We start from the raw sequence: 72,089 nt of genomic DNA on the forward strand, positions 1-72,089 counted from the left end.
TGGATTGCTTTTTCTTTTTTGTGTGTGTATCTATTGTAGAGTTTTGGTTTGTGGTTCCCATGAGGTTTTGATATAGCAGACTATATATAAACAAGATTGTTTTAAGTTGCTGCTCTTTTAATTTGAAATGCCTTTCCAATATCCTGCATTTGTACTCTCCTCTTGTCGTGATTGTTGGTGTTGATATCGTATTTGTGTGTGGATGATTTCCGTCCTTTATGTTTGCCTTTATTGGTGAGCTTCCCCATTTGTGTCTGTCTTGATTCTATTTGTGACCTTTCCTTTTCCACCTAGAGATGTTCCTTTAGCATTTGTTGTAAACCTGGTGTGGTGGCGCTGCATTCTCTAGCTTTTGTTTGTCTGTAATGCTTTTGATTTCTCTGTCAAATCTGAATGAGAACCTTGCTGGATAGAGTATTCTTGGTTGTAGTTTTTTCCCTTTTATCTAAATATATTATGCCACTCCCTTCTGGCCTGCAGAGTTTCTGCTGAAAAATCAGCTGATAATCTTATGGGGGTTCCCTTGTATGTTATTTGTTGCTGTTCCCGTGTTGCTTTTAATATTTATTTCTTTAATTTTTTGTCAGTCTGATTATTATTTGTCTCAGCATATTCCTCCTTGGGTTTATATTGTATGGGACTCCATGAACTTTCTGGACTTTAGTGAGAGTTTTCTTTCTCATGTTATGGATTTTTTCGGCTATAATCTCCTCAAATATTTCCTCAGGCCCTTTCTCTCTCTTTTCTACTTCTGGGACCCCTGTAATGTGAATGTTGGTGTGTTTGATGTTGTTCCAGAGCTCTCGGAGACTGTCCTCATTCCTTTTCATTCTTTTTTCTTTATTCTGTTCCTTGGCAGTGATTTCCACCATTATGTCTTCCATCTCACTTATTCGTTCTTCTGTTTCAGTGATTCTGCTATTGATTCCTTAACACTGGCTTGATTGTCCACACAGGACAGTCGACCCATAGATAAGTTAAATATTTGCTAGGAAATTTGCTGGAATTTTTCATTCCAGTTATTGCATTGTTCATCTCTTTTTGTTTGTTCTTTAAATCTTCTAGCTCTTTGTTAAACGTCTCTTGTAACTTCTCAATCTGTGCCTCCATTCTTTTTCTGAGATCTTGGAACACCTTTACAATCATTACTCTAAATTCTCTTTCAGGTAGATTGCCTATCTCCTCTTCATTTAGTTGTTCTTCTGGGTTTTTGTCTTATTCCTTCATCTGAAACATATTTCTCTGTTGTCTCATTTTGTCTAACTTTCTGTGTTTGTGGTCTCTTTTCTCCTGGCTGGAGGATTGTAGCTCCTCTTGCTTATGGTGTCTGTCCTCTGGTGGGTGAGGTTGATTCTGAGGCTTGCACAGGGTTCCTGGTGGGAGGGACTGGTGCTTGCCCACTGGTGGGTGGATCTGGGTGTTGTCCCTCTGGTGGGTGGATCTGGGTCTTGTCCCTCTGGTGGGCAGGGCCGTGTCAAGGGACACGTTTATGGGTGGCTGTGATCTCAGGATGGCTTTAGGCACCCTGTCTGCTGATGGGTGGGTCCATGTTCCTATATTGTTGATTCTTTGGCCGGGGGTATTCCAGCACTGGAGCCTGTAGGTTGTTGGGTAGGGCTGGGTCTTGATGCCAAACTGGCGACCTCTGGTGAAGCTCACACTGATCAATATTCTCTGGGCCCTCTGACACCAGTGTCCTTGCCCCCACCCCCAGTGAGCCACATCCAACCCTCACCTCCCCAGGAGACCCTCCAAGACTCATAGGTAGGTCCAGCCCTGGCCCCTATGGAGTTACTGCTTTGTACAGGGTTCCAGTGTACATGACACCTTGTGTGTGCCCTCTAGGATTGGAGTCTCTTGTTTTCCCCAGTCCTTCCTGTGGAACTCCTGCCCTCAAACCCCATTGTCCTTCAAAGCCAAATGCTTTTGGGATTCCTCCTCTCAATGTCAGACCCTCAGGCTGGGGAGCCTGACGTGGAGCTCAGGACTCTTACTTTGTGGGAGAACCTCTGCAATGTGATTATTTTTCAGTTTGTGGATCTCCCATCTGGTGGGTGTGGGATTTGATTGTTGCAAAACACCCTTCCTGCCATCTTGTTGTGGCTTCTTCTTTGTCTTTGAATGTAAAATATCTTTTTTGGTAGGTTCTAGTCTTTTTTTATTGATGGTTGCTCAGCAGTTATTTGTGATTTTGGTGTTTTCATGAGAGGAGATGAGCGTAAGTCCTTCTACTCTGTTCTCTTTTCTGGAGTCAAGGGACTGCTTTTAGTTTGGGTGCTTGCTGTCTCTTTTCTCAGTGTGTGCTGACTGTTATCCACTTGATATGGGGCATGCAGTTACAGCAACCATTGCCCACTCCTCAGGCAGTGGGGGCAGGTCCTGGAATTTCTAGTGGCTGGAGCTGTCTGTGCCCTTCCGGGTCAGTGAGTGAGGGCAGAGCCTGACATCTGCCCATGGGTCTGGAAGAGGCTTCCAGTGCCTCCCTCTGGAGCCCAAGATGGCAGTGGAGACTCATGCCTGCCCCTTAAGTTCCTGTAGGCAGGGCCCTGTTGCCTGGGAGCGCTCATAGGGAAAGAAGTTCTTATGGTGGTCCTGCCCCTCTCCTCATGTGCCCCCTAGTAATGGTGCCTTGCCCCTCTGGTGGTCCCAGGCTTCTTCCTAGTATACCCTCAGTTACCAAGGCCTGACCTCTTCAGGCTGTTTCCTCACCTAACCCTGGTCCTCTCCCTGGGACTGAGCTTCAGAGTATAAGCTTCAGCAGCTGACCCCCATCCTCACTGACAGAGGAGTATCTCAGGTTGGGGAGCACAGGGTGGAGGTGCTGACCCTTTGTGCATGTTTCTCTCCATTTTTCCTTCCACAAACTGGTTGCTACTCTTCCCTCTCAGGCTCCCAAACTCCCCCTCCATCCAGTCTAATCTCTCTGCTGGTAAGGAGCCTTCCCAAGGTGCGGGAAGGTTTTCTCCTTCACAGCTCCCTCCCTGGGGTGCAGGCCCCACCCAGATTGCTTCTTTTTCCTTTTCCTTTTTTCCTACCCAGTTATGTGGAGGTTTACTTGTCTTTTTGGAAGTCTGAGGTCTTCTGTCAGTGCTCAGTAGCTGTTCTGGGTGAATCGTTCCACGTGTAGATGTATTTTCAATGTTTTTGTTGGTGAAGGTGAACCCCACGTCCTACTCCTTCGCCATCTTGATCCACTGGTCCTTTTGTTTCTTAATCTTTGTATACATGACTTTTCTCCTTTCGCAAAATTTGAACTGAGCTCTGTCAAGGCCTAGGATTTGCTCTCAGTTTACCGGGATTGGTCCCAGCCCTTCTGACATCCACCCTGGTCCTTCATGAATTCCCATCTCCAGTCTGCAGCTGCTGGACAAGCAAAGACTTTATGTAAATGTCCAGGGATTGATCTAATGTGGTTCTGCTACATTGAGATGATATCATCCTTCACTGCCACCTGGCTTGCTTATTGACACTGAAGAGATGGTGGCAGAGATGAAAACCCATAGTTCCCAGATTGCTAGTGTTAACCTTAAAAAGAAAACAGCCAGTTATTTATAAACAGCAAAATGGGTTTATTTGGGAATAGCAGAGAATTGCAATTTGGGACCTGCAAGCCAAAGGCAGGTCCGAAGAGACAAAGTGAATGGCAAGCTTTTATTAAGTTTTAGGGGGAACCTAGGGAGGGTTGCTTTGAATAAAGTTCACTGGAGGAGAACAAGTGTTCAAGGTTGTGGCAGTTTCTTCTTGGCTTCAGGGGTGGTAAGTGCATTGTTGCTGAGCCAGGGAGGGCCCTTCCTTCCTTTCCTTAAAAGCAGGAGATGAAATTCCCATGTGAAAAATGTTCTCCTTATAGCAGAAGAAAAGTAACATTCTTATCAACACAGACAAGAAGTTGAGATGAGAATTTTACACAAAGGATACTATACACACAGTCCTTCTTATCTTTGTTCTTTCTGTTGGTTTTGCCTGTGTGAGAGCCCCTCTCCAGGGCCTCCTGGCTCCATTGTAAATGAGGTTTTCCCTTATTTATTTTCACTAGGACATCAGAACTCTGTGCATCTTCTCCTGACAGGGTCCTCTGCCTTGGGGAGCAGAGTTCCCCAGCCACCGCATAGCAGCCACTGGTCAGCAGAGGACCTAGCTCATCTGCTCACAACCCAGCTGTTGTATCTAGGAGGGAGGGTGGAACGTTGGAGGGTTGGTCTGTGAGTGCGGCGGACCTTTGAGGGCAATTCTAAATCCAGCTTTGCTGATGTTTCAGTTAATATGAAATCCTCACTAATTCTGGCACTACACGAACTGCCAATCTCAGTCTTTGAAAATGGAATTTGTTTTCACTCCTCTTCATAGGCCCTATTTGGGAACTTTCTATTGAGACTGCAGTTTAATGTAGGCACAGTTGGTTTTCTTACTCAAAATCCTAAGGCATTGTGCTCTTGAAAAAATGTTTCTAAGAATTCATAAATGCTCAATCTTTTGCAAGTTTGGTACTTCTTTTGATATTTTAAAGGCTATTGGAAATTGGGAAAACGTGAATCAGACATCAGTTTAATCCAAACCTTGATTCAGTCCCTAGTGGGGACCTGTGTGATCATTTAGCTCATCATTTTTTGTGTCATAGTTGGAAAAAGCATTAGGTCCAAACAGCTTTCTTTCTTTTTTTTTTTTTTTTGCGGTATGAGGGCCTCTCACTGTTGTGGCCTCTCCCATTGCGGAGCACAGGCTCCGGACGTGCAGGCTCAGCGGCCATGGCTCACAGGCCCAGCCGTTCAGCGGCATGTGGGATCTTCCCAGACCGGGGCACGAACCCGTGTCCCCTGCATCGGCAGGCAGACTCTCAACCACTGTGCCATCACGGAAGCCCCAGCTTTCATTTTTTGTCATGGGTAACACAGGTAGTAAGTGGTTAATTCTGGTATTTTGAATCCCAGCGCTCTTCAGCTGTCTTCCATGTGAAGATAATAAAATGACACTTTTAATTTTTTATTAGCACTTCAGAAACTCCTTCACATACGTTATCTTATTTGCTTCTTGCAGCCGCCATGTGAAATAGGCAGGGCAGAACTCATAATTCCCACTGACAGATGAGGAAATTGGAGACCAGGGAGGTTAAGTGGCTCATCACGGTCGTGCTGCTTCTCTGGTGAAAGGCATCATTTTCGTTGAAAGGAGCGTGTACAGGAGAAAAGACACCAGTTTGGGAAGCAGAGTGTCTTAGAGTCCTGTCTTTTCCCAGCTGCACAGTCATAGCCTCGTAGTTTAAGTTCCCTGAAGTCTGTGTGTATAAAAGAGAAACCTAAAATGGAATACACCAAATAACGATAACACCTTACATACAAACAAGCTTAATATAATGAGTAAGATGAGCAGAGAGTGGGGAAGGCAGGCCAACAAACAGGGAAAAGTGACAAGACGTGGGATGAAATTGCTGAAAATGGAGTGAAAAGGCGATTTTATTATGAGTGTTTGTATTTATTTACTTTGTCGCAACACTTCTCTGGGCATGCAATTTATCACAGACCTACAGCATTTTTAGTTGTGAGGAACATGTGAACATTATAGTCCTGGATATTGTAACATGTTCCCAAAGCACCTTCCACTTCTGGAAAAGAATAGGATGGGCAGGTGTCATCTGGGGAGAGATACTTTGGAAATAGGCTGAGAAGTGTACCCCTGAGGCTTGAGTGATGTGTTTGTGGATTGCAGTGTATTGGGGTGTGGTGAGTATGATTTTGGCTGGACCAGAGGCTATCTGGGAAGAAGCATTGTGGGGTGGGACTGAGATGGTAGGCTGAATCCAGGTCTCAGAGACTTCCAACTGCCTTTTTACGTAATTTATGCTCCACTAGCAAATTAGAGATATTGAAAAGTTTTGAACAAAGTCATACTGTGCATTCATTGGATGCATTCACTGGTTTCCAACTGGATTTAACAAAGTAAGTGACTTTTTAAAATTCCAAACTATGCACACTATATCATTTGTATATAATTATAATTGTGTGCATGTTCCTTAATTTATTAGATGTTTACAATAAGTATGTAGACATTATAAAAAACATATAAGCTAATGCCTTGTAGCAATAGTGCATGAAGCTATTCAGTCTTTACATTCTCTCCTGTAGATTGTGGAGAGAGCAGCACAGGACCTAGAATGAACAGTAGAATATCAGTATCTATTTCAGAGTCTAATTTTGCTGAAAGTTTAGTGCTGGCATCAGTAATGCTCTCTCTCCTTGTTCTCATACTATGAATGTCATTAATAGTTTGCTTTTAGAGATTTTTGATTGAATTTCTTCCTATAAAGATTGGTCTCCCAAGGCTATCTTTGTTGTTGTCCAATGCCAACAGCATATTCTTATCTTTGCAATTTTATTTCTGTAAATTTATTTCTGAGTGCCCAAACACACATTATTCTCAAGTTCATGAAATTTCTCTTTCCCCCCTCTTACTCCCTGAAAGAGTAAGAGAAGGATGATCAAATTAATATGTAACAGAAAAATGTGTCACTCACATCTACAAGCATATCTAATATCTCTACAGTTAGGTTTAATTTTAGAAGCTGGTACAAATCACTCTCATTCACTACCCCTAAACCATAGGTAATAAAATGCAAGCATGCATCACAACAAACATTTAAATAATGTGCCAATGCTGACCATCCAACCATGCTAGGAACAGGTATGTGTCCAGGCTGAAGAATATGAGAAAATGTACCGTTCTTGCCAATTTAAAAATGAAACGGTGCTCTCATGGAAAAAAAAAAAGACATTCCTGTCTTAGTATATTAAAATATCTTAGATACGTCAGCCTTATTCATAACTGTAATTGAAGCGATACATACAGAAAACAAATGCTTTAAGAAAAATCTGCATGACATAGAGGTGGAAATGAACTCAGTTCCAAGGCAACCAATGGTGTCCCTAACACTTTCTGCATAGTCTCAGAAAGTTGAAGTATAAATTAAATACAGAAGAATCTGACTTATCATTATGATTCCCCAAGGTTCCTGGGCTGTCAAAAGGCTGGTGTTAAAACACTCAGAGCCCCATCAAGCTTAGAGAATGAATTCAGGCATTTGCATTAACGACCTCATCAATTCATCTTCATTTTTTATCTTTCTTGTCTTTATTTTCTCCCTCCCTTTTCTCTCTGCTTACATGCAAGCATTGCATTTTTACTCTAGGCAAGAGGATACAGCTATTAATGATACAGATATACAACTCATGGGGGCTTATGACATGTATTACTAGCTTCTGCCTGAAGATCTAAGAGTCACATTTTCAAACGTTTGAATTTGAGATGCAGGCAGAATAAAATTTTATAGCAAAGGAATTCCTAACTGCATGCTGTGGAAATACATACAACGTTGTGCTTTAAGGGCTCATTGCTTGCATTATAGTTTTCTTTGCTTAATTATCTTCACCATAAAAGTTTTAGTAGTGTAAGGTTTTAATATATATTTTGCATCTTGGTGTGTGAAGATTTAATTGTTGTTTAGCTTGATTTTTAGTTGAAGATACTGACCTCGTGACTTAGGAACATTGGCATGCAGTTTTAAAGACATACAAATAATTGTGGAATGATTGTTACAATCCTATCACAATCTTTGACCTCAGTGAGTATCTTGACTTTTTTTTTTTGGAAAGACAATAAAATGTGTTGACATATTTTGAAACATCTGAGTCAACTTTTTCTTTTAAATTAAAAGATTATATTTTTTAGAAAAAAATTTAGGTTTACAGAAAATTCAGCTGGTGGTACAGAGAGATAAGATACACTTTCTCTTTCTCCCACTGTTTCCCATATCATTAACATCTTCCATTAGTGTGGTATATTTGTAACAATTGGTGAACTAATATTGATATATTAGTATTAACAGAAGTTTATAGTTTAATAGTAGAGATCACTTTTGCATTGGACAATTAGTTCTGTGGATTTCGACAAATGCACGATGTCATTTAACCAGCACTACGGTATAATACAGAATAGTTTCACTGCAGTAAAAGTCCCCTGTACTTCCATCTCTCCTTCCTCCTGCTAAGTCCCTGGCAACCACTGATCTTTTACTGTCTTCATAGTTTTGCCTTTCTGGAAGGTCATAGAGTTGGAATCATACAATATGCAGCCTTTTTTTCACTTAGCAATATGCATCTAAGTTTCCTCTACATCTTTCCATGGCTTGATTACAAATTTCTTTCTATCACTGAATTACAGTCCATTCCCTGGATACACAATTCTTCACCCACTCACTTTTTAAAGGACATCTTGGTCACTTCCAGTTTTTGACAGTTATAAACAAAGCTGCTGTAAACATTTATGTGCAGGTTTTTATGGGGACATATGTTTTCAACTCATCTGGGTAATTGCTAGGAGTGCCATTGTTGAATTATATAGTAAGACTATATTTAGCTATGCAAGAAACTGTCAAACTGTCTTCCAAAATGGCTGAAACCATTTTGTATTCCCACCATCAATGAATGAGAGTTTCTGTTTCTCCCTAACCTCACTAGCATTTGGTATAGTCAGTATTTTGAATTTTATCTGTTCAGTAGGTATGTAATGGTATCTCATTGTTTTAATTTGGAATTCCTCAATGACTTATGATGTTGAGCACCTTTTCATATGCTTAGTTTCCATCAATATATTTTTCTTTGGTGAGGTGTCTACTCAGATCTTTTGTATATTTTAAGATGGGTTACTTGTTTTCTTATTATTGTTTTAAGAGTTCATTGTTATTTTGGATACAAGTCCTTTGTCAGAAATGTGTTTTACCAGTATTTTCTCCTAGTCTATGACTTATCTTTTTTTTATATAATTTATTTATTTTTGGCTGCGTCAGGTCTTTGTTGCTGCGCACAGGCTTTCTCTAGTTGCGGCGAGGTGGGGCTACTCTTCGTATGTGGGCTTCTCATTGCAGTGGCTTCTCTTGTTGCGGAGCACAGGCTCCAGGTGCGTGGGATTCAGTAGTTGCAGCACACGGGACCTAGAGTGCATGGGCTTCAGTAGTTGTGGCGTACGGGCTCAGTAGTTGTGGCTTGTAGGCTCTAGAGTGCAGGCTCAGTAGTTATGGTGCACAGGCTCAGTTTCTCCGTGGCATGTGGGATCTTCCTGGACCAGGGATCAAACGCATGTCCCCTGAATTGGCAGGCGGATTCTTAACCACTGCACCATCAGGGAAGTCCCTACGACTTATCTTTCCAGTCTTTTGTAAAAAATATCTTTCATAGAAGTTTTTAATTTTAGTAAAATTTGACATCAATTTTTCTTTCAGGTAGTATGCTTTTGGTGTTCTATCTAAAAGTTCTTCACCAAATCTATGGTCATCTATTTTCTTTTTTTTTTTTTCTACGAGTTTTATAGTTTTGTGCTTCACATTTAGCTCTTATATTTAGAAACATTTTGAGTTAATTTTTGTGAAAGGTGTAACACCAGTTCCTGTATTTATTGTTTTTCAGGTGTCTGTCCAGTTGTTCCAGTACCATTTATTGAAAAGACTAACTTTTATCCATTAAATTTCCATTGCTTTTTTGTCAAAGATCATTGACTATATTTGTGTGGGTCTATTTCTAGGTCCTATATTCTGCTCCATTGATCTATTTGTCTATTCTTTTGCCAGTACCACACTGTCTTGATTATTGTAGCTCTATAGTAAGTCTTGAAGTCAGGCAGTGTCAGTCCTCCAACTTTGTTCTTCTTTAGTATTGCGTTGACTTGAGTCATCCTTTTTATCATTTGTATTGTGCTTCCCTAGATGTAGATTGACCTCCTTATCAGAAAATAAACCTTAGGTTGACACAACAGAAATGGAAATCTGAACCATTCCCTGAAGTGGCCTCGTCATCAGAAGTAACAATAGAAGGATATATTTATTTTTCATGTACTGTGTGCCAGGACCTGGGCAAATCACTTTTGGAAACTTTTGTGAAAACAGGTAAGAGGACTGTCTACAAACTGTTTGTTGTCAGACAAGTGCCTTTTAGTTTGGCAGTATGGTTATATATTTTCCTGCACACTTTGGGGTCTGTTATGAGCTCAGACTTAAAGCTAAAAGCAGTTTTTCTGACCAAAAGATTGCAAAACTTATATCTTCCAGCAACAAAAATGATGATATTTGAATTACGGTTGAAGAAATAATTTAGGTGAGAAATAAATATCTTCACAACAAATTCAACATTAAGGATTTTTTTTTTTAAGTCCTAAAAGCTTCTGGGGAAAAAGCAGTTGACCAATCCGGAGATAAAATTTGGTCTGGCTTTGGACATCCCACAATACCAGATGCCAAAAATCATCTGAGAAATATATACAGAATACTGAGTGGATGGAAAGAGTATGTAATGTCTATATTTCTTCAATGGTTGCATAGCTTTAAAAAATGTCTTCTCTTGTAATTTCAATTTCCTCCATATCAGTTGTTTTATCCCTTAGAGAAAGACAAATACTGTGTGGTATCTCTTATATGTGGAATCTAAAAAATGGTACAAACGAACTTATTTACAAAACAAAAATAGAGTCACAGATGTAGAAAACAAACTTATGGTTACCAAGAGGGAAAGTGGGGGGGGTGGATAAATTGGGAGATGGGAATTGACATATTCACACTACTGTATATAAAATAGATAATAAGAACCTACTGTATAGCATAGGTAATGCTACTCAATACTCTGTAATAACCTATATGGGAAAAGAATCTAAAAAAAGAGTGGAGGTATACATATATATAGTACAGCTGATTCACTTTGCTGCATAGCAGAAACTAACATAATATTGTAAATCAACTATACTCCAATAAAAATTAATTTTAATATATTTTTTTCTTTTGTCTAATAGCTATTTGTGTCTTTAGCTAATTTTCCAACTGGGGTGTTACTGCCTTCCTTCCATATTTACGATCTCCTTAAATATTAAGGATATAATCTACTCATCTGCTTCTTTTTTGCCTGTTGTTCTTTCCAAGTTGTTACTTTTCAAAAGTTATAATACAGAAATTTTATATTTCTATATATTTTATCTATTGATTACTTGACTGTATAATTGTTTTTTCTAATCTTTTATGCTTACATTTTTTTACCAATTATTTCCTTTTTTCCATTTAATTGTCTAATCAACAATTTAATTGTCTAATGTTCATGAATTCAATCATAACTGCTGATTGAATAATTCGACTTTCCCAGCTGCTTGTTCATATCGCCTTTATCATGTATTATTTTTTATATACACTTGAGTACTTTCTGGAACATTCATTGTGTTCCATTTATCTTCCTGTCAATATTTGGACCCAAACCACATTATTTTAATTATCGTGCTTTCATTATCTGGGAGGTTAACTCTGCATTCATTACTCTTGAAATATTTTCTTTGGCTATTTTCCTTCCTTTCTTCTCCAAGATTAAGTTTAAAATAACTTGGCAAAATTCCAATCCCCCCACCTGAAAAAAAACCCCCACCCAAACCCTAGCTAGGATATGTTTGGAAATGCATAGCTTTGGGAAAGATTGTCATCTTTATAAAGAATCATTCTGGAACATGGTATGCTTTCCAGTGATTAATTTTCTTTTGTGCCTTCAGTTTTGTTTTGTTTTGTTTTTTTCAAGTTTTCTTCATTTAGGATTGGCATCTTTCTTGATATCGTTATTCTTATTTAATTCATTATTCTTATTTGTGTATGTTCTCAATGTGAATGCATTTCTTTTCCATTAGGCTTTTCTAACTGGCATAGAGGAAAGTACATGCTGTTTTAGCATACTAACATTTACCTGTTATCATATTATGGTCAATTACTAGCCCTAAAATATGTCACTTTACCCTCTTATGCCTTTTCAGCAGATAATTATTTACTGCCAATTTATACAGTCTTCTTTCCAGATTTTGTTTCTTATTTTTATATTATCAGAAATAATACAAAATTAGCTGTTCAAGTTTACAAAGTTTTTTAAAAAGAATTTTGAACTTTATCAAATATCATTTATTAACTGTAGAGGTGATTATTATTTTCTAGCCATATTACAATCTTTATTATATTACCCTATTTCATCTTATATTAACACATATGCTTGGCCTCAGTGGTTGCGGTTCCCCACACAAAGTCTGTTCTGGCCAAGTACCTGACTAACTAACTTGCCCATAGTGGAAACCAGTGCTGAGCCCCTGATATGGCACCACTCCCAGGAAGACCTGTTTGGTAGTTGGTTGATTACATTGGATTCTTTCCATCACAGAGAGGATACCACTTGTTCTGTGTGGAATATACAAACATTCTGCACATGGGTTTTCTTCTTTTGGCACTATCATCCCAACATTACCTTTGATCAAGGAATTATTCCTCAGTAGTGTGCTAGAGGATGCATGCCCATAGAATTCACCAATGTCACTACACACCTCATCACCCAGAAGCAGCAGCAGTAGACACCGACATGGTCTACTGAGACTCAGTTATACCCTAATTGGTATCAACACCCAGAAAGATAATATATGGTTTGAATCAGCATCTGATACGTGGTATTGATGTTCCCAAAGTCAGCATACATGGGTGCAGGAACCAAGGCTGGGAGTGAAATTGTCTCCTCATACGATTATACATAATTATCCACTCACAGGAGTTTTGTTTTCCGTCCCTTTCCACCTCTGATCATTTGGCGAGTTTGGTTCTGGAGGGAGGCATGCCTCCATTAGGTGACAGACCGTGGCTTCCTTGAATTAGAAGTTGAGGTTACCAGTTGTCATTGTAAGCTTTTTATGCCACTGAACCTACTATGGATTATTGTGGACATATATGTTGTATTCTTGGGTAATGTTTAGTGTCTCATCTTTTGTTGTAAGTCTTAACCTTTTATTTTTTTCCACATGTTTTGACTCTATCACCCAGAATTTTGCCTATTTTACTACTTGTTCAAACAAGGTTCTCTTACATCTACTCTTTTAAGGTTTTTCTATTATACTGTTCATTATTTTTGTGTTTATTATTTCTTCCAATCCTCTGGTTCACTCAAATGGTAATTTTTACCTTCTTGGGCTGAAGATATAATTTATACAATTTCTTACTTGTTTTATAATAAAACATTAAAAAATATACATTTTTCTCAAATTCAGATTTATGTTTACAAAGCATTGCTCTTGTTATCGCTTTCTTTTATTTTTAGTGACATTGAATATTTTCATGTATATTGGCTTTTTATAGTTCTTCTCTTGAAAATTTTCGGTTATTTGCTTTCTAAAAAACTGATTTGTTTTTCTTTTGCTTACTGATTTAAGATTAAAAATTATGGAAAGGATATTGATTTGGGCATATCATGTATGTTGAAGTCTTTTTTCCCTTAGTTCTTCTTTTGATTTTGAATTTTTACTGACATAAATTTTGTTTCATACTGCCCTTTAATTTATTCTTTCCTCACTTTATTTTGCTTGAGTTTTTTCCCCAAAGAGTTAAACGATTATTCCAAGATTGCTTATAGAACTCTCTTCTCAGTTGATTAGGAATGTTGTCTTTATCATATACTATCTGATATACTCATATGTAAAACAAGCATATATACAATTTTGATTGTCAAGGATCTGAGTTGGATATTTCACATCAAATTTTGTATGTTCTCTAGATATCTTAAACAAAGAGAATTTTCTGGTTTCAAAATTATCCATAAGTCGAATTTAAACTTCTTCCTTATGGAGAACTAATTCATCATGACACTATAATGTGGGTTGATAGAGGACTGATGGAATAGGGAAACTAAGGGCGTGACATTTTTATGCAATTACTTGTACTTTCAGGACCTTCTTAGATACTTTCTTCTACTTGATGGTGCTATTGTGGTATCCTGGACTTTGTAGATATTGCTAAATCCTGAGAGGTTGCTTAATTGCCTGGTGTACCATCTTTATTTAATCTCTACCAGGGAACAGTGGTAAATGGTTTCCTAAAAGGAGATGAGTGACTTGTCAGAGAAGGCATGGCTTTCTTACAAAAGTCTGTTGATGTTCATAATGATTCTCCTAGAAAGATTTTCAGTAGGCTCCAAAGAGAGTCCTGAAACTAACGAGACACTTTGAACATGGTGGGACCTATAGGGTTATAAGGGTCAATAGGCAAAGCTACTTCCATCATGGCCTGGACCAGGTAAAAGTTCTACTCTTCCTTTGGTTTACACTCAAACTTGGAAAACTTTCAGGTCACTCAGTAAATTAATCAGAGCAGCACACAAAGCTGTAAAATGTGTTGTTTTCAAAATCCATGAAACATGGGACTCTTTCTTAGTGTTAGGAAGGACAAGGTGTGACAAATCTTGCCATTCTGGAGGGATTTTTCCAGCACACTTCAGACACTGATTCAATCTTACTTATTCTTGAATTTTGTATGAATGGAATACTACTGTATGTATCCCCTTATGTCTTTAATCAATTAACTATCAATTACGGCTTTAAGATTCACCCATAATGTTTTAAATAGCCTTGGTTGATTTATTTTCTTTGCTGTCCAGTATATCCTTTTATGGACATGACATTTATTTATATAATCTGCCATTAGTGGTTATTTGTGTTCTTCCCAATTATGGATCATTAAAATGCTTCTAAGATCATTCTTATCTGGTAGATACATGTGGGATCGTGGGCTTTCCATTTCCAACTATAAAGGGAAAGTATTCAGTGTCATAATAGAGCATGGTGTTTGCTACAAAAGTTTTGAAAATACCCGTTTCCAGGGTAAGCAAGGACCTTTCTATTCTTAGTGTTCTGAGAGTTTTAAATCATGAACGGATGTTGAGTTTCATCAGATGCCTTTCTTTCATCTACTGAGATAAATGCATCGTTTCTCTTTTGTTTCGTTAATGTGGCAGCAGAAGCTGCTGTGGTCCACATCCAATGAGCCTCAGCACCTCACTGTATTCGAGCTCATTTCTCACTGCCAACACCTGCAGTCCTTTTCTTGAAAATTGCCTCCGAAGGTGCAGACGGCTGTTCTGTCTGTGAGCAAAGCAGGCTTGAAGGGCCTGGAAATGAACCCCCCTACCGTCTTCCTCCCCCACGGACAGCCACCCTCAACTGATTGCTGGCAGGGCTGGTATTTAACTACTCCACCTCTTCTGCGCAGGAGGGTAACTCTGAGGTGCGTCTTACACCGCTTGATTAGTTTCCGCAATGGTAGCTGGCTTGACACACAGCCTGCCTTCTCTCGTCTTACCTTCTCCTTTACTCGTGGTCCATGAATCCCCAGACAAACCAACTAGACCTGAATCCGTTTCAGGTCTCAGCATCTGCTTCTGGGGACAACAGTCCAAGACCACTGTTGGTTTTTCCAACTTTGCATTCCTGAAATAAACCATGTTTATTCCATATGATGTATTATATATTGAATTCATTTTTGTTCTGTGGATGACTTTTGCAGCTACATTCATGAGTTAGCATCTGTAACGGCCCTTTCTCTCACTGCCATTGTTGGGTTTTCTTGCAAAGTAACGCTTGTCTCATAAAATGAATTGAGAGCAACCCTTATTTTTCCATTTACTGGAATACTTTGTGAAAGACTGAGATTATGACTTCCTTGAATGTTTAAAGGTATGCTTGAAGCTATCATGGCCTTAAATTTTTTATAGAGTTTATCTTCCATCCTGTGGAGTGTATGTATATTTTTAAGGCCTCCAGGGTGCTGTTTCTTCCTGACCTCCAGATCTCACCATCATGCTGTCATCACTGTAACAGAGCAACAGGATGTCTGAGGGGCTGGTGAGGATTACTAGTGGATTCTCCAGTCCTGGAGAATCAATGTAACTTTGAGGCAAGACGGTAAAGGAGTATTTTCATCCCTGCCAGGTAAAAAAAAAAAAAAATCCCTTTAATTTATTCTAATTGCAATAAAGTAGAAAATTACCAAATTATTAACTGGAGCTCTGCTAATTTGTTCCAGTAAGTGCTCAAATTTGGACCAGCAGCTACAATTGCACTCAGCACCTAATTATGCTTATGATAACCCAGACTAAAGACTCAGCTATCCTTTGTACACCAAACTAAAGGGGAAATGCTTCATCCATGACTTTAGTAGTGTAATTCATTACTGTCATTTAAAAAAATTGACTACTCTGTCATGTTTTTTTTATCGACTATTTTGGTAAAGAGGAGAAACTCCAGGGTCCTTTAAAAACTTATAGCCATCACCTTATGGGACAGATACCAATGCAGCGTTTTTCTTCACTGCTAAATGTATACATATCAACTGTGTTTTTAGAAGCTGGGGAAATAATTGCAGGTGGGTATAGTGGTCTCCATAGGCCAACACTGGATTATGATAAATATCCTATTAATCACTAGCCCCCTAAGTCTTGGACTAGTGCACCCCAGGGGCCCCAGGATATAGTATTAGGTCTGCCTGGTAACACAGGAAGGTCTGGATATTCCTCTTTCTTCGATGCACAGTTACTCTCCAAGCATCTTGGTTCCCTTTGGGGGAGGCTGAGAGAAATATTACCAGCGTACGTACAAAGGATTACCGTTGAGGCCAGTGATCGCTTCAGTGAATCTGACTCTGGTGATGGGTTTAGATGAGGATTGTGACTTCAGTGTCGTGGCTCAAAACTCTGTTTTCAAGAAATAAGGATTTTTCTTATAAGGTTTCACACAAATCAAGTGTGACTTCAAGAAGGCTGCCCTTCTAGTTCCTCCTGGAGATCCCACAATTAACTGACTATTCCAAACGGGGTCAGATGTTTCTTATTACCTTTTTGGGGTTGCTTCTTATTATGGTCACCACACATGCCTTTCCTCTAGTGGTTAAATATCACTGCCTCGATGTCCTCCACCACTTCCCTGGTCTCTGGGGACAACCATGGGAGTAGATTTCCATATGCTGGCATGCCACTCTCCAATGTACTTCTCAGCTTTGAAGAAGGAAAAGTCTTCCGGAGGACCTCATCAGCTGTAACTAGGGGCTGGGGATATCTCAAACAGGAAGGGGGTTCAGATAATGATAAACCAGCAAAGAAAAAGATAGGAACCTAAAACAGAACAGGAAGGGCACAGACACATACAACAGCCCTGTTACTCTCCTGCCCCCAACACAAGTCATGCCACTTTAGGAGAGACAAAGAATGCATTATTTTCTCCCTTGGATGGTCTCTAACTGCCTGTTTTTTTGAAGAGCATAGTAAGAGTTCAGAACTCAAATTATTGTTTTATATTATATACTGTCATTTAATTATGCTTGCCATTTGTACCAAATTTTGGAATAAAATACACCTGTGATATGTTTTTTCTCCAAATTTTGCATTGTAAAATCAATTTAATGTTTTGTGACAAGTGTCAACAAAATAAACAGAACAAAATAGAAAATACTAGAGTGCATTTCATTGCATGCACAAAATAAGGGTAAATATTGTTTTGTGAAACTTCTGTTTCATTCATATACAGTGAAATACAATAAAATATTCAATGATTCTTTGGATTTAACACTTTCAAAGCTCATATGGTAGACAGTTTATACTATGCCTATTTATTTTTAACATCACATTTGATTCCTATCTTGGTTGGAGCATTCAAGAGTACATACATGCTATTTTTCTATGAGCCTTGCCTACCTCAGAATAATTTTATTTAACAATGAAAATATAACTTAACTAGGTATAAAACTATTTTATTACAGTATTTTCCCCATTATACTCTTTAATCCATTGTCTTCTGGGATTTGTATTATAGAGAAGTCTAAGCTCCTATTTTCACATTATTGGATCACTTTTTTTCTTTTTTCTGGGTACATGTAGATTTCCCCCCCTCCTTCTACTGTTTTAATCACAATGTTTACCAACAAGTGTCTAGAGGCAAGTCTGCTTTCTTTCAATCTGTCTGCACTTTCAATTTATATACTCATGTTTATAGTTCAAATGACGTTTGTAATTATTGTAACTAGCTCAGTGCTACACAAAAAGCAGTCCTGGTAATCTTTCAGTTTTTCCTTTTCCTCCTCAAAATTATCAATTTCAAATTAGCATTAAAATGTTGAGTTCAATTCCCTCATGCTTAACATAGCCCTGCAGCTTCTATGCAAAAGTATAACTTGACTACTTCCCAAGGAAATCTTGCTTACAAGCTAAACTCTACCCAATAAGAAGTGGGCTCCAGGGAGAGCCTGTGTCCTGATGGCAGAACAACAGCTCACACTGGAATTTTCACAGCACTGTTCTGCTCCCCTGCCTTATCTGGCTTTCCCTTGGCTGCTCTGACCCTCACTTCCCACACCCCTGCCCTCCCTCCAGCCCAGGAGCCTGGATGCACTCACACTAGGAGCTTTGCACAAGTAGTTCCCTCTCTCTGGAGCCTCTTTTCCCAGATCCTCTCCTGACTGTCTTCTCATCATTCAACTTTTGCTCAGAGGTTAGCTCCTCAGAGCAGCCTCGCTTGACCACTCCTAGTCAAACTCCTTTATGTCATCTTACTGCGTTTTCTTGGAATTTGCCGCCACCTTATATTTTCTTATTTTTGAATGTTTACTGTCTGTCTCTCCCTAGATACAGGAAACAATCTTATCTATTCCATCCCTGAAACCATGAGGTCTATAACACCTCCTGAATAATAGACTTCTCCCCTTACTAATGAAAAGTTCTAAAATTAAAATTATTTGAGTGTAATACATATTTTGTAGCTTTATAGTCTTAATTCCAAGATGCAATCATCAGAGTTTATGTATTATCTGAGACAGATTACATTTGCCCTTTCTAATTATTTTTTATCATAGAATTTACCACTAAGTTAAATTAAGTGTTTTGTCTTATATATATGATCAATACCAGGACTATTAATTTGAATTGTACCTGTGTATATTTTGTAAAATCATATTTTAAACTCTTAACATTCATTCTAAAAATTCAATGAACATCATCCCATATCTGTTATTCCATGCTATACATGAGAAATTTAATAATTTCCTGTACTTAAAAATGTATGTTTTCTTTGCCTATATATATATATAATATTTCCCTAAATATGTCTTTCTCCAAGAACTTTATTATAATTTTGTTCTCCAAGAACAAAATTATAATAAGTAGGACCTTTTAGGTGCTCAGAAGCATCTAAGCATTCTTCTTTTAGGTCAGTAAGTCATAATTTAGTCACTTTCAGAATCAATGAATGTGAAGGACCATCTCCATAAAACAAATACACATATGCAAAAATATGCATATAGTTTCAGTGGGTTTATGAAGTCCACTGAGTTTATTTACTAACTCAGATTAAGAGCTCTTGCCTTAGATAAGTTTTGTTATTTTATCTTCAAGTGATTTCATTTGCATTGTTTCATTTGTAAGCAGTTCATAAGTCTTTAAGAAATAACTCAAGAATTTGACTTGAATTCATGTAAGCAATTTGAACTTTTTGTGACTCCCTCTTTTAGAAATATTTATCATTTAACCTTGGAAATCAAGGTTGAGAAAGTCAAATAATTTATTTTTCGAGCTTATTTGTTTCTATAGTTACGGTTACACACCAAGTAATAGTCCCAGAGGGACAATATATGGTGAAAAGAACTAGATGTCTCTTTAAGTTGTTATAGCTTCTGTTCCAATATTTAAGATTCCACATTAAATTTTCTAGTTTGGAGAAACAGATTGTATGCCGTGTTCTTTCTCAAAGAAGTTAGCGAGTCAGATTCTTGGTAGCACACTGACAAAGAAATCTTTGTTATTCTGTACCCTGACACAATGAGTGTAATGAGAGTTCTTCCCAATCAACATAATGTCCTTTATTACAAGCGAGCATGGTGGACATCACTGATACACAGATACATGTCCATCTTGCTTTAGAACTGACCAATCTCATGACCTGAACTTTGGGTAAAAGTAAATTACATGGTGGATTTTCCCAGACTGAATTTGCATCAGTATACTTATTTATACGTGAATGTATGCAATCTTTAGAGTCCAGATAGACGTAAGTAATATTTGTCTTATTATTTTATGCAGTTTAGGCATTAAACTTTGAAAGAAAATAATTTTTCTAGGTTAATAAAATAGTGCAATCAAATCTTTTATTTATTTTTCTCATTAGACTGAAATAATAAACCAAAGGAACAAGAAAAATGTCAATAAAATATTTAGCATGAAACATTTTCTCAGAAGATAATGTCAAGGATATTATGAAAATATCACATTGCTTGTAATTGAACTGCAGAAAATCAATGCATTTACCTTTGAAAAGCAGAGGTATTCATTGCCTTCAAGCTTCAGTCTAGGACCGTAGGCTTGGTGCTGACGGTCCTATAGAGATGAACTTCTGGTTTGTTATGAAAGAAAATGGAAGAATCTCTCTGGAAGGAAAACTTAGGTCATTTCCATCTCAACCATATCTACTCCACAGTGTATTCGGAACACATTGCTAGTCCTGCCTATAATTCTTTGCCAGAGTAGAAAACAGTTTCTAAATAAAGTAGTCTGAATTATCATAAAGCCAAAAATAAGAATGTAATATTTAAAGTTATAATTCACTTAACTAGTGAACACTGAACACATTATCTTCTTTAGTCGGGGATCTGCAGTCATCTTTTGCATATTATATTTAGCCAACAACCAAATTTTAATTTTTAATTAGGAGACATTAAAATATAATTAGCAGCAAATAACAGAATGACAAAGCTACAAAAATTCATAAAGGTCAAAGGAAGCAGCATTTTTTTAGCCACAGCAAGAAGTGTTCTTCTATGAATTTAGGGATTCACGATGACCACTTCACCTACCCCATATTCACTTCCAAGGCAAATTTTCTAGATGCGACATTGCTTTTTGACAATAATGATGATAATACAGGAATGGCTGTCAAAACCAGAGAGCTTACATTCTTCAGAGTCAAAAGATCCTCAAACCTCAATAAACACCACATATAAAGGAACATAGCAAATTTCAACACAGCATACACACAGCAAAATTAATTCATTTATCAGAGACCGATACGATTTTGAATATGCATTTTCCAGAAGGAAGCAGAGGGCAACAGAAACCATCTGCAACTGTCAAACCTGTGGAAGTGAAACAATGCATTACAAAATGCCCACAATATAGGAATAAGTGAAAAACATATGTTTTGTCCAAAAAAAAGTTGGTTGATGACCCAACATATAGATACTTATTTGTATATATTTATACAGAGAATGGTAAAAATCAGCTTGCATGAGGCTCATAGTCTATCTACTTTGAAGTTATATCGCACATACTATAAGCAATTTACAGAATTTATCATTTGCATATACAAGAATTGCAAAATGAATTAAAATGCACTGAAATATAGAACACTCAAAATGTTTTTATATAAACCTCCCAGGATTGACAGGGATTGGCCATAATCAGCACTTGCCATATTGAACAAGAACTACAATCAAGAAAAAGGAGAAAAACCCAAGAAAAGGGGAAAAATTCAAAAAGAAATTATCTTTTATTATTTCTTATTTAAAACAATGTTTTCACTGTTGACTCGCAGTGTTGAAAATTTTGTTCTTGCCCCCAGACAGGAGTTTTCTTTGATGATAGTTTATGTTCTGTAGCCTTTTGATCTCTGCTTACTTCCTGCAGATAATGGGTCTTTTAGTAGGAAATCAGTGGTATCTGTAGTAAATATTCACTATACCGATGACGGTCAGGCCAACCCCTGAGCAGTCAGTGAGATGATGCTTTGAGTAGCCGAAAGAAAAGGAAAAAAAAATAGATCTTGCTATTAGAAAATGTTCTATCACTTCACACTAATTCTCTTGAAATAAAAGATCAGTGATTTGCCCAAGAAAATGTGATGAACAAAGTGAGATAGCCTCTTCGTTTGTTTCCGAAAGCAGGTGCTCCTTGTGTAGGTAATTAGAGTACAGTGGGTGCAGAGTGGTGCTTGGAGTTTAGGGTCAACTTTGCTGTCCGCTCCGTAGATTTTACAGGCGATTTGCTCTTTGCTTTAAGAAGAGAAAGTGATATTGGAAAAAAGTCAGCACTTTAGACTAAAGCAAAGCACCCTTCACAAAGCCACAGACAAGAAGCAGGACAGAAAGTCCATGGCTTGTAGCTATCCTCGCACCTGCGGAAGAAGTTATAAGATATTCGCTCATCTCGAAGATTTCCAATGCTCCTTATTAGGCTGTTTTAAACACATACATATATATATTTAATTAGCTCGCCAGCTTGGCTCTGGTGCCCATGAATGTCTTGGCATGCACTGCAAATAACAACACATACAAAGTATTTCAGTCCCAGGAAGTGGTCTTGTTTGCTTTGTCTGTTTTCAAGCCATGCCATCCCACAGTTGGGAACACTTAGAGGAACAAATGCAGATACTTTTCCCTCAAGTAATTCTTTGAGGATGATTCCCTATAGTCATTTGGTTGTTCCTATATGGGTGTCTAAAACAAATCCCCTGTTTTACTACTGCAAGCGTAAAACCACAGGAGATAAAACCCAAACCGAGGGCAGCAGCCTTCTCAAGGGCCTGCAGAACGGGTTCTGGAGTGGGTGTGTTGGGGTATCTGCTTTTAGAGGAAGATCTTTCTCAACTTTTTATCCTTAAAATCTGAAGAAAAGTTAGTGCTATCAAGAATTGGAAATTTTTGAAAGCGCTCTGAGACTACATAAGGGAGAGAATGAAATAGTCTTTTTGTATTTTTCTTCACATATTTTATCCAGTAAGCTACAGATGATGTATTGAATACCTTTATTAGTGAGAAAACAAAAACGTGATGGACCTCAAAGCATTTCTTTTCTTTCTTTCTTTTTTTTTTAATTTAAGAAAGGTTAAAAAGGTTTGAAGGGGTGAGGGTAGGAAAATTCAATCTTTTGAATATTTCATCTAAATCATGTTCAGGTCCACATTGGCAATGATAGAAATTGTGGTGAAAACACATGCTCTCAAAAAATCTCTGCAAAGTAAATATTTGGGCTTCTAAAGGGGCTGTTTAGCAGACTCATATTCCTGTTTTCAGTTAGGTTACTTTAGTGTCATCATCGATTTGCCTTCGTTCAGGAGGTGAGTCATGTATTTAACACAGAAACGTAATGACTGAGGACCCAGAGGTTAGTGGTGGGTCTCTGGAGAGTGTTGCTTCACTCAAGCTGGGTGACAAGGTTCAAACTGCAAAAGTAAAGTACAGTCCACATGCGGCTCTAAGTACAAAGATCATGCAAGGAAAACATATAAAATCTATGTAGAACCACTAGCATCAGAGCTTTCCAAAATTAAATATATGCCCTTGTTATCTTTTGAAGAGAGACTCTTTGACAGGGATTCAGTCAATTAAAAAAAGAAAGAAAGAAAATGATTACATGGCTCCTTAAATTGCTAACCGCACTTGACACGAAGTATGTCTGGTGTTGAATAAAGGTTTTAAGAATGCTAAAAACAATAAAACCAAGGAAAATGATTTGCTCTTCAAAAACAATATTTTGTGAAATAATGGTTTCCTTTTCAGCATGAACATTGCAGATGGGCTCAAACTTGCTGAAACTGTGAATTATGCAGCTCATTTCTCGACTAATCAACCCTTCACAGGAGATGCCCATCATTCCCGTGAGATTCGAAGGGAACAGCTATGTCATTCTAACCCAACATTTCCTATCACACTGTGTCCAGTATGTGCAAGTTAAAACAAAAGTTACATGAGCAGTATAATTGGAAACAAACCCAATGATATACTGTAAAGAGTAAAGTTAAAAATTTGAATAGCCATCAGATAGGCAATAAACCATTGCAACACACCACTTTTTTTTCCAGATTGTAATCATTCACCCACTCTAGGCACCTGCATTTCCTAGCATATTTTTCATTAAATGAAATTTATTTCTGTCAAGCCAAATATATATATTTTTCCTGCACAGTAAATTCTAAAGCAAATCTGTTTTGTCATCAAATCACTGATTGTTTTGCTCTTCTTTCTAGGTTTTATTTATGTCTGGAATGAAGGGGTATGTGCTCCTTTATCTTTGTAATCCCAAAGACTTTGACAGTGAAATCTGAGAATCTAAAATGCTATAATTTATCCTGTGTAATTTTAACAAATAATCATCATAGTCAATTTCATTCAGATGTACACCATTCTGAATATAATATTACTATTTGTCAAACATGTTATGGTCTGTTCTAGAGAAAATTAAGCAAATGTTTTTTGTAAAATGCAAACTTTGGCCATGCATCATACTCTAGTCTCATTTTTACAAATAGAAACATTTTACTGTTTTGAAACAAAGAGATTCAGGATTGCAATCAGAAGCCCTGAGTTCCAGTTTCCTCTGCAGCCACTCACTTCTGAAATCCCAAATAAGATATTTATTTCTTTGATGTTTTATAAAATGAGCATAATAATTGTTTGCATATTATTGTTTTATATATATGTTTTCATGAGTATGCCAGACACTGTGTTTGGTTAGCTGTTTTGCCTTATTTGGTTTCCTTTTGCTCTATGCCCAAGCCAAGCAGGATAACCTGTTATCCCCTAAGACGATCATGCATTTAAGCAACTCTTGCCCTCAGATAGCTGCGTTCCGTTGTGTCTGTTCCCACCAACTAGCTGTAAGCTCTCTCTCCTCTGAACTTCCTCTGTATTCTGGTTTTCCCTCTCTTGTGGCCTTAACATGGCTCACACTGACTTGTAATTCATTATATTCGTATCTTACCTCACTGATTACACTATAAGCTCATCAAAGGCAAGGATGAAATTTTAGCAATTTTTTTATTATTCTCAAAGTTTAAAACAATGCCTTGAGTTTTTAAACTTTTGTCCCCAACACAAAATACCCTGTGAAGAAGAAAGGGAAATGCTATTATCTAAATTATGGGAAGAAAATGTGTAGATAACATGCCTCGATGAAGAGTAGCCTAATACAACCTAGAGATTTCTCTCTGACTCAGAGTGTGATTTCACGATATCCTTTGACGTCAACTTAATAATGATGCCTTTCATTTGTTTTTATGCTTAAAGGTTTCCTCGGTGCTCTCTCAGGTGTAATTTCTCATGCCTTTGTAAGGTATGGGGAGGAGGATTTGCTCCATTTTGCAAATGGAAAAGTCTAAGAAGTCTTCTTAGAAGTTTAATGAGTATAGACACTTAGCTTCCATTTTTCAGCCCTTTTTATACTTCATGCGATAGCGCATCACATCGCCCTCACTGGGATGTGGACATCAGGCATGGCCCAAGACAGTGTCTGTGACAAATGAGTTTGGCCAAGGAGAAATAGGGAAAAAAAAGCCTCAAATATTTTATCTTCAGTATGTATAATTATTATTTCAGGGAATAACAGAAAATTCCATCTATTTATTAAAAGAAAAACAAAACAAAATAACAACGAATCACAACCACACAGAGTTGAGATCTTGGCATCCTCAGAGATCAGGTAGAGGAGGAGAAGTTTATCACTATTTGCTCAGAGTCACTGCATCCACCTGCCTTGTTTAACTCAGCACAGCCTTCCAGCCGGGAAAGCCTGCCTGGCCCTCATCTGTCATGCCTGATGGAAGAACTTGGCTCCTTTTTGCACCTTCTATCTACATTGCCATGTCTTTCCTGCATCTACAGCCATGAGGCTGGAAGACACTGGGCATACTGAACAAAGCTGCACCCTCTTCTCCTTCACATCAATCGGCAAAATGGCTACAGTGGACTGGGTACCTGCTATGTCAGGGAATATGCATACATGTTACATGCATACACTGTCTTAGTTCATCCTCTCATCAGCCCAGTATAGTAAACATACATGTCAGGAAAATGTAACTCAGTAGCATGGAATAACTCACCCTAGGTTACACGGTTAATAGGTAGTAAAGCAAAGGTACAGAAATGAAGAAAGAGCAATGCAGTCAGATCGACTCAGAGTCTGGATGTGCTTCTTTCTGAAACTCCCTGAGGCAAGCAACCTTGCTTCACTGTCTCCACACCTGTTAGATCAAGATGTGAAGCTATCATTTAAGTGTACATTTATCTTTTCAGTGAAAATGCACTGGCTATAACACACTTAAGAGAAAAATTAGAAAACTTCTTTTCCCCAAGTCTGAACTGATAAATATTGAATATGAAAACACTATCAGCTTCTCTGTTTTCCTAAACATTAATAAGTAAAGTTTGTTTTCCTCCATATAGTGTGCCAAATGTCTGATGATACAATATTTTGAACTTTTCATATTGTAGTCTTTTAAATCTTGAAGGTTCCTCCAAATTCATTTAAATATTTGAATGAGAGGTGGTTCCACCACTGTTCTTGCATGCCCTCTTCTTTCTATGAACTTCTCTTTTCTAAACTTTTAATGCAAATTTTATAGTCTGGGACCAGGAAAGGTTAAGTTGATGTTCAAAGTGCAACCATTAGCGACAGGAGAGAAAGACAACCAGAGCTCTTGGCCACCAGAAAAGATACGGGATATGGGTATTTAATTCAAAGAAGTAAGTAGAACGTTAAGACAACTAACTAGACAATTTATCCCATCTATATCTTGCCAGCTCTTCAAATATCCTCTTTCTCTTGGCTGGGATTATTTTGTGATGGGTTAATTTCCTCCGTGAGCACAACTCTTGTTTTCGATATACGGAAGAGTCGTAATTCAGGGCACCTGTCTACAGATTTAAGTACAATTCTCATAGGTTTTTCTCTTTTCTTGTTTGAGTATCAGGTAGGGTCAAAAGGAGCAAGAAAAGAAAAAGAACACAATTTCTCTCCTTCTGTGGCTCCCTGGTCTGACTCCAGCATCTTTAGTTTGTAGAAGTGAATATTCGTGATGCTTATCATATGAACAAACCTAAGAATGGAAATTTTCCAATAATAAAAGAAGCAACACTCAAATAATTGTTTTGCCTGTGAAGAGGCTAAGCTTATAAAGAATGGAGTGTCCGCTACAGCTCTAGGGATGGACAGGCCTTTGGCTTACCTCTCTTTCATTACACATGCCAGCTTTAAGATATGAAAAGAGCTGTGTGAGAAAATTTGAGCTAGCTTTTAATGCCATTTTTATTCAGGTTTGCACATACTAAATCATGACTTAAGGGGAAAGGTCAAATAATAGGATGATTTTATTCTATAATTTTTTGAAAAGAATATCTTTTTATTAGATTCTTATGGGTCCAAGGCCGATTTCTTCCAGAACCCATTTTTTTTTAGAAGAAACAGGCTTCATTTTGACCTAATACATAAATCGCCTGTTTTACTTTGCCCAGGCATGTCGGCAGCAGCTGTTTACATTTCCTTTCCTGCTTTCCTTTAGTCAGCAAATTTACACATCTATTCAGTTCTGAGGCCTCTTACTGTAGCTGAGGGAGCCAAGTGCAGCTGTCCACATACACAGGGTCTAGGTGACAAGGTGCATGGGTGATACCCCATTCACCACAGAATGTCCTAGACTTTCTTGCTTACAGCTAATCCCTGCAGGCTTTCAGGGCTCCTACCTTCTACAGCGACTCAAGAATGGGCAAAAAAATGACGCTGCCTCCTGCCTGCTAAGGCCACAGTGCATCTGTCAAAACAGCACATTTTCACTGTAATTTGACTTATTCAAGTAGGAACTGATCTTGGTGCAGACAGGGTGATGATTAGGAAAGCAGCAGCTAATATTTACCTCTGACCATGGTCCCGGGAGGCTGCTATATGATCGTTTTGCTGATTAAGGAAGTGAAACCGAGAAGGATTATATAACACACTAAGTTTGCTCGGTGAGTACATGGCGGCCGCTGAGACTCAGAACCAGTTCTGTCTGACACTATAAACTGATTTGCTTCATAATCTCAGCTGGAGAGTCTTCATTCCAGAAAACTCTAAATTTTCTCAATTCTGCCTATTAGAAATATATGGAAATATGAGTGGTTTTGACAAAATGGGAGAACAATATAAATTCATGGAAAAACAAATAAATTGTTTTCCAAGAATTAAGTTTAATGCTACATATATTTAATCACTGCTTTAACGCATAAATAAGAATGATTCGTTAAGGGCACTCCATTTTACTGGTGTATAAATAAATGCTGCTAAAGTGCTTGAAACTGTTTACTCACAGTTTAAATATGCCTTCTGTGGGTATGTTTTCATTATTAATGATCAATCTCTTTATTCATAATGAGAAGGTAGATATTCATCCACACCTTGTTGGAATGATCACAAATCCACATTAGGGATTGCACACATGTGTAGCCTTGTTGCGCTGACACTGTTGTTGAAGTATCGAGTTTGTCTGAGAGCTTAAAGAAGCACAATCAACTCAAGAATAACTATGAGGATAAGTGGTGCCAATGTGGGATGGCTTTGCTGAGGGGCTGTGATCCAGAGCACTTATCCCATCACAGGTGAGGACACTGTCCTAAGGAAGCCGAGAAGAGGTGCTCTTAGCTTTTACAATTTGCTTTAATTCAAGCCTTGAGAGTGTAACCTATATTTCTATGCAGATAGGATTCTGAATTCATGAAGAAATGCTCTCTCAGACTTTTTCAAAGCAGTCATATGAAATAAAACATAATAATCATTTATAAATCTCCCAGTGTATTGATTTATAAATGATGGTGCAGTCATCATCTCCCAACGACCGCACCACTGCTCACCACTTTGATCTCCCTCCAAACTGGGGGCTCAGTGAGTCACACAGTGGAGAGGAAAATGATTGCATGACATTTTATTTATGAAAGTTATACGTGCTTGCTTTATTTTATCAATATATTTATCAAGATCACACCCATTAAGTTTAGAAAAACAAAAAGAATAATTTGATGGTCAGATTCTCCACCCAGCTCCCAGGAAATAAGATATAACGTTCTTAATTTCAATGCTACTAGCAATGTCTGAGGACATCACTTTCACAGTAGTGCTTTCAATTTTCATATGCACATGTGTACCTGCATGTATGTATATTTTTGTCATGAGCTTCACAATCACACAACACCTTTATTTTACTTTGCCTTTCTTTGGTTATTTGTTGAATGTATTTTGTTTGTTAGTTTGTTTTCTCAGGATCTGTCTGTCATTGGCCTCTTTTTAAATTTGGGAAATTTAAAATAATATTATTTTTTTCTTATAACAAAAGTAATGAATTATCAATGTACAGATGTTATCAATACAAACAAAATAATCAAATAATTAAAAATTGTAAGATATCTTGACTTTTGATGGACATTTTCATATATTTCTTGTCATTTTTATACACACATATCTGAGATTGATTTAAAATTTAGTATTCTTTATTTTTTCACTTTAAAGTTTTGTATCCTATATTTTTTCACATTATATTATATATTCTTATTTTTTCACTTTAAAGTTTTGTATCCTATATTTTTTCACATTATATTATATATTCTTATTTTTTCACTTTAACGTTTTGTATCCTATATTTTTTGTGTCCTATATTTTTTCACATTATATATTGGTTGTTTTCTAATTTCATTAAACATTTTTGAAAACATGATTCTAGAAGGTGCTTAATACTCATTGTATGATTTCGTCACATTCACTGCGACACTTCTCTACTACTCTTGGCCCTTTGAGTACTTCCGGCTGTGGGCAGACCTCTGTGATACGCATCCCTGTTCTTGGGTCTGGGTCTGCCTCTCTCCTGAGCTCCTTGGAATTTCCTCCTGGGAGCGTCATCTCAGGGACAATCTCAAGCCCTGTGACTTATCTTTCCTGCCAATTTTCCTCCAGAAGGGAAGTACGATTCACCTTGCAAGTAATGATACAGCAGAATGCCTGAGTCACTGTAAGCTCGACACATGTTGATTTTTAAAATCTTTGCCAAGATTATACGTGTCAGTTTTTTTTTAAATGACTAGGGATTTGACTGGGACTGCAGTAAGTCTACAAATACTTTTGAAAAACCTGACATATTTATAATGGTGAGCTTGTTCATCCAAAAACACCATATTTACTCATTTATTCAAACCTAAACTCTTAACAAAGTGTTCTAATGATTTTCATCTTTATACTACTTATTTGCTACTGCCTTAAAAAATAAGATATTTCATACCTTTTTCTTGTTGCTACTGTTGAGGATTATATATTATGCCACAAATATTTTCTGTTTGGTTATTGCTGTCATATGGAGAATTAATTTAATTTTATCTTTACCTTGATTTTATCAATATTATTTGATCACATCTGATATCTCTAAGTCATTTGGAGTGGATCATATAACCACTGCATCTGTAAAATGGACATTTTCCCTTCTTTTCCTGAATATTAGACACAAATATTTCCTTGTCTGTTATATCACTTATTAGTTACACTTGATTTAATCAAACAAATGTTTTAAATTATTTATAGTAAAATATTATTTTCACTTGTATATTTTGTAACTTTAAATCTTCAAAGTCTCAGACCTCTAATTTCATGCTGATCTTCCTATGTCGAATATTTCTTTTCTGCTCAGCTCTTTAATTAATTGACGTTCATTTGGATATGTATCGTAAATTGTAATAATATGTTTCTATTTATTAATTGAATAAATCCTCCCTTAGTTATTACATTTTTAATTCATCAGATATTATTTTATCTTACCAATTTTAGAGCTTCCACACTTCTTATTTTCTTTCATCTCTATTCATATTTCTGTTCCTTTATGGCCCTCTTAACTCATGGTTATTTGCTAATATACGTTAATATCTGGTAGGTAAAGGGGAAGAGAACTAATAAGGGCCAAGCTCACTCACGTGCCAGGTTTACTCTGCTAGACATTTAAAATACATCATGTCACTTAATGCTAACACGACCCTTGGGGCACATGTATTACTGCCTCAGTTTTACATAGAAAGAGTCTGAGATTCTGTGTGCAGCTCACTGAACAAATGAGCTGGTAGAGAGTGAATCTAGGAGTCAAATCTGTATCTATCTACCACCACAAACTATGCCATTCTTAGTATAAGGTTCTAAATCCATTTTGTTTTTCTCTCTTTTTAAAGCTTTTAATAATATTCTCACATGTTTATATTTTCAGTTACATTATCTATAACTATTTTGTGATTTAAGAAATTCCAAGGGTCTTTTTGGAAAGCTTGCATTTAATTATGGTAGCAGCCAGTGTGTATAACTTCAGCTTCCTAAGACACATTCTTTATTCAGGTCACACAGTTCAAAGTCCTAAAAATCCTTTGGAATTTTATTATTTTTTACCAATAAAGTTAACCATCTAGTTACAGCCTTAGGCAATACAGCTGGTGGCTAGTATGATATGTAGTTATGTTATGTAGGGGACAATTTATCATCAATTAACATCATTGTGATAGAAGGAAAAGAGGAAGCTCTGAAATTATGAACAATAAAACATAAGTCAGGAATGAAGACCCAGTCTCCTTTCTTTAACTCGGTCACCTACACACAGCCAACCAGGAAAATATTCGCCACAGTAGAGCCAGGTGGTGGAGACCATTTACTCTCATCATTTCATTGCTGCTGCTAATAATAATAGTATGTAAGCACATGCAATAATAGTTGTTAATAGAGCAGCTAGTTGTCACTTATTGGGAGTTGATCGGTGTCATGCTCTCTATGTATGTAATTTCATTTAATCCTCAAAACTCTGTGAGAATCATACTACAGTTTCCATTTAATAAACAAGGACTTGGAAGTACACGCAGCTCTGTGTGATGGCCATGAGGTGTGAACAGTCTCTCTCCTTAACAATTGTGCCCACCCCCTCTACTGGTGAGATGCCCCTGCAGGTCTAAGGAGCATCTTCCAGTGGATTTCTGCTCCTTTGCAGCTGAAATGAATGCACCTGTGTCAGGCTATAGGTGGCAGCAGTGTTCCCTGGGAGAAGGAGACTTTGCCTTTCTTTTCTCTTGGAGGGCTCTTGTTATTTTAACCAACAGAGTGAGGTCTTTCCAGCAACTTCTCAACCCGCTGGTCATCTACCCAGAAAACTGCTCCTCTGGAAGCTTCCTGAAATCTCAAGGATCATGAAATCATTCAAGACAAGACCTTAAAACATTGGCAAATTCTGCTTCATGGCTCCTCGATCACAGAGCTCCTAGTAATCACAAATGACCCTGAAGGAACCCTAAGGTGGCCACGCACTGAAAAACCCCTCCGGCACACAGCGGAGCCTTACTTTTACAGACCCAGCCAGTTACTGAATTTCAATGAGTTAAGTTAAATACAGCTTGCAGGAGAATTTAGGAAGTATAGACTCCTAATCTGCGTAATTCCGGTTCAAACATAGCTCTAGCAGATTCCTTAGCCTGTATTATCCAAAGCATTGCCTCAAATCTATTTTTCACCTTATTCATAGATGCTTGATTTACATAGCAGCCATTTAACTGATAGAATTACAATGATCAAATTAATTTAGCCTGTGTAAACAGCCAAGTTGGATTATTTAAACCAAAATCAACATTGAGGTCTGGATTATACAAGCGGACACTTCTCTCTACCTGGATGCCGTGCACCTGGATGCCGTGCACCATTTCCTCATATTTTAAATCAGGAACATAATTTCCTGCATGACACTCAGCCCCTTATCTCTCTCCCCTCAGTAGCTCTGAAATCTGTTGTAAGACCTTTCTTGCTAACTTCGGCCACTTTTGGAAAGCTGCCATGTTTGTCAGCCACAGAGGAGCTTCCGGAGCCCTTGGCTTCAGCAGCTGTAGCAGCAGCTGCCTCTGAATGCTCAGGTTCACATCATGTTGAAAACACAATCATCATATTTCTGAGTTCAGAGAATCAGTATTCCTGCTGAGCGACTACACGTGGAAACATAACTACACCTTAACCATGGCCAGTTTTCTTATGAGTGCCAGCTGTTGATCACAGGAGTAAAGAAAAGTTTCACAAAAGTCCATCACATTACTGGAAAAAATAATAGCAAAAGACCAGTTTCTAAAAGTGTACTTTGTAGCATCACACACATGCACACACATCTCATAGTAAATAATAAAAAGAAATTTTCTCTCACCCCTAAGAACTCTTTAGAGATAATGATTCTCATAATTTACTGCACATAAAAATGCATATTTCTGCTTCTAGACTCAGAAATTTGTCCTGGGATACGAATTTTTAACAAGCTCTCTGGTAAGTCTGGCACAGGACATCTGCACGTTGAGAAACACTGTTTAGGAGTCTTGATCGTTTTTGCAATAGTGGCAATATTATCTATTTATGCAAATATAATTATAAGAGAAAGAAGATAAAAGCAGAGACATACTGGCCCTCTCTCTCTTTTCCTTTTCTTGCCACACATGAGCACCACGTGTTCTAGGCACTTAGAGGAATGCAAAAGGAAGTGGTGATCTTTGTAGCCAAGAAGCTATCTTTAGGGTGATCACCTACCCTGTTTTGCCTGAGGGTCAGGCCTCCCAGAAAGTGGGACTTCCAGCATAAAAAGGAGAAAAACCCCAGGGAAAAATTACTATAATATAAGACACAGCAGAGGGCTTCAGAGTAAGTGTAAACAAACTGCTGTGGGGACCTGAATGAGGAAACAGGCAATTCTAAGACAATAGGAGGAAGAACATTTCTTTTTTGACAGCTAAGATGATAAATTTGATTTTGAATATTTGAGTTTAGGGGACTGACCTGAATATTGCCGTGAAACAAGCCACCCTAAAACCTAGTGCCTTAAATCAACAATTTATTATTCTCTCTCAGGAGTCTGGGGGGGCAGTCAGCTGGGGCTGAAGTCAAAGGCTGGCTTCAGTCAGCAACGTGTCTCAAGGCAGCTGCACTTCCTACTCGGTGGCTGGCTCTAAGCGGCCACAGCAGAGGCTGGCTGTCCCCTTGCAGGGTACGTCTGGAATTGGTTGGGGTGGCATTACTCCTTCCCATCTCACTGTCACAGTGGTCACAGGCCAGCCCAGCCTGGGGGGGGGGCGGAGGACAAGAGGCACCACACGTCAACGGCTGGTGTCAACAACATGCAGGGGCTCTGCTCTGCACGGTGCTCGTGGGACAGACATGGGGAGCATGACGGGGACAGCGGGGTGCTCTCGTCCGGCTCTCCAGAGGGAAATCAGAATCGGAATATCAACTGCTAAGTTTTCTAAGGAAACATTAGCGGTCGAAACCACAGAAACGGATGAGATTAGGGCGTTGAGAACGGGAAAAGAACTACATTTAAGAGAGGAATTTAGGAGGAGAAGCCCACAAAGAGAGGGGAACACTAACAGCCAACAAGCAGGGGCCAGAGGGGAGTTTAGGAGACCAGCGACGGGAGAGCTTCCCCCCTGCCCGCCAGGACTCGGGACACGGGAAGGGGAGACGGGAGGTCCAGGGGTGCGGAGGGAGGGCGGAGCTGTGACCTTCGGGGGGCGGGGCTGGGCTGTAGTCACAGTTTTGTTGGCCTGTTGGCCAGGGTTGGGGGAGAGGACCCACAGAAGGGAACGTAGATGGGGGGAACAAAGGGAGGGAAGTGGGGTGGTGGTGAATGGAGGGGATGTTTGGCTTCTGTAAGGAGTAGATGTTCTCCATGAGACAAGAAGAAACACGTAGAGAACGGTGTAGTTTCTTGAGGTATTTGGGGATCTGTTCTCCGTGCAGGTGGAACTAAACCACTTCATGCTAGAATCAGGAACTGTTACCCTCAGAGCACCTACAGGATACTCTTCAATGTCAGCTATGGGTACAGACCAAGAGCTGGAGAAAAGAAACAACTAAGGGATGGCAAAAGCCAAGCTCTACCTATTTGCTTTATCATTTTTCTTCATTGTTTTGGTTCTAATTGTGGATTATTAACTGGAGGTAGAATTAAAAGAACTTAAAGAGAGATATCATAAAGATACAGCCCAATGGGATAGTCACATGCTCACTAGCTTTTGGAAAAATATCTGGGAAAAGTAGCTATATTGAACGATAGTTAAACCTTTTCTTTATCTTGTGATATGTAGATGGTAATAGATTAGTTTTCCATCTTTTTTTCATGTAAATTTCTGCTTTAGGAAAACTAGGTAATTCTATGACAATTTGAACATTATATATGTGTATACATACAGCGTTATTTTCAGCTAATACTTTTCCTTCATAGAGACACAGAACTTCTCTGACAGAAAAAAGTATGAATTAAGAGTTGAGTATTCAATCTAAATAGTTCAGTCAACTAAGTCAAAAACTATGGTGAAACTAAAAGGCTGACAGACCAGCCTTTGGTAACAGGTTGTATTACAGTGTCATATATACCACAGATGACGCATGCCTCCCTGTATGAAGTGAGAATAACAAAAGGCTAGTATAGCTTTTAGCCTGTAAAGGCAAGATTTTAATTTTTGTGTCTTCATCATGTCTTGCCTTTAACAGAATAAGAAAAGAAAGATGCATGGTTAATGGAATCTACAAATACTTTGTTTCTCACAAATGAAAATATAAAAAAAAATAAACCCTTTGAAGAATGGAAGTATGTCTTCCATTTCTGTGTCATTGTGCCTGGCATATAAGCTCTTGAAAGGATGGAGAGTGAATAAATGAGTGAATAAATGAAGTGTGGGTATTGAAATCAGCTTTATTTGAATATAACCTGAAGAATTATAAAGTGAAATTATAAATCAGGACGTGGGTGTTACAGGAAATATAATATTACATAAATATCCATCCCAAATATGGTATTTTATGCAATAATTGTGCAAGCACAGAAACTTACACATGAATAAAATGGGTGTGGCTGAGCCACCCGAGCTTCTGCACTAGAAGTTAGAAAATGTTAAATGTACCTAAAATATTTTCCAGTATTCACTGGTAGGAAAATATAGAAATGAAAAACGTTGATGTATTTCCGATTAATCTTTGCTAGAGCAGATAATTTTTAGTGGAAATTACTTTGAATGGATATGGGCTTCCATGAGTCAGCATCCCCTGTCTCCTTTCACTCTTCCTCTAGGACAAGCAATGAGTGAGGCTGGTAATGGGGTGGAAAATGAGCAGTGATTTTTATTTGAAAATTGTTAGAAGATGTGTAGAGTTTACCACTTAGCACCAATCACAATACTAAGAAAGAGACTAAAGTAAAATGGATCTTCTTAGAGTATGTTATTCAATCCAAAACGTAAAGAGTTTAGAAATAGAACATTTCATTCTATGCTTAGAATCCTTCACTTGGGATAGGTAATCTGTCTGTTTAATTCCACAGAATGGATTTATGATTTCTGGCTTGGAATATTCTTTGTAGGCTAATAATTTCAATTCCATGATTTGGAGTCCTCACCAGTTAGGTTGTAAACTGTCGGCTGCGGGTACTCTGTAATTTTGCATATAGTGTCTAGCTTCTTCTTTTGATGGTATGAAAGGGAGGAGGGCAATGTCTCCAAAGATATAAAATCTTTACCAAATAATGGCTACAACAATTATAACCATTAGGGGTGTGTGTGTGTGTGTGTGTGTATGTGTGTGTGTGTATATATATATATATATATAGGTGGGTATATATATGTGTGTGTGTGAATATATATACACACATTCTAGCTATGGTTTTTTTCTTTACTTTGGGATATAAAAGAGATGATAAAGAGGAAAATAAGGCAAAGTCACACAAATTTGGCTTCAGAGAGGCTAAGCTGTCTATTCATCAGACTGACAAAAGTTGCCATGACCAAGGCATGCTGGGATAGCTGCTCACCTACATTTAAAGGCAGGACAAACTCACAGAGACCCTGAGTTAAGCTCAGGACAAATCATCTCCATTAGCACATGAAGCCTAAGGAGGAACCTAGAGCGGCACACATTATTTTAAAAGTGTTGTTTACAAATAAGGATTTAAAGATATATATACATATACATATTTCTCCATATAAATGTAAATATATAAAGATTTAAATATATATTTATATATATATAAATATCACCCTGATAAAATGATGAGATTTTTTAAATGTAATGGCTAAAAAAAATTTGAATGGTAGCAATAGAATTTTCTATTACCAACAGTAGTGTCAATAATTCTTCAATGATAAACTATAAAGGGAAAAGCTTAAAAATGAGAAATGATAGATTTTATGCTCCCTTCATCCTATAATATTACGTCAAGTGTGTTATCAAAATACAGAACAGTCTGGGGTGGTGTTAAGTACTGCCTATCCCAAGGTTAAAACTTCAATGAGTTTCCACGGGCTGAATGAGCGCATAAATTAATGCTATTCAGAGCAGCTTTAACTTGCACAGCTGACTTAGGAAGCGTGTGACTAAGCTTGACTAAGCTTCTAAATTGGCATCAGAGCTACACTGACAGGAGCTGCCTTATCTCTGCACCACTTTCTGCCTTTCGCCCCACCCCCCTCATTTCCTCCCATTATCATCATCACTTTCATCACAGGCAGCTGAAGTTTCTCCTTCAAAATCAGAAGCCCTTGGAGAGTGGTCCTGCTTAAGGCTACGGGTCCCTGAAAATGTGGTGTGTCTCTTTCATTTACATGTTGATTAAGTGAAAGTCTCTTAATTTGGGCTATTATCGATACATAAATCTGCAGAGAAAATAAACATGCATTTATAATGCAACCAAACATTACATGATTTATTGTGCTTATAATGTGTAAACACAGAAGGAAAAGAAGTCCAGCTCTCAGATCCCCTGGACATGAAGCACTGCCAGCGACTAATGGGCAATTCACATCCTCTGGGAAGGCCAGCCTCCCTGGCTCTCATAGCTCATCCTCATTTCAAGTGAACTAGGTCTCCAATTTTACAACCGTCATACATAAATCTGTCTACTCTGACCATCTTCCTGCGGAGGGTTTGTGAGGGGTAAAATGGGTTTCCATACCTGATTGTGGACTTTGTTTGGGGATTTTGGCTACCGCTTGAGGGCTGGAAGTGGAGAGCACTCGCTGGTTGGCAGAGCTGTGCATGCTGCCGGGAGCGGCCGCCGAGACGTTCTTGCGGGGCTTCACATCCTGCAGCCACATGGGCGAGGCCTCGAAGGCCTGCATCCTCCGAGCATGGCTGTTGGCGTTGACTTTTAGGTAGGCCTGGGCTTTGTGTTCCTGAAGCTCTCCATAATTGGCGTCGGTCACCCTGCATTCATATAAGCCTTCATCCTTTTTCCTCACTTTGGAAATCTGAAGCTTGTGAGAGATGTCATTGCCTTGGACTTTCACTGTCTGAAAAATTGCAAGTAAAGAAATAAAGTGCTACATCAAGAGACTGGGTTCCAGCACCTCGTCCCGAGCTTGCTAACGCGGGAAAATTAAAGGGTCTCATTGGTCTCACAGCCATAGGCTGAAAGCTTTTTATTTTCTCAGCAGTCAAATTGGAAGACCTTATTTATCCTATTTCACTAACACCTGGCTTCACAAGATCATGGAGACATTAGTTCAATCCAGCTGGGCCAGATTCCATTAGCCATGTGGTTCCCATTTCCCAGGCTGTGGGACCAGCCCTGCCATGTTCCCATCATGGGACTGGCCTCTGCCTGGTGAGCTCAGCTGAATGAAGCAGGACCTCATGAGGCTGAGTGTATAGTTTACACAGCCTCTCTCACTTCTTCCCTGCTGACGACTGCTCTTGAGAGATCAAAAAGACACGTTGTTGGTCACGACTGAGTTGAAGTGAGAATGTGCTTTTATCCCCACTTTGGGATGATTACTAAAGGGACTGACAAAATAGACTTGGACAGTAATGTTTTTTTCTCAAATTGTTGGTGCAGTCTGACCTATAGTCATGGGGTGGCATGATTTAGGGAGCAGATTAATGTCACCAGAAATCCTATGGCTCAGAGTACATACCTCCTGCTACCATAGGGTCTGTGTGCTACTGGAACTTGAGATGCCATCAGTTAAACACTGCTTTGATTTTCAAAATAGAAACTGACTCTCGTTTCTACCAACAATTTATAGGCCAGATTAACAGCAAGATTATATAGAAGGTTATGTATAATATATAAAATTCTATAATATTTAATAGATATATATATCTATAAGCATCTTTATCAGAACTAGATTTGATAAACATCATATATAATCCATGATTGACAGAATGATGGACTTCATAAGACATTCAAGATTTAAGGGTTTGGATAATCTCAAAAGATAAGAAGCGAGGAAGGCATAAAGTTATTTCTCTACTGGCCCTTACACTCTCAAATAGCCATAAGTAATTAAGAAAATTTGGGAAGTGTTCATCTGGTTTTTACATACAGAGTTGTATATACAAATAGTTTCCAACATCTGAACCATAAGTATGCATTTATGTGTATGAAAAATTACATATGAATATTACTAATACTGTAAAAATAAAGGGAATCGATAGTTTCAAATATATTTTCAGCTGGGTCTCCGATTAAGGTTGGGGTAGTCAGAGTGCTTATATTATTATTATCCCACTTTACAGTATAGTAAACTGAGGCTTAGGGGGTTTGGGTCAGTGATTTTCAACACTGACTGCCCACTAGAATCATCTGAGGAGGTTTAGAAAATGCTCTCATTTGGATTAATGCAGAAACACTGTGTGCATCTCTGGGGGACAAAGGTCATATCAGTATTTTGTGAAAGCTCTCCTGAGAATTCAAATTAACTGCTGGTTTAGGACATATGTTCAAGGTCACACACCGGGTAAACTGGGAACACACCACTTTCTATCTCAGTTTGTGTCTAGAACTCTTTCCAGTTTACTAGATTATATGAACTCTGGCCATAGCAGTTAGCAGTTGTGTGCATGGCTGTGCATCTGATTGCATGCTTCCCTAGGTCAAGATGTGTGAGGCTGCTTCACCACTGGTCTTTGGAGGGTTGGGGTATGGGTGAAGGATGAAAGACGAATAGGAAATAAACAATCTATCTAACTGTATGTGTATGTGAAAAATGAAATATTTTTAAAAAAATCGTTAATAATGGATCTTACCAATAAAGCTTTTCTAGCACTGTCAGAAAACAAGAGTTTCTGTGATATAAGAATAATTGAATTGAAAGATTCTAAAAAGTCCATGAGTTTATGAATAGAAACTGGAGTTTCTGGTTTGTATCTTATTTTTGTTTGATATTTTCTTCCATGTTGAGATTATACATTTAGATTAGAGAATCTGATTTTATTGGTATAATACATTTTTACACTTTTAGTTATAATAGCCTCAGAATAAATTTCTTTTTAAAATGTGGGCCATTGGATTTTTAGATTCTTTATACATATATTATTTCTAGTAATGGTAACTTGTTTACTAATTATCAACAAGCTGAGCAGTGGTACAGTATAAAATGATTCTAGATGGCTTCATCTGAGGTGTAGTAAAAAAAAGATTTTCTTTCTAATTTCACTCGCAAGTATGAAAAGTAATAACCAGCAGAGTAGAAATACATCTCTGTATTATCAACAGGTTAACCTCCTCCAATAATGTTTTTATATTGGCTTTTGGTTTTATATTTACATTTATATGATTTTGAACATTGGCATTAGAAATACGTTGCACGCATTATGAATGACGTTGAAGTTGAGCTGTTTTCATTACAACTTCAACACTCTGTTGGATGCTCTAATTTTTTTCAGCCTGGGAAGATTTTCGTACCGTTAGTGTTTTACTTGCTATTGAAGAATAATTACTGGTATAATTTTGAACGGATATTATTAGCATTGCAGCCCTTTAACAGTTATGTAACTGTTAATAAGAGCAAGAATAAAGTCTCACACACTTCTTTGGGTGGCAAAATGATTGCCTAGTAACTGTTCAAATATCTACGTCATTAAGATAAATAATTTTATTGTATGAACTCTGCTTCAGTGTGTATGTATCCAGTGAGGTAAGACACGACACAGACAGCGGGCTCTCGCCCTGCGCATGCAAGTTGCCTGTTTCAGGGGCAGTAAGTTAATAGGCTTTTGAAAACCTGAAATTCCCAAACTGGTGCCCCCGGGCCCGAGGGCAGCCGTCGCGGTGACACTCACGCTGATCTTGGTCCCGTCGCCGTCCGGGTCCCGGTATGGCAGCAGCTCCGTCTGCGGTGGGGAAGGGGGGTGGACACCGACGCTCAGACCGGGCCCGACCTGAGCCCTCGGCCATGCAAACCTAGCGGGGTCGCGCTGCCCTGGGCCGCCCCGGGGCCGGGCTCGGGGACTCAGGAGCGGGGATTAGGGGTTCCGGAGGGTGGGGACTGGGGGGCGGGGGCTCGGGGAGCGGGAGAATTAGGGACTCCCGAGAGTGGGGATTCCGGGGCGGGGGACCGCGGAGGCTGGGATTCCGGAGGGTGGGGAATAAGGGGTACCCGGGAACTCGGGGGGGTCTGCGTTCGGGTCAGGCCCCCGGGGCGCGCCAGTCTGTGGGACGGCACCCTGCGTCGTCCCCGGCCCGCGTCCCCTGCCTGCGGTCCCTTCTACAGGCTTCCTCTCGCCCCCGCACGGCCGCCGCCTCTTCTGCAGAACTGTCTGCCCCTCAGTTCAGACCCTCGTTTCCCCGCCCCTCCGCTCCTGCTCAGTTCTCCTCCCCTCCCCGCCCCCTCTCCACTTGGGTCGCCTCGGGTCCCTCCGTCAGTCCCCATCCCCTTCTCCCCTGTCACCCTTTCCTCCCTCTCTCCCCGTCCTCCATCTCCCCCCACCTCCCTCTCTCCCCCTCCACTTCCCCTCCTCTCTCTCTCTCCCCCCTCCCCCCTCTGATTACGGCGGAGGTGAGAGAAACCGACGGGGGTGGAGGGCCGGGGTGATGGAAACATCGACATAATTCCTGTCCTCACACCACCGTCCCGAAGGGGACATTGAGTGTCCGGAGATGTATCAACACGGCAGTGCCATCACGGACAGCTCACAATGACCCGTACGAAAAGGAGGAGGCTATTCCCAATCTTTAACCGGGAAAGACTGGACAACATGCCTTCCCTTGGTTTTAACGTGGTGTCACCAGGGCACGCGGCTCACTCCCTGGCATCCCTGGGCGTCCTCCTTGCCGAGAGAGCCAGGGGGCTCCCCATGGGCGCCCAGGCATCATCTTGGGCCCGACCCCGACTGGACACTCAGAGGTCTAAGTCAGTGGGTGGGACGGACGCGAAGGCGACGGGACTCCGCTACCTGTGCCCCGGCCACTTCAGCCCCGGGGTCCAGGTCCTCCGGCCCCCGCAGGAACCACCACTGGATCTCCAGGTACACCGAGGAGGAGCCGCTCTGGAAAGCGCAGGACATCTCCACATTCTGCCCCTCGGTTGCCGTCACGTTCCGTGGAAACTCGGTAAATTTTGCTGCAAAACAGAAACGCACCCTTTTGGAATATACACACCACTCTTGACAGCGTCTCTTGAGAGCTCACTATATTTTCCTTCGACTTAAAAATAAATAAATAAAAACCGCAACAAAAAGCCCTCTGTGACATCCCAGAGGCTCCCCAACCCCCTTTCCTTTGCCTCTTTCTTGTCTTACTTTTGGTATGGTGCCTAAGTCATTTTGTTTTTGATCAAGTCCAGATAATGGAAAGGTTAACAAGCTTGCCAATAACTCCCCTCTGTTAGCCAAGATGCCCACAGTTAGATACAAATACCCTTTGTCAAACTGCAGTATTCCCCAAAACTTACTGAGGGTTTCAGTGAAGTATATTTTACTTATATTTATATTTAAGTATATTTGACAAATCTGTCAAGCTGATACAAGAGGAGAGCCTCCTGCCTCCAAGTTTCTAAACAATCTATGACTAACTGGACGTTTCATGTTAATAGAGAAGGGATCGTGATTATCTGTCAAAAGATACATTCCTGATATATCATGACACTTATTAGCAATTGTGATTCAAAGCCTACAGCAGTGAAACAAGTTGCACACTTTCTAAGCTGTGGATATTTCTTTCCAAATTAACCTTCATCAAGCAACTGTATCGTAAACTGTCATACATCGTGGGATGTAAGAATCACACACCTGGGCTTGGTTCAGATTAAAGATTGTTCTGAAGTCACTAGAGACATTTTTTCCCAGCCTTTTCATTACCAATCTTGACACTGCTAGTTTGCAAGGTTCATGGAGTCATGGTGAAACTCACAAAAATATGTTTCCTCTCTCCCAAAGGCACTTCTCCAACATGGAATGCTTTGGATGGTTGTTCTTATCTTGTCTAAGAAATATTTTGCAAAGAGCTGATGATTCCCTAAAAGTCTTGGAGAGATTTGTGGCTGAAGGAAGTGCACAGCTACAATGCGAACTCATGGGGAGGAGGGCTGAGGGGGCTGCAGGGCCGATTCAGGGTGGATGCACTTTGCCCCCACTTTTCAATGCGAGGCACCATCAGTGTCCCTTTCCAAATTTTTTTTTTTATAAAATCCCAACATGATCTCTATTGAAATTGAACTGTATTTATACTTAGAGGAAATGGGAGATGTTAAGAGGACATTCTGATCTGAAAAGGATTCTTCCGTTCAAGCTGGAAGGGAGAGTGTGGCATTTCTGTTTGCAGAAGCGATGCAGTCCTCTGACAGCAGAGGTGTGATCTGTTCATGGTGCTGAAATGATCACTGCAGCCTGCGAAGTCCTAACAACTGGATTTAGCAGGCTACTGCTGCTGCTGCTGCTTGTAATGCAAGTTGTACCTTTTTATGGGTCCTCAGAGGAGTCTGTCCTTTGATAAACACACAGGCAAACGAAGTCACACGGACCCAGAAAAAGGAAACTATAAGCTCATACTGCCTACATCGAGGAGGAGAGCTGGCCATGGAGAGTCCCCAATCCCCAGCTCTGTTTGCGATGATTATGTATGCACGAGTGGTCACCCTGTGCATGCACACAGATAGAAGGGACACACACACACACACACATACTTATAACCCTGTGTTTGTGCTCACCAAGGAACCCATCTCGTTGTCGGGCACCAACTAGATCTGCTCTCAAATCTAGCAGGGCTACTATTTAATAAACTTTAAAGAAAAATGCCAAACAGAACACTATTCCTCTGTTACTTGCTAAGAACCTCACCACATCTGCCTGGCCATTCTTTGAACACAGAGAAGGCACACAAACACACACTCACAGTGCAAGCAAATGTATATTTGCCAGTGAGCACAGACTTACCTTGAGAAGAAAGCCCTTGCTGTACATATAAAACGGAAAAGAAAACAAATCCAACATACGCCAGAAAGATCCCCATCGTTCCAAAAAAAAAAAAAAAAAAAAATGGGGGGTGGGGGTCGTCACATCAGTGTAGCCAACAGCCAAAAAGCCCTAAAAGAAAGGAATGCCACTGTCTCGCGGGCTCGGTCTCAGCGCCCGGGGCGCGGCGCCGCTAACATCCTGCTGCTTGCCGGCGCGGAATGGCTCTGTGGACGCGGACCGGGGAGCCGGCGGCGCAGTGGCGGGCTGGGCACCGGGCTGGGCTCCGGCGGGCTGGGCTCCGGCGGGCTGCGCGTGCACACCCGGATCGCGGCGCGGGGCAGTGCCTGGCCACTCGACCGCCCGCCTTCCGCTTCCTGCGGCGGGTCCGGCGTCAGCCCGCGGCGTGGGGCGCGTGGCGCGGGGACTGGCGAGGGGCGGGGACCTCGCGGGCTCGCGCCGGCTCCCCTCTCAGCGCCGCGGCGCCTTTAACTCCGTGCGCGCCGGACCGCGCTCCGTCTATGCTCACCTTCCGGAGAGCGGCGGCATAGTTCCTTCGTAAAGTGCTTCTTCCTCGTCGGCTGAACCTCTCTCGCCACGGCGGAGGCTCGGAGGGCGGACCGCGGTGGAGGGGGAGGTTGGGGCTTGGCTGAAGACGGGAGGGATGGGACGGGGCGAAAGACACTGCTCTGGGGCGATGAAAACAGCCATTGGAGGGAAATGTCTGTTAACCAGTTATTAACTGCTAACTAGAATGAGCGCAGGCTATTATTTCACACGAATTTATTGCTGAGCAGCCTCTAGTGGAAGAGAAGCAGCTCATGCAGGGACCGTACCACTCTCGCTGGTGAATGGAAGAGACGTAAAGTACAAAAAGTCACGTCTTGAGAGAATTTTCCAGAAAGAAAACCCAGAGCACGTTTACTTTTATTTTTATTTTAAAATTCTTTTGGCTAATTCGTATACCGCTCCGCAATCCCAGCCTCCATCTCACGTGTATTTTGTATTGTGGAGTGGAGGAGGGGTTTCAAACACCATTAAGGTCTTTATTGCAAGGTATATTTTTGTTTTATTTGCTCTTTTTTTTTTTTTTTTTTGCCTGACACAGTAATGATTTAATGTTCCCTAAGATTGTATTAATAAGGAATATTGTTTTAGGATGAAAAAGCCCAGTAAGGTTTAGGATTTGGAACACATCTAGCTATCTTCCCTGGAGAAGACCTGAGATGTATATTCTATTTCTTATTAAGAATCTAAAAACAGTATCTGTCGCCTTAAAGACTCTATTTGTGCATATGAAGTCTAAACGTTAGTGCATTTAAATCTTTTTAACAAAATTAAAATCATTTGCCATCTAAGCACAGTACCAGATATTTCATTCCCACGCTTACTTCTATGCAACTCTGCCACAGATCTTCGGTATTATTTAGAAATATAACTCAGTGTTAAAAATGCTGTCAGGAAACCAGGGCAGTATATGCATTTTCATCTTGTTGCTATAAAATTTGTAGTTGGCTAATTCCTTCACTGACCAGAAAAAAAAAATTACTGTCGGATTATTAAACCGCTTATCCTTCTGCAGAATACAGCAGTAACTTAAATGATCAGAAAATTAAGGCACAGTAGCTTCATAACAATATTATTTTCTGAAGATATATTTATTTTTCACTGTGGTGTGTGGCAGCATATAAGATGTGGAGAAAGTCGTGAAGGACATTTTGTATCTGTTCATGTTTAGGCCAGCAAGACTCCACATTCTTCTATTGAGCAAAGGATTCTGAAGGATGTCATTTCAAGAAAATAAATCTTTTTATACCTAAACACTCTCTCATGGGGAATGTGTTCACAATATAGGAAAAAAAAATCCAAGTTAATCCACCTACCCCATATTAAACATTATCTGAAAAGTAAACAAAACTTTGCAGGTATTAGATCCTCAGAGGCTAGTCACCTCCAGCTTTCAATTGTATGCCTAACAAGATGTGTTCAGTGTTTACCACAAGGTTTTAGCTTTCTTTGAACATTTGACATAAACATGAGATTAATATGTCATGAATATGACCTGACTTGAAGGTTATCTGCTTTTAGAACAGTGTCCAATATAAAGAAAAGGGCATCCATTTTAAGCAAGGGAAGTTCTGAATTAATTTAGCAAAGCACTTCAGCTCCTTTTAAGGGGAACTTGGTCACTGTAACTGCAGAAGTACAATAAAAATAAGTCGAAAAAGGTGAAAAGTAAAGTGTGAGAAAATTTTTATAGGACAGATAAACCATCAGGCTACTTTAAATAGAAAATTATAAGCATTTAAGCAATGAAAGGAAGAAAAGGAATGATGGAAAGGAGCAAAGGAAAAAGTAAGAAATTAAGAAAGAAGGAAGATAAAATTAGGAAAGGATTTATGCTCTTTTCCTTATGAAAAGTGCCGATACATATTTTATTTTCAGTTCTGCCAATGTAGACCAAAAAAAATTTTTTTTACATCTTTATTGGAGTATAATTGCTTTACAATGGTGTGTTAGTTTCTGCTTTATAACAAAGTGAATCAGTTATACATATGTTTCCATATCTCTTCCCTCTTGCGTCTCCCTTCCTCCCTCCCTCCCTCCCTCCCTATCCCACCCCTCTAGGTGGTCACAAAGCACCGAGCTGATCTCCCTGTGCTATGGGCTGCTTCCCACTAGCTATCGATTTTACATTTGGTAGTGTATATATGTCCATGCTACTTTCTCGCTTTGTCACAGCTTCCCCTTCCCCCACCCCATATCCTCAAGTCCATTCTCTAGTAGGTCTGTGTCTTTATTCCTGTCTTAACCCTAGGTTCTTCATGACATTTTTTTTCTTAAATTCCATATATATGTGTTAGCATATGGTATTTGTCTTTCTCCTTCTGACTTACTTCACTCTGTATGACAGACTCTAGGTCCATCCACCTCATTACAAATAGCTCAATTTCATTTCTTTTTATGGCTGAGTAATATTCCATTGCGTATATTGCCACATCTTTATCCATTCATCCGATGATGGACACTTAGGTTGTTTCCATCTCTGGGCTATTGTAAATAGAGCTGCAATGAACATTTTGGTACATGACTCTTTTTGAATTATGGTTTTCTCAGGGTATATGCCCAGTAGTGGGATTGATGGGTCATATGGTAGTTCTATTTGTAGTTTCTTAAGGAACCTCCATACTGTTCTCCATAGTGGCTGTACCAATTCACACTCCCACCAGCAGTGCAAGAGTGTTCCCTTTTCTACACACCTTCTCCAGCATTTATTGTTTCTAGATTTTTTGATGATGGCCATTCTGACTGGTGTGAGATGATATCTCATTGTAGTTTTGATTTGCATTTCTCTAATGATTAATGATGTTGAGCATTCTTTCATGTGTTTGTTGGCAGTCTGTATATCTTCTTTGGAGAAATGTCTATTTAGGTCTTCTGCCCATTTTTGGATTGGGTTGTTTGTTTTTTTGTTATTGAGCTGCATGAGCTACTTGTAAATTTTGGAGATTAATCCTTTGTCGGTTGCTTCATTTCCAAATATTTTCTCCCATTCTGAGGGTTTTCTTTTGGTCTTCTTTATGGTTTCCTTTGCTGTGCAAAAGCTTTGAAGTTTCATTAGGTCCCATTTGTTTATTTTTGTTTTTATTTCCATTTCTCTAGGAGGTGGGTCAAAAAGGATCTTGGTGTGATTTATGTCATAGAGTGTTCTGCCTATGTTTTCCTCTAAGAGTTTGATAGTTTCTGGCCTTACATTTAGGTCTTTAATCCATTTTGAGCTTATTTTTGTGTATGGTGTTAGGGAGTGATCTAATCTCATACTTTTACATGTACCTGTCCAGTTTTCCCAGCACCACTTATTGAAGAGGCTGTCTTTTCTCCACTGTACAATTCCTGCCTCCTTTATCAAAGATAAGGTGACCATATGTGCGTGGGTTTATCTCTGGGCTTTCTATCCTGTTCCATTGATCTTTCTGTTTTTGTGCCAGTACCATACTGTCTTGATTATTGTAGCTTTGTAGTATAGTCTGAAGTCAGCAAGCCTGATTTTTTCAGCTCTGTTTTTCGTTCTCAAGATTGCTTTGGCTATTCGAGGTCTTTTGTGTTTCCATACAAATTGTGAAATTTTTTGTTCTAGTTCTGTGAAAAATGCCACTGGTAGTTTGATAGGGATTGCATTGAATCTGTAGATTGCTTTGGGTAGTAGAGTCATTTTCCCAATGTTGATTCTTCCAATCCAAGAACATGGTATATCTCTCCATTTATTTGTATCATCTTTAATTTCTTTCATCAGTATCTTATAATTTTCTGCATACAGGTCTTTTGTCTCCTTAGGTAGGTCTATTGCTAGATATTTTATTCTTTTTGTTGCAATGGTAAATGGAAGTGTTTTCTTGATTTCACTTTCATATTTTTCATTATTAGTGTATAGGAATGCCAGAGATTTCTGTGCATTAATTTTGTATCCTGCTACTTTACCAAATTCATTGATTAGCTCTAGTAGTTTTCTGGTAGCATCTGTAGGATTCTCTATTTATAGTATCATGTCATCTGCAAACAGTGACAGATTTACTTTTACTTTTCTGATTTGGATTCCTTTTATTTCCTTTTCTTCTCTGATTGCTGTGGCTAAAATTTCCAAAACTATGTTGAATAAGAGTAGTGAGAGTGGGCAACCTTGTCTTGTTCCTGATCTTAGTGGAAACACTTTTAGTTTTTCACCACTGAGGACGAATTTGGCTGTGGGTTTGTCATATATGGCCTTTATTATGTTGAGGAAAGTTCCCTCTATGCCTACTTTCTGCATGGCTTTTATCATAAATGGGTGCTGAATTTTGTCAAAAGCTTTCTCTGCATCTATTGAGATGATCATATGTTTTTTCTCCTTCAATTTGTTAATATGGTGTATCACGTTGATTGATTTGTGTATATTGAAGAATCCTTGCATTCCTGGAAGAAACCCCACTTGATCATGGTGTATGATCCTTTCAATGTGCTGTTGGATTCTGTTTGCTAGTATTTTGTTGAGGATTTTTGCATCTATTTTCATCAGTGATATTAGCCTGTAGTTTTCTTTCTTTGTGACATCCTTGTCTGGTTTTGGTATCAGGGTGATGGTGGCCTCGTAGAATGAGTTAGGGAGTGTTCCTCCCTCTGCTATATTTTGGAAGAGTTTGAGAAGGATAGGTGTTAGCTCTTCTCTAAATGTTTGATAGAATTTGCCTGTGAAGCCATCTGGTCCTGGGCTTTTTTGGTTGGAAGATTTTTAATCACAGTTTCAATTTCAGTGCTTGTGATTGCTCTGTTCATACTTTCTATTTCTTCCTGATTCAGTCTTGGCAGGTTGTGCATTTCTAAGAATTTGTCCATTTCTTCCAGGTTGTCCATTTTATTGGCATAGAGTTGCTTGTAGTAATCTCTCATGATCTTTTGTATTTCTGCAGTGTCAGTTGTTACTTTACTTTTTCATTTCTATTTCTATTGATTTGAGTCTTCTCCCTTTTTTTCTTGATGAGTCTGGCTAATGGTTTATTAATTTTGTTTATCTTCTCAAAGAACCAGCTTTTAGTTTTATGGATCTTTGCTATCGTTTCCTTCATTTCTTTTTCATTTATTTCTGTTCTGATTTTTATGATTTCTTTCCTTCTGCTAACTTTGGGGTTTTTTGTTCTTCATTCTCTAATTGCTTTAGGTGCAAGGTTAGATTGTTTATTCGAGATGTTTCCTGTTTCTTAAGGTAGGATTGTATTGCTATAAACTTCCCTCTTAGAACTGCTTTTGCTGCATCCCATAGGTTTTGGTTCGTCTTGTCTCCATTGTCATTTGTTTCGAGGTATTTTTTGATTTCCTCTTTGATTTCTTCAGTGGCCTCTTGGTTATGAAGTAGTGTATTGTTTAACCTCCATGTGTTTGTATATTTTACAGATCTTTTCCTGTAATTGATATCTAGTATTATAACGTTGTGGTCGGAAAAGATACTTGATACAATTTCAATTTTCTTAAATTTACCAAGGCTTGATTTGTGACCCAAGATATGATCTATCCTGGAGAATGTTCCATGAGCACTTGAGAAAAATGTGTATTCTGTTTTTTTTGGATGGAACGTCCTATAAATATCAATTAAGTCAATCTTGTTTAATGTATCATTTAAAGCTTGTGTTTCCTTATTTATTTTCATTTTGGATGACCTGTCCATTGGTGAAAGTGGGGTGTTAAAGTCCCCTACTATGAATGTGTTACTGTTGATTTCCCCTTTTATGGCTGTTAGTATTTGCCTTATGTATTGAGGTGCTCCTATGTTGGGTGCATAAATATTTACAATTGTTATATCTTCTTCTTGGATCGATCCCTTGATCATTATGTAGTGCCCTTCTTTGTCTCTTCTAATAGTCTTTATTTTAAAGTCTATTTTGTCTGATATGAGAATTGCTACTCCAGCTTTCTTTTGGTTTCCATTTGCATGGATTATCTTTTTCCATCCCCTCACCTTCAGTCTGTGTGTCTCTAGGTCTGAAGTGGGACTCTTGTAGACAGCATATATATGGGTCTTGTTTTTGTATCCATTCAGCCAATCTGTGTCTTTTGGTGGGAGCATTTAGTCCATTTACATTCAAGGTAATTATGGATATGTATGTTCCTATTCCCATTTTCTTAATTGTTTTGGGTTCGTTATTGTAAGTCTTTTCCTTCTGCTGTGTTTCTTGCCAAGAGAAGTTCCTTTAGCATTTGTTGTAAAGCTGGTTTGGTGGTGCTGAACTCTCTCAGCTTTTGCTTGTCTGTAAAGGTTTTAATTTCTCCATCAAATCTGAATGAGATCCTTGTTGGGTAGAGTAATCTTGGTTGTAGGTTCCTCTCCTTCATCACTTTAAATATATCCTGCCAGTCCCTTCTGGCTTGTAGTTTCTGCTGAAAGATCAGCTATTAACCTTATGGGGATTCCCTTGTGTGTTATTTGTTGTTTTTCCCTTGCTGCTTTTAATATGTGTTCTTTGTATTTAATTTTTGCCAGTTTGATTAATAGGTGTCTTGGCGTGTTTCTCCTTGGATTTATCCTGTATGGGACTCTCTGTGCTTCCTGGACTTGATTAACTATTTCCTTTCCCGTATTAGGGAAGTTTTCAACTATAATCTCTTCAAATATTTTCTCAGTCCCTTTCTTTTTCTCTTCTTCTTCTGGAACCCCTATAATTCAATGTTGGTGTGTTTAATGTTGTCCCAGAGGTCTCTGAGACTCTCCTCAGTTCTTTTCATTCTTCTTTCTTTATTCTGCTCTGCAGTAGTTATTTCTACTATTTTATCTTCCAGGTCACTTATCTGTTCTTCTGCCTCAGTTATTCTGCTATTGATCCCATCTAGAGTATTTTCAACTTCATTTATTATGTTGTTCATCATTGTTTGTTTGCTCTTAATTCTTCTAGGTCCTTATTAAATGTTTCTTATATTTTCTCCATTGTATCTTCAAGATCTCAGATCATCTTTGCTATCATTATTCTGAATTCTTTTTCAAGTAGACTGCCTATTTCCTCTTCATTTGTTAGGTCTGTTGGGTCTTTATCTTGCTACTTCATCTGCTGTGTGTTTTTCTATATTCTCATTTTGCTTATCTTACTGTGTTTGGAGTCTCCTTTTTGCAGGCTGCAGGTTTGTAGTTCCCGTTGTTTTTGGTGTCTGTCCCCAGTGGCTAAAGTTGGTTCAGTAGGTTGTGTAGGCTTCCTGGTCGAGGGGACTAGTGCCTGTGTTCTGGTGGATGAGGCTGGATCTTGTATTTCTGGTGGGCAGGTCCACGTCGGGTCGTGTGTTTTGGGGTGTCTGTGGACTTATTATGATTTTAGGCAGCCTCTCTGCTAATGGGTGGAGTTGTGTTCCTGTCTTGTTAGTTGTTTGGCATAGGGTGTCCAGCTCTGTAGCTTGCTGGTCGTTCAGTGAAGCTGGGTGCTGGTGTTGAGATGGAGATCTCTGGGAGATTTTCGCCATTTGATATTATGTGGAGCTGGGCGGTCTCTTGTGGACCAGTGTCCTGAAGTTGGCTCTCCCACCTAAGAGGCACAGCACTGACTCCTGGATGCAGCACCAAGAGCCTTTCATCCACACGGCTCAGAATAAAAGGGAGAAAAAGTAGAAAGAAAGGAAGAAAGAAAGAAAGAGAGAGAGAGAGAAAGAAAGAAAGAAAGAAAGAAAGAAAGAAAGAAAGAAAGAAAGAAAGAAAGAAAGAAAGAAAGAAAGAATAAGAAAGAAAAAAGAAAGAAAGGAAGAAAGGAGGGGAAGGGAGGTAGGGAGGGAGGAAGGAAGGAAGGAGGGAAGGAAGGAAGGAGGGAAGGAAGGAAAGAAAGAAAGAAAGAAGATAAAATAAAGAAAGATAAAATAAAGTTATTAAAATAAAAAATAATTATTAAGAACAAAAATTTTTTTTTAAGAAAAAGAAAAACAACAACAACAAAAAACGGATGGATAGAACCCTAGGACAAATGGTGGAAGCAAAGCTATACAGACAAAATCTTACACAGAAGCATACACATACACACTCTCAAAAAGAGGAAAAGGGGAAAAAATCATAAATCTTGCTCTCAAAGTCCACCTCCTCAATTTGGGTTGATTCGTTGTCTATTCATGTATTTCACAGATGCAGGGTACATCAAGTTGATTGTGGAGCTTTAATCTGCTGCTCCTGAGGCTGGGAGAGATTTCCTTTTCTCTTCTTTGTTCTCTCAGCTCCCAGGGGCTCAGCTTTGGATTTGGACCCGCCTCTGCGTGTAGGTCGCCAGAGGGCGTCTGTTCTTCGCTCAGACAGGACGGGGTTAAAGGAGCAGCTGCTTCGGTGCGTCTGGCTCACTCAGGCCGGGGGGGGGGGGGGGGGGGGGGGGAGGGAGGGGCACAGAGTGCGGGGCGGGCCTGCGGCGGCAGAGGCCAGCTTGATGTTGCACCAGCCTGAGGCGCGCCATGCATTCTCCCGGGGAAGTTGTCCCTGGATCCCGGGACCCTGGCAGTGGCGGGCTGCACAGGCTCCCGGGAGGGGGGTGTGGATAGTGACCTGTGCTCGCACACAGGCTCCTTGGTGGTGGCAGCAGCAGCCTTAGCGTCTCATGCCCGTCTCTGGGGTCCGCGCTTTTAGCTGCGGCTCGCGCCCATCCCTGGAGCTCCTTTAAGCAGCGCTCTTAATCCCCTCTCCTCGTGCACCAGGAAACAAAGAGGGAAGAAAAAGTCTCTTGCCTCTTCGGCAGGTCTAGACTTTTCCCCAGACTCCCTCCCGGCTAGCCGTGGTGCACTAACCCCCTGCAGGCTGTGTTCAAGCCACCAACCCCACTCCTCTCCCTGCGCTTCGACTGAAGCCCGAGCCTCAGCTCCCAGCCCCGCCCGCCCCGGCGGTGAGCAGACAAACCTCTCGGACTGGTGAGTGCCGGTCGGCCCCAATCCTCTGTGTGGGAATCTCTCCGCTTTGCCCTCCGCACCCCTGTTGCTGTGCTCTCCTCCGTGGCCCCGAAGCTTTCCCCCTCTGCCACCCGCAGTCTCTGCCCGCGAAGGGGCTTCTAGTGTGTGGAAACCTTTCCTCCTTCACAGCTCCCTCCCACTGGTGCAGGTCCCGTCCCTATTCTTTTGTCTCCGTTTATTCTTTTTTCTTTTACCCTACCCAGGTACGTGGGGACTTCCTTGCCTTTTGGGAGGTCTGAGGTCTGCCAGCGTTCAGTAGGTGTTCTGTAGGAGTTGTTCCACATGTAGATGTATTTCTGGTGTATCTGTGGGGAGGAAGCTGATCTACGCGTCTTACTCTTCCACCATCTTCCCCTCGTCCTCCAAAAATTTTATCTTAATACCTGGTACATCATCTCAAGGACTGTAAATAGTGCTTCTAAACACATTTGTATTATCTCCTTTAGAACATTTGCCTTATTAAAGACAAAGCGTCTCTGTATAAACAGTTTGAAATAAGAAAATTGAATTAAAAACCAAATACATCCAGTATATCAAATGACACAGTTCTGAGACTAAGGCCCATTATTTTAAATAAGTCCTTGTAAAACACTATATTCGCGGCAAGATTGGAAGTAACTTTTGAGGAAAGACAACTGGTCTGCATCCAGATGTGGGAGAGATATTTCCTGCCCATTTCTGCCTACACAAAATTATTGCTGATGCCTTATCCTATAAGAATGATTGCATATCTCTTCTTTAAAAATACTTATTTATGAAATAGATGCTCCAAAAATAAAATCCTATGATCTCATTTTTATTATTTTGTTCTTGCCCTTTAAATTAGCTTTTCGTTTCTTATTTTTCTTTTTAAACTTTAAATATATGTAGTGTCACAGCTACTTTTCCCCTAAAATTTATAATACGAATGTTTATATACTCCTTCCTCAGTTTGAGTTCATTCCATTGCCTTCCTTTGGTATCTTATTTTGATTGTGATTTATTCTTTGTGTGTGTGTGTATAAAAACTTGTTTAACTTTGTCTTTCAAATACTGCTCCCTTATGATATCTGTAGGCATTTACAAAGGCTTTCAGAGCCATTGATCCATCCAAGAGCTAACTGGAGAGGGGTCTCTTCAAGTTCTGTGATTATAGACTATATTTCTTTCTCCTAAGAAGGCTTTGGGGCATTTTTGCATCTTGGACTTAAAGGGGAATCACCATATTTCACCTGCGTAGGCTCATGGTAGAATGATGTTTCATATTACATTTTCATCATCTCTCCTAAATTGGGACTTAAGTGCCCAATGTAAAAATTTTTCATTTTCTGAATAATTGGAAGACACAAAATTAGGTATTTTATTTAGAAATAACCTTTACAATAAAGCCAACTATGGAATAGGAAGATCACCCTTAGGGATTGGAGGCATAAGCTTCATTTCTTCACCTCTCTTGCAGGCATCTCACTGGGTTATGGAGCTGAGCACGCTTTTCCATTCCTGCACCTAAAGTGCATCCCTCTGTGGTCTTGAACACATTCTTTGGAGAAGCTCAAAACTGAGTAAGGAGAGAATATTTCAGGGTATTGAGGAAATTTTTAATTTGTAACCTAATGCCTTTATTATTTCTTTCTCACTTGGGGAAATAAGAGGAATTATTACAGAGTCTTTAAATATGGAAGCAATATTAAAAATCCAAAGAAACTCTATTTCAACTGAAGAAAGTGTCCAGGAGAAAGCCACTAACTCATATCAACTAAAGATGACCTTTTAAAATTTGTTTTCCACTGAATTCTAGAAGCCTTGGTAATGCTGTGTTTACCAGTATCCTCCACATTGTTGAATTTCCAAAGATTGACAGTCAAGGACACACAATAATGACAGAAGAAACAGCATGTATAATCTTTTCAGACATGCACACAGCATTTCTTCACAAAATGAGTGAATTTCAGAACCGGAATGGAGCTCAGTAAGGAATTAATCCAAACCACTCATTCTCCATGCGAAGTACTAGGGCTGCTAGTATAGTCACTAGAGTCACAAAAATCAAATCAGGACCTTATTTCTTCAGGTTCTCAGCTCCAAAATACTTAGAGGGCAGAGGATTAAATATTTTAAGGCAAACAAACAAAAAACCCTTGTTGTTCATGCTCTAGGTTCTACTATTTATACTGAAAAAATGACCATTAAAAACAAAATTAATTGCACCCAAGCTCTTTCCTAGACACTAGTACACAGGTCACTTGAATTTTCAGACTCTGAGAATAGTCTTTGAATCTCCTCTATACAACTTCTTGTTGTCTTGTATCTCGTGTCTTATAAAGTAAACAGAGAGGGAGGATACTGATGGTTGTTGGAAGTGATCAACCATTTCAAAGAGCCAGGTGGCCTATATGGACTCTAACTGTCCATCATATGACTCCTGTTCATTTTACACTTCTGCGTGGGATTTCTCCCTTTATCTTTTCCTTTTGCACATGACTAAAATGTAAATTACTTAGATCTAACTTATATTCTGTGGAGCTCTATGTAACTTTGGAACTGACATTCACGAAGTTAGAACTCATGTTATTCATGAGGTCATGTTATGTCATTTTAAAACTGTAATGTGTGGCCTAGAGGTGACCTCTGAAAAGAGCAAAGGTAAGCTTCACATTTTCTCTAAAAGTTAATATCATGATCCACTTAGATGCCCTCTGCAAACCCATGGACCCTTTTATTTTTATTATGATATAGTTGATGTACAATGTTATATAAATAACAGGTGTACAACAAAGTGATTCACAATTTTTAAAGGTTATACTCCATTTATAGTTATTCTAAACTATCGGCTATATTCCCTGTGTTGTACAATATATCCTTGTAACTTATTTATTTTATACATAATAGTTTGTACCTCTTAATCCCCTACCCCGATCTTGCCCCTCCCAAAACTCATGAACCCTTATATCCATTTTTTTTTCTCTTAGGAGAGTTTAAAATGGGCTAATAATCAAATATAAATTGTGTCTGTTCGGTTCTTCATTAGCAAAAAAATTAACATGAATGGTATGTGTCCATCTCATAGTAAAATATCTGTAACTAGAAGCCACGAGGTAAAGAAAGCTAAGGATCTTGTAACTGAATCTACTACCTCCAGATTGTTTCTTCTTGCTTCAAAGTTATGCTGCAGTAGAAACACAGCGTTTATGATGTTAATTTTAACGTATGCTTTTTATTCATTAAAAATTCTGTGGGTTTGATTAGACATGAATAACTACCTTCTACACCTATTTTTGTACAACGGATAATTATTTGGGGAAAGAAAACCAAAATACAAGAAAACCAGCAATTTTTAGTAGAGTCTATAATTTTCAAACTTGTCCATGGTTCTTTGCCTATATTTACAATTTGAAGGAAAGTTAATAATAACTTATAATAATGCTGTTGAAAAGCTTTCAAGAAACAAAAGCAATTTATAAACATTTAACTAGCCGTACATTTTTAAGTACACGTTTCCCAATTATTGAGTGTTATAGACTGAGTTCAAGGTTCCCCTCAGTATTTATTATCTCTAAATCCTTAAGCAAGTGAAGTGACTTGTCATCCCTAGATGTCACCCAGTTTCCCCATAAATAAGAGTTCCTGTTTTGTACCTTGTGAGGAAAATGCCATGTACACAGTAAAGGCTCAGCAAAAGCTAGCTATTACTTTATTGTCATTTATCCCATTTTTGACTCATGAGCCTTTTTATAAAATTCAGACTGAATGAAAAGGGAAGTCTTGTTAAACCTTACAATGAGTTTTTAAGAGGAAAGTATTGGAGTATTCTGGGCTCCTCCAAAGGCAAACAGTAATAAATTAAAATTGTGTTTCTGGGATAAAGAGCCTGATGTTTGAGAGAAACACTGGAGTTAGTTCAAAACATCAACACTAAATAAAAAATACACTAGGACCTTGAGGCTGTATTCATGAGATGCGTATGAGGAGGTACCAAGGCAACAGTCCAGAATTCTATATTTGATGGAGGTATGTTCTATCTAACATAGTTACATCAGGGAAAGGGCTTGGCATGACTTCAGTGTGTACCCAGGTCCCATCTGTGATCTAACCTCTGTCTGGAAACTTAGAGGATTTAAAAAAAATTTTTTTGATAATGACCGAAGTCATGTTTCTGTTCATCAGACATAAAGGTTTTTTTTTTTTTTTCTCCCGAGTTGTACAGATTGAGTAATGCTTTGAAAGAGTAGTCATCTATTTTATTTCTAGTGCTCTCATGATCAATTGGCCACAACCAGAGATCCCTAGAGGTCAAAACCCTTTGACTACCATAGCATTCCTTTGGCTTATTATTGTATTTTTGTGGTTGAGTGCTGCCACCAGGTAATTATTCCCATCAGAAAAGGAACTCATTACAATGATGCCCTACAGAACATTGACCCCATGGCACTGGTTTCATGGAAGCTGGTCACACTTCACTAAGGTATTTGCCGAAGTCTTCATGAATGAGGTGTCTTCCTATCTTTCATAGAGAACAGTGGGAAGGTTAATGTGTTTCATATAATAAATACATACAGCACTCCTATGTTTCTAAACATTTAGCTATCCTCCTCCACATTATACTAAGGAAATTTATCATTTTTGACCTTGTTGAATGTAAGCTATCTTTAAATCCAAGTTTTAGTTACTGAGTCAAGTCAATTCTGAAGGTTACTTTTAACTTCTAATGCTACCACCTTAAATCTTGAATCTCATTTAGTGAACCATTTTGTTAAATTAATAAAAATATGATAAAATTAAATATCCATTTATGATTATTGTAAAAAATCCTTTAGTACACAAAGAATATAACAGAACTTCCTTAATCTTATAAGGAATATCTATTAGATATCAATATTAAGCATCATATTTAATCACAAAGTCTTAATGCATACTTCTGAGTTTGTGAATTAGACGAAGATTTCCACAATCTTTACTACCACCCATGATTGTACTTAAGGTACTTAACTTAATGCATTAAGTTAAGAAAAATAAATAAAATAGGTAAGGATAAAAAAGGTTGAAACTGTTAATATTTTCAGTTGATATGATTATATATGTAGAAAATATAAAATATGCAGATAATTTGTCAGAATTTATGAGTAAGTCATGAAAAAATTGTTGGACAAGAGGTCAATATATCAAATCAATTGCATTGCTATATTCTAGCAATAAAGATTAGGCTATTACAATTATAAAAAATATATAGGATTTACAATAGAATAAAATTGTCAAATACCCAGGGATAAATCTAATGAAAAATATCAAGTGTCTTTATAAAGAAAACTATAAACGTTTGGGGAGAAATAAGGGAAGACCTAAATAAAATGAATGTACTTCCAACTTTATTGATTGGAAGACAAATGGACATATGTATCTATGCAATTCCAATCAAGATCTCAAGAAGTTATTTTCATTAGTTGATAAACTAATTTGAAATTTCTTTTGTAAATTTTTGAGTATAAAAATAGGCAAGATTAGAAGAAAAGAGAAATGAAGACTTGGTCTACTAGCTATATCAAGACAGTGTAAAGAATTTTTAAGATATTGTCACATTAGCATGATTACAAATGGACAAATGAAATGAAAACAGATCTATTCTACAGTAGATAGACATCTAGTTTATTTCCAGTTTTGAGTTATTAAAATTAGTGCTACTGTAAATATATTTGTACAAGTTTCTCTTGTATATATAGATATATACACATTCATATGGTATATATACATAGGAGGGGAATTACAGTTTGTAGTGTTAAGTACACCTTAGATTTAATAGATATATCAAACTCTGTTTAAAAATGGTACCACCAATTTGCCACCCCTCCTACTAAATAACATGAGTTTTCCTATATTGCTACACAGACAGGCCATCACTTGGGAATATCAGTTTCTTAGTTTTAGCTATTCTGATATTAGAATAGGAATGTGTATATATGTATTCTAAGAGGCTTGTGCAAATATATTTACAGTAGCACTACTTTTTTTTTTTTGTGGTACACGGGCCTCTCACTGTTTTGGCCTCTCCTATTGCAGAGCACAGGCTCCGGACGCGCAGGCTCAGTGGCCATGGTTCATGGGCCTAGCCTCACTGCAGCATGTGGGATCTTCCTGAACCGGGGCATGAACCCATGTCCCCTGCATCGGCAGGCGGACTCTCAACCACTGTGCCACCAGGGAAGCCCAGTAGCACTACTTTTAATAACTCAAAACTGGAAATAAACCAGAGGTCTATCTACAGTAGAATAGATAAATAAATTGTGCCATATTCATATATCAGACATCAGAGAAAATTAACAAATACAGCTATAGACAACAAAATTGACACACCTCATACACATATTGAGCAAAAAATCAGACACAGAATATGTACTGTATTGTACTATTCAATACAATTACAAACCCCCCCAGATATCACTACACCACACAACTGGAAATCAATATTGAAATTGTAGAAAGTGGCACGAAGGGGGCTGGTCATATCTGTTTTTTGACCTGGGAACATGTTCTGTGGGTATCCTCAGTGTGATAATTTATTGATTTGAACATTTATGTTTTCTATAGTTCCCTTTAATAAAAAGTTAACAAGAAATTCAAAATCATTACCATTAAATTGACATCTTTAAACATTCATTTTCACCAGCCTCAAACGGCCCTCAATAAAGCCTGTAACTATGTTATTTTCACTGCAGCAATAGCAAATCTATTATTTTCTTAGTTGGGTCACTCCACATTCTCCACAGTGACTATTTCAGACCTTTGCCGGCTTCTTCAACCTTCAGCCTCAGAGCTCCCCTTTTGTGATGCGCAGATACCCTCTGCTCTCACTCCAGATATTAAATAGAATCTCTCAATCAGAAGAAAAGCTCATCTAACTTTCTGTCACCAGACACACAAACTTACCTGCAGGATTGAAGTTAGTTATTTAAAGAGGACAGATTTATCAGTAAGAATTCAGTTCTGCTCAGAGTGATTAAAAAAAAACCAAACAAACCCAAATTATAATAACCTTAAGCAAGACTGAACCTCATCTCTCAGTCCCGTAAACAACAGGGTCAGTGGAAGTCGGTGGTTCAGGACCCATCAGGCTTTCTACTCTTGGGAGCCTCAGAAGGGCAGAATGTGCCTTTGTCTTCATGGTTCAGCATGGCCACATGTGCGTTCCAGACAGCAGCATAGGAGAAAGGAAAGGACACAGGACAAACATGAAGATGGGTGGGGAACTTGTGATGGACAATGCACGTTCCTCTAGGTCTGCTTTTCCGTTTTACTGATTTTCTGTACTTCACTCCACACTCACTCTATTGGAATCACTTTTTCCCTGACCATCCTCATGGGCCAAATTTAGAATGGTTCTAAACTGGCTCTCTCCCATTTGTAATACATTTTATCCATAAGAACTTCTATAATGTGCAGCCAGCTCCAGTGCAAACAACCCATCCATTTGCACAAGTAAAAAAGGACGTAATATACTCACTCTCATTCATTACTTAATCCAGTGTAATTTAGATTTTGCCAAAAAAAATTCCCTGAAATTGCTTCACCATGATGACTTAAATCTCTCTTGCAAAATAAAACCCATAGACATTGTTCACGTCTTACCTACTTTGATTTCTTCACATCATTTCATCCTGAAGGCTACCCCATTCTTCACCAACTGTCTTTTCCCTTGATTTCTGAACATCTTTCTCTTGATTTTTTACCTCCAATCAAAAGACCCAAACTCCCTGATGGTTTTCAGGGAACTGTTTATAAAGGCAACATTTGAGGCGAGGGCTGCAGGGTGCATGACTTTCTTCTGATTGTTTGGTAGTGAGATAACAGGAATCTTAACTGTCAACCTTCTGGTTCCAACCAGTCTGGGATCTACGTGCTTGTGCTCAGCATGTAATCACCATCCTCCACATGGGTAGGGGTCTTCTTAGTTTCTGCAGAACAACTCAAAGATATGCATCAGATTGTTATGTTTATCTCTTGAGGAAGAACTAGGACTCTTTTTTATCATTGACTATTGTTTAACCTCTCATTACTCTTCTGGTTGGATTGCTTTTCCTTTGTTTCTGCATTCACTCACTTCCCTGATTAGTAACTACTTAAGTCTACTCTTTGGAACTAAGGGAAGGCCTAAGAGACTAACACCTTTTACTACAAACAAGAAACAGGGAACACCTGGGAGAGCCCTGCAGGATCCTGCTCAGTTTCACTCAGTATCTTTTTTTCCAAGACCCTGTTTTCCACCCTCCACTAAATGTCAGTACTGCTAAGAACTCCGTTCCATGCCACCTTTTGTTTGTTCTTTATCTAATTCTTAACAGTTTCAGCTACTTCAATTTCATTACACTATTGGTAACTCCTGAGCCTGCAATTTAATCTAAAATGTCTTTCCTGAGATCTAGGACTATTGAAAATATCCAACTCTAATATCTCCCAGGCACACTAAACTCAGCATGTCCAGGACTTATCTTGTGGTCTTCTCTCCAAATCTGTACTTATTTTGCTTTCTAACTCAGGAATGGTCTTAGATTGTAAATCACTCTGCAATTAAAAGAGTTGAGAGTCACCTCGCTTCCTTCATTTTTTTTTTCTTTCCCTGTGTTCACTGAGCCAACAAGTGCTGCTGATTTTACCTGCTGTTATTACACAAATTTCAATTCTTAGCTTCAACACCAGGTCACTAGAATCACTTACCTGAATCACACACAACTTTCGAATGTGATCATTTCCCTCCACTCTTCACTACCCATGTCTTTTCCACTCTGTAGGAATAAGGCTTTTTCAAAACTGCAAATCAGATATTGTCACTATCTCAACATGATCACTGGAATAATTGCTGCAAAGTCTTAGAGTGACTTCTATGACCAGATTCCTGCCTACCTCTTTAGCCGTATCTCTTGCCACTGACACATTTAAATGTTACATTGCTTCTCATACTTGGTGAAGAACTGAGCTTTGTCAGCACAAAAATCTTCTCTCTCTGAACAATAACTTCCCTACTCGCACCCCTGCCATTTCTAGTCCCCACCCCAACCCTATGACTCTAAATCAACATAAAAATAGTACACTCCCAATCCTTTCATACTAGAATACACTGTCCTATGATTCCTAATCATCCTGTATTTCTCTTGTGAAACTTGTTATACTGTTTGGTAATTGCTTATTTAATATTCTGTTTCTCCTGACAGACTATTAGCTCTGTTGATGCAGAATCTGAGTTATTTTGCTCAATATCTTTTCTTCAGTTCCTAACTTGGTGTCTGTCAATAAAAAAGTTGTTCCTGGGAAGGAATAGCAAACACAACTCAATAAAATATTATATACCTAGAAACTGGATGTATTTTTTGTTCAATGCCTGGACCATTGCTGAGATAAATACTTGCTCATTAAATAATGAAACTAGTCTAAATCTATTATCCTTACTTCAAAAGATTTTGGAATATGTGCCCATGTCAGTGATTAAAAATACATTAAGAGACAAAGGCACAAAGATAACTCAATGTAGAAAAATAGTATTCAACATATGGTGCTTTAATAATTGGACTTCTGTATGTAAAATAATGCACCTAGACATATACACTATACTTTTCACAAAATTTATTTGAAGAAAGAATAATAGACATAAATCTAAAATGGAAAATTATGTAACTTCTAGAAGGAAATGGGAGACAATCAATGTGACTTTGGGTTTTGTGATGATTTTGTAGATAGGAAGCCAAAAGCATAATCCATGAAAAAATATAGTTAAGTTGGACTTTATTAAATTTAAAAATGTCTACCATGTGAAAGACAGTCTTAAGAGAATAAATAGACAAGCTGCAGACTTGGAGAAAATGTTTGAAAAACGTATTTGATAAGGAACTTAACAATATTTGATCTCAAACATACAAAGACTCTTAAATATCAACAATAAGAAAACAACAAAATTAAAATATAACAAAGGATTTGAACAGATACCTCACCAAGGAGATTAGGATACCCAAAGGGGATATCTGCAGACAAGACACACAGAGTGAAAACAAGCATGTGAAGAGACACTCAGCATCTTTTTCATCAGGGAGATGAAACTAAAATTATAATTATAACCCTATACATATTACAATGGTTAAAATCCAAAAAAACTAACAATACCAATTGCTGATGAGGATGCAGAGCAATAAGAACTCTCATTCATTGCTTGTGGGAATGCAGTATGGTACAACCACTTTAGAAGACATGTTGGCAGCTTTTTACAGAGCTAATCATGGCCTTACTGTATGATGAGCAATAGTGCTTCTAGGTGTTTACCAAACTTATTTGAATACATATGTCCACACAAAAACCAGCATGCAAAAGTGCCATATAAAGCTTCATTCATAATGGCTAGAAGCAAGTAAGATATCTTACAATAGGTTAATTGATAAATAAACTATAAGACATCCATGTAATGGAATACTCTTAAGCAATGAAAAGGAATTAACTAACAAATCCATACAACAACATGGATGAATCTTAAATGCGAATTACTAAGTGAAAAAAAATCAGTCTGAAAAGACTACATACAGTTTGATTCCAGTTATATGACATTCGGTAAATAGAACAGTGGTTGCCAGGGGATCAAAGAGGGTGACAATGTTGACTAGATGAACATTACATTTTTAGGATGATGTAACTATCCTGTATGATATTGTGATGGTGGATATATAATATTATGTTTTTTTGAAAACTCATAGAACTTTACCGCACGAAGACTGAACCTTAGCACATGCACATTTAAAAAATCAAGTAGAAGTTTGAGGATTCTGGGATGGAATGCAGAATATAACAAAGGGATCTAACTCTATTACATGTGTGTGAAACAAATGTGCTGAGTGTAGTGGGGGAAAGGTGCTGACCTCAGTAACTATGGAATGGAGTGGAGTCTGTAGGAAAGTCTAATGAGAAGAGGAAATGCACACAAGCATTGTGCTCTAGTTGATAGAGCTCTTTTCTATGAGGGCATGAATTAACAATTCACAAGCCACTGCATGTTACATGAATTAATGTGAACAGGTGGTAAGTGGTTGGGAGCCAAGTCACTGTTGGAGTGGGAAGTTACAGACAAGCAATGAGAGGAGGCTAGAAGGACCATGTGGTTATAGATTAGAGTTAGAGACATCAGTATGTACTCATGTCTAACATAATTTAGATGCAGCTGGTTACCCACAGAAATAAATATATATGTGTGCACATATTGATATATGGTTAGTACCTACTTATATTTCCGTTTCCATCAGATGAGAAGACCTAGATGCAGTAGCAATGAGCACACCTACTTCTCAGAAGTTGGTTTCTAACACCCTTCTCCAGTAAAAGTAACCAGAGATCCTTGGAGAAATGGCTGATTCTAGGACAGTGGCAGGATATACACAAAATGAGCCTGGAGCGTCTTGTAGTGCCAGAGAGTAAGGAAGTGCTGAAGACAACAATGAACGATGATGAGGACATTTCAAAGGGACACCGGGGCCAACAGAAAGAATTCTCAGAGGTCAAGACTGGAACAATTTGAACAAAACGTAAGTGAGGTAGTACTGTATTATAACCCAAAGTATAAAATAAATATATATGAATCTATACTTATATAGACCTTTGGTATGGTGTAATGAAAATGGCATTCAGGAGTCTACCTCCGCAAAACCCTAAGTCTAATCATGAAAAAAGACATCAGATAAATATCAGTTGAGGGGCATTTTACAAAACATGTGACCAGCGCTCTTCAAAACTATCAAAAATAAGGAAAGTCTGAAAAACTGTCACAACCAAGAGGGACCTAAGAACAAATGATGGCTAAATGTATTGTGGTAACCTGAATGGAATCCTGGAACAGGAATATTAGGTAAAAACTAAGAAAATCTGAATAAACTATCAACTTTAGGTAATAATAATTTATCAGTATTTGTTTATTATTTGTAAAAAATGTACCATACAAATGTAAGATGCTAATAACTGGGGAACCTGGGTGTGGAGTGTACAATATAGGAATTATCTGTATGATATTTCAATCTTTCTATAAATCTAAATCTGTTCTAAAATAAAAAGTTTATTTAATAATACATGAAGATTTTACTTTTAAAAATTATATATCCATTGTAAAAATTCAGAGAATTATTAACAGACATAAAAAAGAATTTAACCACTAGTAATTTTTACTGTTTTCTTGTCTTGAATTTGATGGGCCATTCTATTCTACATCATTGTTTTTCTTCAACTAAATGTTTTTTTCATTTATAACTTTGATTATTAATTGAGATCCATTTGATTTGTTCCCTTTATACAGTTTATCACTATTCTTCTGTCTTCCCTATCTATTATCTCATCTTTCATTATATTCTATTCTATTTTTTCTGCTGCGTTTTTGAATAGCTTTTTTTTCTAATATATTTTAAAATTTTATTTATCTATTTATGACTGCGTTGGGTCTTCGTTGCTGCTCGTGGGCTTTCCCTAGCTGCGGCGAGCGGAGGCTACTCGGGGGCTACTCTTCGTTGCAGTGCGTGGGCTTCTCATTGTGGTGGCTTCTCTTGTTGCAGAGCACGGGCTCTAGGCACATGAGCTTCAGTAGTTGTGGCTTGTGGACTCTAGAGGGCAGGCTCAGTAGTTGTGACACAGGGATGTAGTTGCTTCATGGCATGTGGGATCTTCCTGGACCAGGGATCGAACCTGTGTCCCCTGGATTGGCAGGCGGATTTTTAACCACTGTGCCACCAGGGAAGTCCCTGAATAGCTTTTTAAGATCCACTTACAATTGCTAACTCAGTTCTCCGAAATGCCTCCTAGGCTGTCTTCAGTTCCTAGTGCGATCTTCAGATCTGCTTTGACGTTACTGTGTTATCACAGCCTGCTCCCTTTTTCATCTTAGGCTATTGTCTTACAATCTAGTTTTTATATGTTACACACATTTTCTTTAATTTGAGTGCACAGAATGTAACTATCTAAAAATTGCTTATTTCCTATGCTATATCTTTCAAGCTATATATTCTTTTATGAGCTAGAATTTGGCGGTTGCCTCCAAAGTTTTTAACCAAATTTCTCTATAGTTATTTCATTTTTTTCCTAGTTTATTTATTCAATTTGTTTGCATAGAAATCTATTCAGACACAGCTGTCCCACAAATGTATGATTGCTTTCTTTACAGACACTTGGGGCTGATTTGTGTAAGAGACTCAGCAGTCCAAGAATCCAGTTCAGACCTCTTGGTATAAGCACTCTGTCTCCTATGTATTTCCAGAGTATATCACAATGCCAGATAAGTAATTACTCATTTAGTTGATTTAATGTTTTTCTTTCATACTGGACTATAAGACCCAAGAGGGCATTGGCCACATCTCTCTTATTTACGATGGTGTTCACTGCACCTAACTCGATGGCTACAGTAGATTCTCAACATTATTTGTTGAATGAATGGAACTGAGGAGTGGGTGGGCAGCTAAGGCCATAGGAAACCCCAGAATAAACTATAGTGCACACGGAAAGAGTCAACTACTTTAGGTATCTCTTTGTTGGAAATATTTAAAGTGTATATTCTTTTGATTCATAAAATTAAATATTCTTGATGGTACTCTATTATAGATGAATTTATATAATAGTTATTAATGTAATAACTTACTTTGACTCTTCAACTTTTAGATTTATTTTCTTTAATTGGGTTGGAAGTAAGTCATATAAAATTTGGTTGTTTTGTGTGAAATAAAGTTGGTGAGGTTTTTCCGATTGTTTCTATGAGAGGGATGTATAACAGTTGTAGGATGATTTAAACATGTAAAAGATTTTAATATCTTGAAAGAAGTACTTCAATGGTCTTCACAGAGAGCTAACAACAAACTGGAAGATGCTATGTAATTTACTTTGTTTTCTGTCTTAGTTTTACTTGGAAAACTGTGATCTTGCCAATGGTGGTCTAGAAACACTTAATTTGTTGAAGAATACGTGAGTGTAATAAGAATATGATAGTGCAATTGGGATTCTTTTTTTAAATAACAAAAATTTCCACTTGCATTTTACTATTTTTTTAATGAGTGAGTTTTTAGTGTGTTTACGGGCTTTCGACTGACTTTTGTGCTCTGATTTTTTTTTTTAATGTAGAAAATATTGTAACAAATGCTGAGGGTTACAAAAATTGTACAACTTGAACATTTACATTAGAATTCTCCATGAATTTGTCACATTTGGGACAGATTTTAGATTATGTAATTTTTTGATTTTTTAAAAATATGTTTGAGTAATTTGGAGTGTATTAAGCAACATGAAATATATGAATGTATAATAAAGAATCTGACAATGATATTAGGAAATAGTCAATGTTTGCTAAATGATCCAAAAGATGTAAGGTATTTGTTTAAATATTTGTTTAAATATATATATGTAATAGTAAGGATACTTTATGCCAAAACAGATGGAATTTTCTAAAGCTGTACTGAGAAAAAATTTTTCTCAACTTAAATGTTTTTCTTACTAACCAAGAAAATTAAAAATGAATAAATCAAACATTCAAATAAAGAAGTTATCAAAAGTAAAACTTCATGAAAGTGGGTGGAGGGATGGAATTTTAAGGGGAGAAATGGTTGCATTAGCAAATAGAGAACACTGAATTGGTAAGTATGTTCAGTAACTAGCTCTTTTTTATTTGCTTAATACATTTTTAATGATAAAATATAGAAAAATCCAGAAAATAGTAATAAAAGCAGCAACATATTTGTCAGCCAGACAAAGCATACTTTATCATACTTGCTTCAACTCTCTTTATTATCCAAGAAATGTTACAGAGAGTTAAAAAGCCCTGTATCCCCATCTCATTTCTATTTCTGCCTTTCATTAGTTAACTAGTATTTGAAGGCTATAATTTTTATTTATTTCCAGTATATTTTCCATACGTATGTGCCCAGAATACAATTTCATTATTATTTTGAATATTCTTAAATATTATTATATTGAATGTATCTTTTTACAACTTGCTTTTTCAATCCAAACCCATAATAATATAAAATAGAGCCAATACAAATATTAGCTCTTTTGAGATGAGTAGATTGAATGGATATTACTGGATTAATAAATCCTTAAAAGTTTAACAATGATTCTCTTTGGATGTTTAAGGTTAATAGTGATTTTTTGGTAATGTATTTCAAAATTTACTATGATAGAATTTAATGCTTTCACAATTAAAGTACATATGTAATATGTTTGAGGACAATATGTACAAACCATGTAAAAAGAAGAAAATACTAATAACATAGACAATTTTTTTTTACAAAATTATGGATTATAAATTATGGATTAAAAATCAGTAACTACTCACTAGTTATACCCTTCTGCTTCTCTCTCACTCTACTCTTTGGCAATACCTCGCCATGTAGCTTTAGGTCTGTTACTAAAGTACCAAGATTCAGAAAATTTCTATTGCAGAGAATAGAAAAAGCTGAAAAAGCATAAAAATCATTTTCAAAGCTAAACTAATCTTGTATCAATCTAATATGACAGTTACTATAAATAATGCTGCCACAAACATTGGGGTGCATATATCTTTTTGAATTAGTGTTTTTTTCTTTGGCTATATATCCAAGAGTAGAATTGCTGGGTCATTAGTTTTCTGAGAAACCTCCATACTGTTCTCCATAATGGCTGTACCAGTTTACATTTATATCCCACCAACAATGTAGGAGGGTTCCTTTTTCTCCACACCCTTTCCAGCACTTGTTATTTGTAGACTTTTTAATGATAGCCATTCTGACAGGAGTGAGGTGATATCTGCATATCTTCTTTGGAAAAATGTCTATTCAGGTTTTGTGTCTACTTTTTAATTGGGTTGTTTCTTTGATATTGAGTTGTTTGAGCACTTTATATATTTTGGATATTAACCCCTATCAGACATGTCATTTATAAATATCTTCTCCCATTCAACAGGTTGTCTTTTCATTTTGTTGATGATTTCCTTCACTGTGAAAAAGCTTTTAAGTTTAATTAGGTTCCATTTGCTTATTTTTGTTTGTTTGTTTCCTTTCCCTTAAGAGACAGATCCAAAAAAAAAATATTGTTATAATTTATGTCAAAGAGTGTTCTTCTGTTTTCTTCTAGGAGTTTTATGGTTTCAGGTTTTATATTTAGGTCTTTAATCCATTTTGAGTTTTTTTTTCTTTCTTTATGGTATGAGAAAATGTTCTAATTTCATTCTTTATCATATAGCTGTCCAGTTTTCCCAACATGATTTATTGGAAAGACTGTCTTTTCTCCATTGTAAATTCTTAACTCCTTTGTCATAGATTAATTGACATTAAGTGTATGGATTTATTTCTATAAAGATTTTGAATTGCTATGTTGTACACTTGAAACTAATATAATATTGTAAATCAACTATACCTCAATTAAAAAAAACTTAAAAATCTAATCTAAGAATAAAATTACATTACAAATTATTCTAGTTTAATTACAGTAACTGCTCAATGTTAAACAACATTTTATAATTTACTTTGGCAACAAAGGTATGGTTTCAAGGAGCTCTTTAAGCTTTGCACAAGATTGTTCTGTAGGTTTTATGTAATGTTAATGTTTATCTCCTGTTTGATGAGCTGATGTTGGACAATAAAAAAAGCATGTCTGAGCGATGTCGCCTGCAGTAGGAGCTGCATAATACAATTTAATATACATGTAACACAGTTCTCAGTTGATTTCTTTAAAACAAAGCTTTACTGTAAACAGCCAATTATTCTTCGACATGGTGATGGCAGTGAACTGAATTAGGAAGGGAATGTAAGTGACTTTGAAATGTTCTGGGGGCTTGTACTATTGAAATGTTTCAGGAGCCTATTCTTCTGAACTGTTGTAAGGTTCTTGATTTACTTGGAAAGTTTTTACAAGACTCATTTAAGGTCATTGTAACAGGAAAAGGACTAATATTCTGCTCCATAGAGAACCACTAAATAAAATTTTTAAAATATATAACTAAAAAGCAGGTAAGATAAATAATAATTACTCCAAAAGAAGGCAAGAAAGGTAAAATAGGGAAACACAGAACATGTGAAAAAATTAGAAAATGAATAGAAAGACTGTAGAGTCAAAAATTACATCAAAAATTAATGTAATTACTACATTAATTATAAATGGACTAAAATTTCCAATTAGAAGATAAAGGTTGTCAGAATAGATATTAAAAAACAAACATGATTCAACCATTGCTATTTAAAAGAGATACACTTTACATATAAGAACACAGAAAGATTTAGCTTGAAAGGACAGAAAAAAGATATATACTTGATCCACATTGTTCACATATTCAAATTCACCTACTAGTTAAAATTTATTTGTAACCCTGAAATCAATGCTCCTGTGTTTTCAAGTCATGTGTGAATCTGTGCAGAGTGGTGAAAAATCTGCGTCTCCCAACACACAGGTTTCCAGAGGAGGTTGAAGAGGGTGACATTCTGCCTTCCTGTTTCCACTCTCATACTGGAAATAAGTGTCCTTTTTGCAGTCTATTTAGTGCCACTTTTTTCACGTTTTTGTGGGTTTTTTTTTCTGTGAAATTTTGTGTTTAAATGGCCTCCCAAAATAGTACTAAAGTGATGTCTAGTGTTCCTACTGGCAAAAAGGCTGTTATGTGCCTTCTGGAGAAATTAAGATAAGCTTAATTCAGATATGTGTTATAGTGCTATTGCCCATGAGTTCAACGTATATTAAATAAGGGGTCTTTAGACAGAAATAGGTATAAAACAAGGTTATGTAGTTATCAATTGGTGAATATGTTGTGACTAGAGGCTGACAGGTACCAACTATGTTGGCTATGTTACTATCAGAAAAATCAGACTTTATAGTAAGAAATATTTCTAGAAATAAAAAGGGAGAGCTTATAATGATAAAAGTGGGTGGGATAAATTGGGAGATTGGGATTGACATATATACACTATTGATACTATGTATAAAATAGATAACTAATGAGAACCTACTGTATAGCACAGGAAAGTCTACTCAATTCTCTGTGGTGACATAAATGGGAAGGAAATCCAAAAAAGAGGGAATATATGTATAGTTGATTCACTTTGCTGTACAGTAGAAACTAACACAACATTGTAAAGCAACTATACTCCAATAAAAATGTTAAAAAATTTAAAAATTAAAAGAATAAAATCATAAATTTGTATGCATTTAATAATATCAAAATATATGAAACAAAAATATAAGAGAAAAAAGGAGAAATAGATAAATTCAAATCACAGCTAGAGATTTTAACTCACTCCCTCAATAACAGAACAAGCAATCTCAAAACCAATAAACAATATAGAAGATTAGAACAACGCAATTAACACATTGATCAACAATTTGGCCTAAATGACACACAGAATACCACTTCCTACAAATGTAGCATTCACATTCTTTTCAAATACATTAAGGCACATAGATTCTTTGCCAAAAAATAAAAAAAAATATTTAGAGAGCCATAAAGCAAGTCCTAACATATTTCGAAGGAATAAAATAATGAAGATTATAATCTTTGACTACAGTGTAATTAAACTAGAAATTAATGACAGAAGGATAATTAGAAAATCCCCAGAGGGTTGAAAATTAAGCAAAAAACTTTTTTCACTAACCTACAGTGTACTCAGGTAATCACAATAAAATTTTGAAATATTTTAAAATGAGAGATTAAACAAAAACAAGGCATCTCAAATTTGTGGGATACAGCTGAAGCAATGCTTGAAAGGAAATTTATGGCTTTAAATGTATATATGAGAAAAGAAAAAATGTTGAAAACCAATGATCTAAACTTGCATTCCAAGAAGCTAGTAAAAGGTGGCAGAATAAATCATCAAACTGCAATAAAATATAAAGATA

At 38.0% G+C, this 72,089-nt stretch overlaps 1 protein-coding gene across 1 annotated transcript; it reads right to left on the reverse strand.

The window, feature by feature from the left end:
• Positions 1-21,803: 21,803 nt before the first annotated feature.
• On the reverse strand, positions 21,804-43,896 carry VSTM2A (V-set and transmembrane domain containing 2A; the record flags this gene model as incomplete). The annotated part of the gene is made up of 5 exons (XM_082662334.1): positions 21,804-21,892; positions 37,621-37,957; positions 40,731-40,781; positions 41,844-42,010; positions 43,821-43,896. The coding sequence occupies 5 exons, from the start codon at positions 43,894-43,896 to the stop codon at positions 21,804-21,806; spliced, it is 720 nt and encodes a 239-aa protein (XP_082518460.1).
• Positions 43,897-72,089: the final 28,193 nt, after the last annotated feature.

This window comes from Grampus griseus (assembly GCF_964374135.1).
Source record: "Grampus griseus genome assembly, chromosome: 9".
Taxonomy (NCBI): Eukaryota; Metazoa; Chordata; class Mammalia; order Artiodactyla; family Delphinidae; genus Grampus; species Grampus griseus.